Source organism: Tetranychus urticae, chromosome 1 (assembly GCF_039701765.1).
Source record: "Tetranychus urticae isolate SD_2017Ah chromosome 1, NJAU_TeUrti_SD_1.0, whole genome shotgun sequence".
Classification (NCBI taxonomy): Eukaryota; Metazoa; Arthropoda; class Arachnida; order Trombidiformes; family Tetranychidae; genus Tetranychus; species Tetranychus urticae.
In genome coordinates, this window is record NC_142958.1 from 31,065,046 (window position 1) to 31,123,885 (window position 58,840).

Below are 58,840 nucleotides of genomic sequence, written 5' to 3' on the forward strand. Positions count from 1 at the left end.
TAAAGCATTTAATGTGAATGCGATGATGAATTCCCATTCATTATCAACTCGCTTCGAAAGTAAATGTGAATTCATAATCAATTTGCAAATTGATGGAGGCAAAAGGACGAGTCACAAGTAACATTATCGGCAATGAATAGCTTATAAGTTATAATTGAGTTTTGAAGAGTAAAAGTTTTTCTTGAAAAGTAAAAAAAGGTCGACTTTCTTGACATGAAATTGAAATGTTAAACTGTTTTTAACCCATCGATAACCAAGAATAAATTGTTGATAATAATAATGATAATCTTCATCATTATCATGATACTCTTCACATGATGGTGAAAAAAGTTGTTTTTTCCCTTCTTTCTTTTTAACCAACATTTCTTGGTGCACTTTTTGTTGTTTCCTTTCCCTTTTCCTCCATCAAAATGAAATTGAAGATAAGATGTAAGAAAAGCAAAGAAGAAAAGAAAGAAGAGGAAAAAAATAGAAAGCTCAGAATAATGAAGAAAATGATATGATAGAAGAAGAAGATTTGATGGAAAAGAATCTTCAGAGTTGTTATATTAAAGAAAATCCCAATTCGAAAAGTACTAACCATCATCATCATCATCATTCTCATCCCTCTCTTTCTCTCTATTTCTGTGTCTCTCTCCATTAGAAGATAATGCATTATATTGGTTGATACATGCTTTTAAACGGAACCCAACCGAGAAGAAGATGATGATGAGAAGATGGTAAAGATGATAGGAAAGAGAGAGAGAGAATGCAATTTCCAAGGCAAATCTAATTTAGACTCAATTCTTTTCTTCTTTTTACACTTTTGCTCTTTTCCCTTTTTCATGTATTATCATCATCATCATCATAACAAAATACTGATCTAGTTAATACCGATTGTGTGTGTGTTTGATTATAAATGAGTTCGGGACATGAGTTGATATAGCCAATTGGGACTGTAAACAGAGAGAGAGAGGAAGATAAGGAAGAAGGAAAAAAAGGAGGAAAAGTAAAGTGGGAATTATGGTTTCATTTGGTGTTTAGAGGGCGAACAAGATCAGCTTTAGTAGAGTAACAATTTTAGGCCAATCCGAGGCGATAAGGGAATTGAAGGGAAAGATTGAATGTTGAGGCTAGATTAACCATTATCTAAGCTAAACAACAATTGAAAGGTATATCAAGCTTCATCATTTCCATCATCATCACCCTCATCACCATCATCATAAGCATCATCATCTCATCATTGTCATGGAGCAAACAAGATGATTATGATTTGTTCATTTGCTCTTTTAACATTATTATCATCAACCTTGATCATCATGACATATCAACTCTCCTCCTTAAGGGCATCAAATGAACCTTCAAGAGTTGCAACACCAAGTGACTTGAAGCTTCACTCGCGATTCCCTTTTTTACTCATTCCTAGTACAGTCAAACTTGTCCCAAGTCAAGCCCAGTCACCCTTCACCTCCTCCCTCACTGTGCTCATCAACCCAGTTTAGGTCAAACATTGAAATAATTTACTCTTCCCTTTTGAATGAACAAGCAAAACTAGGAAAAAATGTAAAAATAAAATTGATTGGGAAAAAGCATTAAAAAGAGGCATTTAATGATGTAATAATGGATGATGTACATTTTGAAATAAAATGAATTAAACAACAGTTTTCAATGAATGTCTAAAGAGTGAAAAGTCGAAAAAAAAGAAAATGTTTCAACTGGAAAACTTATTGTTGCCTTGTTTTTTTAATGCATATTGATTATTATTTTAAAAGCCATAAAAGTTGATTATACAAGAGACAACATTACTTGTCCAATATCACTGGACCCTGGTTTTATTATTATATTACAACTTTTCAACTTGAAACATTTTCCTTTTTTTGTGTGTTCTGTTTACGATTAACATTATCATTAGCATTTACTTTGATGGATTGGCTTTTGTTGCAAAAACTCATGGGTTGAACATTGGCCAATGGCTGTTACAATTACGAGGGTAAACAGTCTAGCCTGTAACACTAGACTACAGTTTAACATTCACTGTTTGTCTGGACCTTTTGTTTTCATCCATTTTTAGGACTTTTTGTTCATTCCACTTCAAGGTAGTTATTATCATCGTAAAGATCAAACTCACACAGACAACTGGGCAAGGTTAAGGGCGAGCAACTTGGACAGCTCATTGGGTGAGTCCAATGAGTCACCTATCATATTAAAATGTCATCTCATTAGCAAATGATTAATATTATTACGATGAAATGTTTTGATAAGAAAAGGTTGCTTTTTCCATCATCCAAGAAAAGGCAAATGAAAAAAAGTTGTAAAAGTTTACCATTTATCTGGTTATAAATTGCTCTCAATAAAGTCATCAAACATTCAACTTTTTTCACCTTTAAATTGATTGCTTTTAATGTCTAAATTATATCATTATTTGTTTAGTTTCATTTCAACTGAAAAATGTCACTTTTTTTCTGTTCCCAGTTTATCATTACAATCATGACTTGAGGTTGTTTCACCGATTTTTTTTCTTCCCTGAATAAGTTGATCTTTTTTGTTACCTCAAGTGATACTTGGATTGTTACTTTTTTTGTTTTTACACTTTTCTCATAAAACTTTTTCATTAACTTTGTTACTCTTTTCAAGCTACTCTTATTTTTCAAGGAAAGAGTTTAACACTTTTTTCCCATTTACACTTGATATCAATAATGATTTTATGATAATTTCGAGTATTTACTCTTTATTCAAGATGAATTTGCTTCAAGTTTTCAAACATTTTTCAATTATTCATCAACTTTATTCTTATTCAAAAATGTTTAAATTGAGTTTCCATGAAGAAGAAAAAACTTTCCAAAGCAACAGTTGAAAATTTTCTTGCACTAACCAGTTAAGGACCAGAAACTTTGACCTTAACCAATTGATGGTAGAAAACAAAGGTTAATAGAAAAAGAAAGGAAATAAAATACAATCGGAAGCAAATAATTTCCAGTTTTCCGGAAATGTATCTTTTCCATATCAGAGTTGGATCCAAAAGCAAATGTAAAAGGTTAGTCTCTAGTCGAGTTAAATTTTCACTTCAAAGGTCAACAGACACAAAGCAACCCTTCAATATTGAAAAACGAATGTTCACTAAAGTTTCTTCTCAAATATTCACCGATTTTCTAATATCGAGTTCTTCGAATGTCATTCCAGACCCTCGAGTTCTACGAGAAATGCATTTATTAAGATTTCGATAGTTGGCTTTTTACTGAACAGTTTAAGAACATTCAGTTTGGTCAATGGAATCAATACGAAACTAAAAGTCTTTGAATTTCAATTTTCATCTTTAATTGCTTGAAAAACTTGAATTGAAAGTCAAAAAAGTCGATGACTTTAAAGGTGATATTAATTTTTTCTTTGGAACATCGAAATTTCATTTTCTTTGATCAAGAATCTATGAATTATTCATGAGAATAAGAAACTTTTGAAGAAACGCAATTATACGAAATAATATGACACTTGAAAAGCAATAAGATAATGAAAGATAATTTGTATCCCAGCAAATGTAAATATTTTCACAAAATGTTCTGTTCTGTTATTGACACAATCAATCAACAATGCTTCTAATGTTATGATAATTTTTCAATTTAATTCCTTAATTTACTCACTTAATCATCCAGCCAAAACATGGAAAACTCTTAATGAATTACAATTGAATCATCTGTTAATTAAATATAATCATCTTTCATTACTTCCAGTTATGACCCAAACAGAAACCCTGAGAACAAGGAAAGAAGAAGAAGAAACAGCAAAACTTGCAAAAACCAGATGAGAAGCAGAATTGTGTTCAACTTTATTAAATAATAACATTATTTGCCTTTCCTTTACTCATTGTCTCAATTGATAATTTATCATTTTCATCCGTCTCTTTATCATCATCAACACGTCCATTAAGTTAATCAACCCACTGGACAATCCTTCCTTCAATTGTTACCAAAAATGGAAAAAGTAAAAGTTTTTTCTTCTTTTTCCACATTTCGATTTCGAGTTAAAACTAATCACAAGTTGGAGTTGTTCACATTTGCTCATTAACAATCAATTAATCCGATTTCATCCTCTGCATAATCATCATGTCTCTTCATGTTAAATCATTTGTCAATCTTTTCTCCATTTTCATGCTTCTCTTAATCCATTCATTACTGGTTCAAGGTTTTATCTGACTTTTTCTTTTCCCTTTCATCCGACATTCATTTACTCAAGATGGTTACACTCGCCTCTCTTCCTTTATCTTCATAATCATCTGTGGTCATTTTATTCCATCATTATCATCTCATTTTCCTTGGAATCTCTTTTTTCTCGGCCAAATGTGCAAACGGTAAATCTTTCTATTCAACATTTTTGATTCGCTTTCATTCAGATACTTATTTGGTTTTGTTTCATCGCCAGGATAATGTCGCCAGTTTATCATTTTAATTGGTTCGACGCAAAGAATCTCATAAAAAGCCAAGAATAATTGTCTCGTTTCAATAAACTTTATGTTACTGATAAGTAAACAAATAATGGATGAAAGTTATTATGTTGACACTTTCATTGATCAATCCGTTGATTAGTAAACATTCAAAGATATAAAATATCAAAGAGTCTTTGGTTAACTCGACAAAACTGGTAAATGTTGACTTTTACCAAACCATTTGAATAACAATTTGTATCTGGCACATGAAACATTGTTGTGCTTAGAGATGTTAAATACTCCGGAACAATTCTCGATTTTCTTGAAGAACAAGAAAAATGAAGGATTGGATTTAGCAAGATAAAGTATTTTGAAAGGTAAAAAGTCGTCAATGGAATACATTATTACCTCTTATTAGATGTCTGAACATTCAAACATTTTTTTTACATGTTTAGTGATTCCACCCACAGGTTAGTCAATCTCAGCAACAGAGGAATATAAGGTTACATCAATAGTGCAAAATGGTGTGTCTATTAGCTATTTGAAGTGGGCTCAAGGTTTTTGTATCAATTACTAAACAGAACTTTAGTGAAATCAGTTTCATAAATAATCAATCCATTTCAATCTTCTGAATGTTGAAGTTCAAATTTTGAAAATTAATGCATTAGCAAATGTTGATTCTTCGCCTTCGTTGATTCATAAATCTTTGCTTCACAACTGAGTTTAAAAAATCAAGAATAATTAACAAACCATTGAGTTGCAATGGACCACTTTTAACGGTTCAAAGTTTTCACTGCTAACAAATCTCGAAAGTTGCGATAAAAAAATCATTAGAACTGAAAAAAGATGATTCATAGATAACGAAGAAAAAAGCATTTGGATCCTCAAACTTGAAAAGTGTTTATTACCTCTATCTTAAGTACTTGAGAGTTCCATATTCATATTCTCAAGACAGCTCCAGCTTCGCCCATTTTGTCGAGTTTTGTCGCAAACGATTTTCTATTTGGACGGGTCAGACTTTTCATCTGAAACTACGAGTTACAATCCAATATTTAAACTCCAGGCCGTTCTCGTACACCAATATCTGGTTTTTGTTATACAAGATTTACTTCGTTATTTGCATCTCGAATGTAATCAACTCATTCATCCAAGTACGATAATTCCTCTTGAACCAAGACTTTTCCTTTTCTCGCTCATGCTTTTGAACTGCACAGCAGTTTGCTCATTTCGAAGATTATAACTAATCTTTTCATTATTTTTCAATAAGAGTTGAATTTTGATTGACACAGGAAACTATTGATAAAGTGAAATTGATTGAACTAAATTTGAAACAATGAACAAGCATGACATTGGTTGAACTGAAAATTTGTTTCACCACAAAAGATGAAAGGAAAGTTTAACAAGGCAAGAAAAGATTTAAAGACAAAACTTTTCACCATCTATTAAGTAGACAATTATTTTGAAGGTGAAATTAAATTTTTCGTTGAAACAACCATTAATCATGGCGAAAAATGCTTTTCACTTAACATCCATTAATTAATAATTGTTTCTTTCAAATCATTTCAATTGTTATCTCATTTTTAATAATTACAGCCAACAAAAACAACAGACAAAAAGTAAACATTTTCAAATGGTTCATCAAAATTTGCAAATTAATGGAACCCAATTTTTACCCAAAAATAAACAAAGTTGAATAATGAATTCCCAAATGACCAATAAACTTGAACTAATTTTCCAATTAAATTGCACAAAATATCTTAATTATATAATCATCATGATGAACACCAAATGCTAATTGAAAACACAAGACCCATGAAAGAGCATCAAAAAAGAAGAGTAAAAATGAAACTTCAAAATTCGTAAAAAACAAGTTCTAACCTTTTCGTGATTCAACTCGCAACAAATTGAATGAAACAATTTAAAGTGGTTAATACTGTTGGCTGAAAATGAAAAATTTTGAATTCGCCTGAGTCGAACTTGAATTTTCTCAAATTACCAATAAAAGTTTTTTTTCGTTATCCATTACATTTTGACGATGGTTCGAGTTTTGGCAAAACTTATTTCAACTCATTTCATCTCGCAATCATCAATAACTTTACAAAGCGATAACATTTGTTCCATACTTTTCATTCAACAATTGGAGTAAAGACAAGCCAAGAAATGGTTCAACTTTAAAATGAATAAAACTCTACATAAAGAGGTTCCACATTTTTCATGGTGAAAAGTAAATGATGATGATAATGACGCTGATAATGATGGTGAAGAAGGCAAAAAGTAAAATAGAAATGGAAAAATATTAATAATCATTATGATGATTTCCATTGAAATTTCGTGTTCTGCCCTTGACTTGTGCTCTAGTAAAGTTAATCATGAGTTGCGGCCATTTTTGTGTACATTAAAACATATCCAGGATCATGTAAAGTCTAGCAATGTTGAACATCATCAGTTTACTTTGAATCAACATTGAAGATGGTTAAATGAGGAAAAAGATGGAAAACAGAAAAAAGCAAAGAATTTTTCCTTTTCCGTCTTTACCATACATTCAGTGAAACTTCTTACATACGCTTTACAAATATAAGTAATTCAATGCTTTAAATGTAACCTTAATTTGATTATTCTTTTGGGAGGAAAAAAACTAAGGGAAAATGGGAAAACTCATGAAGATAAAGATGGAAGAAGAGAAGATAATATAATCTTATAATATATCATGGAGTCACAGAAGGAAAGAGCAACAGAAATTTGGATTGTTACAGTTAACATAAGAGAATGGGTGAGCAATAATCTCAATGAGATGATTTGAATGCAAAATGGTAACGAGTTGAACAAGATAAAGTTATCATGGAATAAGCTTGGGAGTTTTCACTCCCAGGTCAGGGAGTAAAAGTAACGCAACGAATGTTCACTTTTGAGCTTGATAAAGGGTCGCTTCATGATGATGATTAAAGTGAGTCTGGATGTGTGTTTTTTTATAATCAGATTGGTTGACATTGAAAAATTGTTGTCATTAATATAAACAATTATCATGCACATGAGATGCTTTAAATTGGTTTCAACAGAAAAGGGAAAGAAAATGTTCTTCTCTTTCACTCTTCTCTTCTGTTGAGGGAAATAAGTAAAACAATTTCAATAATACTTCTTCAACACTAGCTTTCTGTCTACATGGTAATCATGATGTATAATCAGGGTAATTCAATTCTCGCTAAATTTGTCTTTAACTTTAGGTTGCAATGGTGATAAAAGTTGAATAAAAATTGCATAATAATTTGTTAATTTGAGTCAAGAAAAATGTTCTGCAAATTATCTGAATTATCTTGTTACATGTTTGATGAATTTCTCTCTTGGAACAAATATTTTGCTCAATTTTAATTCCATTCATTTCTTGATGGCTCAACCTTTTTTTATTAGTTTGATATTTTTGAAAGAAACTTGAGAATGCTTAAAATTTTTTATTCTAGGATTTTCAATGTTTCAAGATATTTTAAAACGCAAAAAAATCGAACCTTTTCTATGAATTTTTTGAATGCTGGAATCGAAAATGGTTTGGAATCAATTTTCGAATAAAATTGGAATGAAATTTCCGGAATAATATGGGTTTCAATCCTAACATGAATGAGAAGTGTAAAGATTGAAGGTCGAAAGAATTGACAGTTTTGAGAAACTCTTTTTAGTGTAACAAGCGATAATCATGGAATTTGTTAGAATCGGATTTTCTTCAATTTCCACTCAGTTCTTTGTTCATCTCGTACAGCTCATTTCCTGTTCAGATTAACCTGAATCAATGTGAGAATCGGAAATTGAAATTTAATTGAAAAAATAAGATGTTAATAGTAAACAGAATTTCAGCTTAACTCAGCTTCAGCTCATTTATCATCATTAACTGTGAATGTTAATAATTGAAAACAGCAAGAAAAGTCAATTAATTGGGAAAAATTAACATTAACATCACAATTAGAAGCGAATTATTTTTACTCGAGATTTAATCAAATTTTCCATTCTTTCATTTTCTCAATCAATCAATATTAATTAAAAATTGATTGACTTTCCAATATTGATTAGCATTTAATAAAGTTCATTATGCAGCCATTGAAATGGAAAACACAAAAAGTTGATTCATTTTGAATATTGAAAAAGAGATTTAATTTTCTTGGTTCAAGACAATATTCAGAATTGGTTAATCCGAGAAATTCATTTGTTGACATTTTCCCATTAATTTCCTGCAGTCTGTTGACCCACTGTAAAGTGCTTAGTAAATGAAAAAGTGAAAAACACAAAAAGTCAACATTTTTTTTCTTCGTTTCATGAACATTTCTGTTTTGACAAAGAGAAAAATGTGAAAACTCTTTTCACTCCCAATGCTATCAACTAATATTTTGGCATCGTGTTTATCATTGTCTAACTCATCATCGTCAACATTTAACACTTTTTAAATTCCTATTATTCTCATCTTCAACACTTATTCAACTCAATTTGAGCCAATTTTCATGTTCATTTCTCATCTTCAAATGCAATTTCAACTCCAAGGAAGTGAATGCTGTAAACGAAGGAAAAACTTGACGAATAAAGTTTCAACCAAAATTGTCTTTAAACAATTACTTTTGGCGATTCAAGTCAATGATAAATCATTTGAATCTGAATGTGAAACGAGCAATCATAAATCATGAATCGAATGATGGAGAAAAGGGAAAAACTTTGACTTTAATCAAAATATTGGCAAAGAAATGCTTCGATTAATAGCTAATGACACTTGAATGTGATTGAAAAATTTGACAAAATTTTCTATTTCAATTATTCTACAATTCATTTGGAATGTTGCAATTAACTCGCCTGGAAAACAATTCAATTGAATAGTTTTCCATGGAATCTTTGGTCCACAAAATGTTACCTTATAAAGCAATCTGATTACATGATAATTCACCGTTCAAAGTCGACTTTTTGTCATCTTTTTGCTCTTCACTTAAGGTCGCCATAAATTTCAATTCATCAACAGACAACAGCAACAATAAATCTGCTTAGCAAAGGCAATTGGACTGTTTGAAAGTCATTTTTGCCATTCATTTTGCCATTAACATTATTTTACCATTTCATCTTTAACCATCATTTTGCTTCTCAATCTCATCTGTTCACTCTTCATGATCATTCATTTGTAAATTCATTGGAAGGTTGAGAGAAGGAAAATATTTCAAATGTTGTCAAATTCCTTTTTCGCCTCACATTGTATTGTTGTCCGATAACAGGCTTGATGAGTCTCATGGTGACCTCAATGCTTATTGGGCCAATATTATTAACTTAGTGAATAAAGCAATAAAATTGAATGATTCTTTTTGTCGAGTGAATTAGTCGACTTTTCAAGTTTAAAAGTCACATGAAACTGAATCAGTGTAACGTTTGCTAAGAAAATGGGGAAAAAACAAATAATTCACTTCATGAAGATAAACTGATGAACATGAGTGTGAGGGAACAAAAGAAAAGACACAAAATTTGGAAAACTATTTTTTAGATGAAACTGTGCAAAACCTTGAGAGGTCCTTTGAGGCTGCCAAAGTTTCTTTTTTTTCTGTTGTTCTTTTTTCATAAATTCATTGGACACTGTCCAGAATCAACGAAAGAATCTATTCTAGTTCTTTTTCTGCTTCTTTAATCTATTTCTTCTTCTTTTTTTCTTCTTTTTTCCGTCTTTTCTTTTCCTTTCAAAATATAATAATTTACCGTTTATTCTTTATCATTGAGGGAAAGTCAAAGGCAACAGACAAAAATTGGAACACGAATCGATAATTGAATGAGCATCATGATCATCTTTTTAACGTTTCTTGGTTTTTGCCTTTTTTCTCTTTTCTTTTCTTTCTGGTCAACCGCCAGATAGAGATGAAATCAAGAATAACTTCTGAAAATGAGTGAAAATTGATAACAAATTGTCTCAAGCTGCAAAGTAAAAGGCAAAAATAAATAATCCTAAATCTTTATCAAGTTAAATCCAATTGAATCTTATTTAATGATCCAAACATTTGTGACATTTACTAAACACAATTGCAATGTTTTTCGCTCGTCTGTAAACCTTTCCATAAAATTCATGACTTTTCAAAACAAAAATCTCTATAAGTAATGAATCATTACAGCATTCAATAGTCATTGGATCAGAACATTAACACATTAGCACAAAGCTGTAATTTCTATCAACTTTGATGAACTATTCAGAGCGAAATAAAACAATCCGAACAAGTTAATTGATTGCTCAAAATCAAACAAGAGTTTGTTTAGCCCTTCTGACCATTGTTAAGAATAAGAAATGCATTTGTCAAACTCGATATTGGACGGCAAAATAATTGCATAGAAGTAATTGATTTCAAGTTTTTCGTTGAAAAGATTTTTTGTCCGAACATGTAGAACATGTTCGATTGTCAAATCATGTTTTCGAATGAACTCGAATGAAAATGAATTTTGTGCTAAACTAATAAGGAAATTGAAGGGTAAATGATTTATTTTGATTGAGATAAATATTAAATATCAAAATACTCTTGGATTGATAAACTTGGTAAACATAAAGGTAACAAACAACTCAATCTAATCGTGATTACCTTAATAGGGTTCACCCAAAGTTTACTTTTTCTTAGTAGCATTTCTATTGATTAGTTGATTAGTTAATACAAACAATCATCATAACAACTTTCATTTTATTCACTCAAAATGGAACGTTTTGTTTCTCTTTTACTTTTCCCTTCGTTTGGGTCAACAATTTCTCCTTCTCGTAGTTGTCTTATCACTTTTTGTTGGCCAAGTTTACTTTTTGCTCGCAATGTTGGCCTCCTAAATGTATTACATACAACAAGTTTTAGGAAAGAAAAGAAAAGGAAATTAGATGAAAAAAGAAGAAGAAGAAAAAAGTTCTCATTAAAGATGAAAAACAAGATGTTGGTTGGTGATTCCAATGATTTCCATCATCACCATCAACATGATGATGATAATGATTTAAAGGTAGGAAAATGGAAGCAAAAATAAGATATAAATGGTTGAGTTAAAGTGAGAGATGAAAATGTAATAATGAAAGGATTGAGTGAGTAAAAGTGTTTAGACAATCATCATTAATTGTCAGCTTGGATTTAATCTTGCCATTAGATGGTTAATTGTCTTTACATCGATCTTGTTTTTTCAATCAACCCTTACTTGGTCCACATTAAACCGCTTATAATGTATACATTCAGTCTACTGTTGAATCAGTAAAGTTGTAACAGTAAATGTAAAGTCATCCAAGTGTACAAGTGGAATCAACTCTTACCTTGACGTCCATTCCCAGTATTATTACATTGTAATTTGTACCACTTTTGTTTCATCTGACCATCATTAACTTTTAATCACAAGTCAATTTTTCACTTGAAACTTTTCCACCTTCAGCTCGCTTCCAAATAATTTTTCATTAAATTTTCTTTTCCAATTAATTTACTTTTCTGTTTTTCAATATCAATCACATTCAGTTTCAAAGTTTTGCATTTCAACTTCACTAAAATCTTGGGATTCGCTGCAACAAAAGATGGTCAACAAGTGAAGATCTTTTTCCTCGAACACGAACTGAAGCGATAAATAGTCTTTCTAAGTTTATATTAATGATAAATGTTTTCGTAAAACATTGAGATTGTTATCGATGCGAAGAAAACTCAATTAGATATTTCTATTGTTTCAGTCAGTTTGTCGCTAATCACATTTGTCAGTTTTGAAAACTTTAGATAATCTCGACTCAAGTACAGTCAACCTTTCACAATGAGTCTTGGTGGATAGCTTTAAGAGCTACAAAGCATCATCTCTGAAAATAGATTTGGACTTTGAATGGTGATAGAATGGTTTGATTTAAAGAGTTTATTGTACTATTAATGAATTCATATTAATCACAGTTTGTGGAGATCTTTTGTCTTCATAATCTGTCACTGAATATGTAATTATTTCATTCATTTCTAGTTTATCCATGTAATCAATTAGCGTTGATGCGTCTATTTTTCTTGGTAACGTCTCAATTTAGGCTCTAGATTTGAAAGGTTTGACTGAATCTGCAACGAATGTTAAAATGAAGATCACTAGCCTTTGACAAGAGTGTTTCTGTGATGGAAAGATTGACTTGAAAATGTCCTTAAAGTAAAATATTTATAACATTTACTTTCAGTGCTTTTCAAAATATTGGAATGTTAAGGTTCTGAAAGTTGACAATTTATTTGAAGTTAATTTTTCGATGATTAACGATCGAGTTGGATCAATTTGTTGACAACTTAATGACTTGATTTGTCCAAATTTGCTCAAATGAATTGGCTATGATGAGAATTTCATGAGAATTTTGAAAATTCTTCTTCTATTCAAACTCAAACAACTCGACCAACCATGGATTATGATTAATTATCAAATTGTTACCTTTTTTCATCTATTGAGTCCAAGTTAACAAAATAAACTCTTATTTATGATAAAAAGTTTCATTTTTTAACAAATGCAAATGAAAAGTTGAGGTAAAAAGAAAACCCAAAATGGTTAACATTTCGAGAAAGTTAATCAATCTTTCAAATGTTGAAAAGGGTTAACAAGACAAAAGACAACTTTAACCAATATCTTTGCCAATCTCGAAATTGATCTTTGAACATGAAAAAAGCACACAAAACAAAATGAAACAAACCAAACTAATTTCGAGGTTGAAACGTACATTCAAAGTGACAAAAAATTGAGTTGAAAAAATGAGGCAAAAAACAAATCGATTGCAAGGAAACAAAAAAACATGTAAAATTCATTTTCTGGAAATGCTTTAAATCCTTTTGCTCATGAATGAAAATGTTGCTCGAAACCAATCATTACCATGATTAAAGCTGGACGTGATGAAAGCATTGAGAAACTGAAAAAAAACTCTTTTCTACTTTCATGGAATCATCAAGAATAGGAAACATCTTCAAGATATGATATTAGTTGGCCATTTCCGATCATCTTTTCTCATCCCTTTTCCCTCTTCATCTCGATCGCCTTTCAATATAATCATCAGTTTAAGAAGGCTGAAAACAATGAAGATTCCGGTTAAAATGAACTGAGGTTTACAATTTTACTTTACACAAAACCCAAAAGACGAAAACATTTGCACATTATTTTGATATAAAAGTTGCAACAACAGCAATTGTTGTTGACGATAAAGATATGGGAATGAATGTCACCCAATGAAGGTTCAATGAAAAGCAAACAAAAGTGTATCAAACATGCAATAAATAAATAACATTTTCACTTATTATATTCACAGGATTCTATCTACATATTCATGAGAAAATATCAAGAGGTGAAACATTTTTTTATCTTTTCTCTTCTTTTGTATTTTCCTTTCAACCATCTTTTTCATCTTCATTTTTTGCTCACTCATTCCAATTCTGCTTCAATTGATATCCGAATAAAATGTCATAAAACTGAATAAAAGTGTTTTGCTGTTGGATGTCGCATTCAATGGCCATTTTAATCGTGCACAAATTGTCCAGATTTAAGTTTGCAAATTTGCGCTTCTGTCATTTCCAACTGAATGGTGAAAAGGATTATTTGATTCACATTCAAGTATAACATGTTATTATTACATTTATCTGGACAATGATAATGGTCACAATAGAAGTATCATTTTTATTCATGTGAATCTGGTCATGATAGATTTTTCATTTTGTAAACTTTTCTTTGTTCTCACTCTTTCATTAACTCTGACAATTGATAAACTTTTACAAATTTTAAATGAAATCTTTCAAGTTGAACGTCATTTACCTTTAATGATTAAACTTTTTTTCTTGTCGACCATCATGTTGGCTTTCACAACATTTTGATATCGACCATTATTGACCATATCTTTGATAATGGTTATGTAAATAAATTGATTTTTACTCTCATTTACATTCATTTGCAACTTCATGAGAAATAGTTTTCGATCAACATTTTCATTCTTTTTCATGAAAAAATGGAACCGAATTTTGATTATTCAGGTTGAAAATGAGAGAAAATTAAATGATTTTCCGATATTGTTTTTAGAGATGTTCAACTTCTTATCCACTAACGCTAATACAAGTACGTAGTGGAGCAGAACAATTCAAATTAATGTCAACTCAAAAGTTGAAACACCTAAAATCCATCTTTCATGAACTTGCCAGTTTTCAGAATACATCATTTATTCAGCTGAAAATGATTCGAAGGGGAGAATCGATGAAACTGTGAGATAAATAGTTGCATCGATAGCGTGAGATCTTTTTCAACTTGTATAAATATTGTATAGATATTTCTGTCTGTTGACGAGACTAACGATTTCAATGTTAATACTAAAATATACGCAAAAGAAGCATTCACCTTAATTGTATCAAGAGCAAGATTTGAATTTCAGTTTAGCGATACAGATTTGAGGTGTGTGCTGGCGTTTGAGATTTTTGTGCTTACCATTTCCATAGTCTCGACTTCAATTGCTTGAATTAGTAATGACAGCATTTGAGAAAAACTTTGAACAATAATTAACTTAGCCAATATCCCAAACTGATAAAAAGAATGAGATTCAAGCTAAAAATTTGAATAAAAATACTTTAATTGTTATTTAAAGTTATCCAATTTGAAAAAATTTCGAATGAAAAACCTAATTTTTATTTTTTGAACCCCTGGGTCCTCCTAATCGAGGGTTAGTAATCCTTCCATCTTTCCGTGGAGTGTACTTCACTGCACCAGGACAATTGTCCTCACAATTGGCATCACAATTATGGCATGGACCTCCAGGGAATCGGCAATGTTTCTCATGACGAGTGAGTGAAGAGCGATTAGAAAGTTCTTCAGGACAGAACCTACATCTAAAATCAGTCTCGACAAATGGTTCCATCCAAGATGGTCTCAACGCAAAGTCTTTGCGTTTCAGACCCCATGGCACAAATTCACTAGTTACAAAATCGGAAGCCAGAACCAGCGAATCCTCCCACCTTGCTACATAAACATGCACTTTTACTCCATCCACTTCAATTAATCCTTGTCGTAGAAATCGTTTAACTGGATAATATCCTTTGACTACAGTTGCACTTGAGGGTGAATCCATCATGAATATGACTTGATTACTGTAACAAAACAAAATAAATGTAACTATGTGTTTGTTTGTGAATAAGTGAATGACAAAAGTATCGAAATTTTTCTCCTTATATCTACTCTAGATTGTGATAACATCGGCAGTTGAACTCGTTAGGAACTGTTGTACCAAAAATCAAATATAACTCCACATCATTAGTACTCAACGGTCAATTTTTATCAGCATTTCCACAGTTGATCTCTGTGCAGTCACAGGATGTTAACCATTGGAATTGTACCGGATGCACGATATCAGTTGAACCAAACATTTCTTTACACCGAAATCACTATTTCTCACTTTTCCGTTCTGACAACTTTTTACTTTCTAAAAATGAAGTTTAAATATTCTTTGTTTTTTGTTGATAAAGTTTACACTTTAATTCCTCATCAACTTTCGACCTCTAAATTATTCTGTTTCATGTCCATTACGAATGCCAGCATGAACGGTTTGTAGCTGAAGGCAATTCATTTCAACTAATGCACAAAATTCAACATTAGTCAAAAATTGTTTTCATTTGCATTCAGTTGAATAAAAGATAATGAATATTTCATTAAACCTGGAATACTCAAGGTAGACTAAGTGAACCTGAAATTGACCTAAATTGTCTCTTAAATAGTAATGATGAAAAGTCTCGAGGAACAAAAAACTCATTTTTGATTCTCATTCGTTTCATCTGAATATTTATCTCGACAATTAATGCATATTGAACAGTAAAATAAAAAAAGAATTTCTGTTTTCGTTTCGAAAAGAATATTATCAAAGACGAATTCTTTTCTCTCTCACTTCGACTTACAGTTATTAGCAACTGGAATGTGAACGAAACAGTTAGAATGGTAAAAAATGAGAAAACAGGGAAAATGAAGAAAGAATTATTAGAATTATCATTTGAAGCTAACTTGTTGTTTCAGTTCTTATTACTTTATTATTGCTTTATCAGGAATGAATGTTGATACTCATGTTTGTGCCAAATGATTCTGATGAACAGATTGTGTTGATGTATAATAATATAAAAGAGAAAAGGTTTAATGTTGATAATGATAAGTATCATGATGAAAAGATATAAACATGAAAAAAGACGAAGAAAATTCTTGTTCAATCAGATTCTTTTTAAAACTTTACCAATACTGATCAACTTGGATCAATATATTGATGTAATCAACTACATAAACTGGAATAAACAGTAACAAGAGAAACAAAAAAAGCAACGAAATGTTCAACAATAACTGCAACTCCAAGTGTATTCTGATCTTGAGGTAAAAGAAGAAGGGAAAGAGCAGCGAAAAAAAAGAAACTCAAAGTTGCAATTCAGATATTGAAATTGTTATTTTGCTTCGAATTGGTTCGTCTAATTGTTTCCTTTCCTTTGTTTCCAACCTTCGAACTCATGATGAGATGAGAACATAAATTATCTTAAACTTGATCAATTACCTATTAATGAAAGCCCAAAGGAACAGAGTAAATAACAGTTTCTAAAAGAGTTTACACAATCTTTTCAAGAACTTTTCCTTTTCTATCCTCGAGCAAGTTGAACGATATTGACCATTGATGGTTGAAAATATTGACCCGGTCAAGCATTGTTCAACTGTCAAAAGATTTTTGATGGAAAAACGAAAACTTTTCATTTTCGAATGTTGAGAGTTTCGAGTTTTTTTTGTTCACTTTCAATCTGCTTGTTGAACAAATTGCTCATGAATCATGATATTTAAATGTTTAAATGTATTCTCAGATTAGCATGTTCTGAAACAGGAAGTTGAATCTTCATTGAGAGGAAGTTTTATTTTCCTGTTGCCTGAGGAGAGAAGAAACAAGTAAAGAACAAGTTTTACTGACGAAATGAAATGCTGGTGAAATGGTAAAGATTATGGCGGATGAAGGACGAGTTGGAATGTCAAGTAACAAATGTTAATCATGGCATGATGTGAGTAACAATATTAAGGTGAACAGTACAATGATTCGTAATACAATTAGCAAGTATGAAGCCATTAACGAAAGGAAAGGAGAAAAGAGTTTGTAACGATGGTTTACAGTTCGTCAGTAGCAATCATGGTAATAATAAATGGTTTATTATCATTATCATTACATTTCTTTTTCCTCTCTGATCAACTTCACCAAATGATGAATCAAGTAAAAGTGATTAAACTTATTCTTTACGTACTTTTTTCTTCTAGAGGTTCAACTTTTGGTACCTTCACTTCGTATTCATTAACATTATCCTTTTCTTGTTGTTATTTTTGGTCCAATGATCAAGTTGATCTTGGCTTTTGCTCTCCTCATCATTATCATCATCTTTACTTGAATTTCGCTAAAAGATCAAATCTGATTTTACTTTTTTCTTGAAACTTTTTTCTTTCGTTTACTCTTTATCATCAAATCCTTTGACCAACTTTTCGACTTAATCGTTGTCATTGTGCTTAAATCTCGACTTTTTTTGTCTTCATACACTTGATGGTAACCTGGGCTGAATCAAATGAGCAAAGCGTATTATCATTATTAAACAATAAAATGTTTGCTGATCCCAATTAGAGTTTAAATTTTTTTCATTTCTTTTCGTTTTCTCCACCTTTTTCCCTAGTTTCATTTTAAAAGTTCATCTTTTAAACATTGATGATGAAGATGATGGAGAAATGAAACAAGATAATCGCTGTAATGATGACCAGGATAAAGGAAGAGTAAAATGGAGCAGAAGAAGGAAAACACACAACAACATTGACCTCATCATTAAATTTATTTGTAGCTCAATTGAAACTTTACAATAAGCTTTTAACCAAGAAAGAAAAGAAGCAGCAGCAAAAAAAATTTATCGTTTCCTATTGAAAGTGATTATTTTACTGTTTCATTATTTTCAACTTTATAACAGAATCTGATAGGATTACAATTTGGACAATAATAGCGATGCTAAAGCCTAATTAAATAACAATAAACTGTATCGTCCACACATGAACACATAAAGCGAGTCAATATATTGAAAGGTAAACAAAGTAAATCAACTTTCTTCACCTCACAGAGATTAGGCTTTGTGCTCTTAATAGGTTGACCGAGAATGGTTCAACCTTAGGTTAAACTTTACTCAATGGCTGCGTCTCTCACGACCATCGAATGTCAAAAAATGGAAAAATGTTTCAAGTCAATATTTTCCATTCTCTGGTCACATGAACCTTTCTGATTCATGACAAAGTTCATGCTGATAATCCTGATTATCTTGCAATGCTAATCTCTCTTGACATGTTGAGGGAATGTTGAAAATTCAACAGTTGAATCGGCATGAAATTTATGATCATGTAATTTGGATATTGACAGATTGATAAACTTTTAATGAATCTGGATGAAAGCAAATATAAAGCGAGGCAACATTTTTACATTCCCATGTTACCTTGGAGTGAAATATCACTATCTTTTGTTGACGTTGAAGCAAAAAATTTATCATTCTTATGTTAAACCAGTTGATCCATAAAAAGATATAAATATTGAGCATTTTCACAGTATAAAGTTGAATATGAAAGGAGAATGGAACAAAAAAAAGTGGAATAAAATTTTTCTTTCCTTTTAACTTGAAAATTTTCATTATTTTCTGTGTTTTTGCTGTTTTCCATTATTGCGCCCGAGGAGATAAAATTGAATAAAGTTTACATTCATTTTTTACCATTGAATGACGCTTCTGCATTTTATCCAATAATTTAACAAAAATGAATGAAAAAGAAGGGCAGAAAGGAAAAAGCAATAATTTGTTGGTTGGAAAGCAAATTTGTAAATGTTGATCAATTTTGCCACATTTTAACATTCAGTTTCCATGAAAATTTACTTGAACCTTTAGTTTTATTTTCTCGAGTTTTCCCTTTTTTCTCTCGTCAATATTTACACTTATTATCATCATTATCATTTTGATTATTGTTCCCTTTGCCTTTTGATAACATTTTTCTTGGCCTCTAAAAGGTTCATCTTTGCATCGTCAACACTCGCCATGTTCATGATACTAAAATATTCTGATCACAGAGAGCAACTTTAACTTGAACAATGTTTACCATCTTGATGTAAGACGAAGAGGAAAAGTTCATCTTCAAGAATCACAATCATATAAAGATGAAAAGGGATAAAAAGCAAAAATACTGTTCACACATTTATCGAAACCCATCATCATTATGAGGAAAAGAAAAGTTTGAAAGTTTCCATTTAAAACTCATTTGACACTTTGCATCAACATCAAGTTTTACCTGATGAAAATGATGAAAGTGTGAATGAGAAAAAAAGGAAAAAGAAAAGACCAGATAAACAAATACATATTCCGGAAGATTGAGTTACTATTGGGATTGGTTATAAAATATTATAATATTTGCTTCTCTTGGTTTTTCCATTTTTTTGCTCTTCTTCAACTTTTTACTTTGTATTATGCTCTTGATAAATGCATGAGGAAACGGAATGCTTGCTTGGTTGGGATTTGAATAAGAGTTGCCAAACTATTAATATGAATACATTCAGATATATTTATATTTAAATATGTGAATATTTCACTTTCAACTCTTTCTTCCTTCTTCTTCTTTTCCTGTGTTTTTCTGCTTCTTTTTTTCATGGCATTCTTTGAAGGCAACAATAAAAGTTGAACAAAATTGATAAAAACTCCTTTTTCTTCTTCCGATAAACAAATGAGTTTTCATGTTGAATCATGGTAAAGTTGATTCATCGAGTCAAAGAGTTTTTCTTTCTTTTACTATTATTTTCATATTGAAAGGTTGAGATGAATAGATGCAACTGGACTTGAAAAGTGAATGGAAATGCTCCATTTTTTTCATGATAAATCATTGATCAATTTTATTTCAATCCAATTGTTTACTTTTTGCCACTTTTTATCACTTTTTTTCTGGCATCAAATTGAATATTTTTGTGGTTAAATTTTGAAACCTCTAGAAATTGGGAAAAGGAATCAACATTTTCTGGTGAGTTGTTGGTTGGCTGCCAGTTGATGAATATCAATTGTGTTTATTGATGAAATATAAACTTTTGATTTGAACCTGTTTATTCAACTTTGATTCACTTGTTTACTATCAATATTTTCTGGCAGATTTCCGAGTCAATTTCAATTGGATTGATTTAGAGTTGCGGGTTGAAATATCGACATCATTTGATAGGATCATGCTTAATGTAAATGTTCAATGTTTAACGATGTTATTGCATTTTATATCTTATATCGAACATTTCAAAAGTGCCGATTTCTTGGATTTTTATCGCTAGAAATATGCAAGAAAACATTGAGCTCAATCTATTCAACACCAGACTTTATGGTCCAACGCGCGAGAAAATTTATCTTTCTGAGGTGAGAACAAGGAGTTTCTAGAATTTTGTGTTTTTAGCAGTTAGAGACACGATCATCATAACGCTTATTGTCACTAATAGATGGAAGATTAAAGGATGTTAACTCAAAAAATGTATCGATTCTTTAAAAACATTGAACAATCATCGTGAATTCATCTGAATATGAAGATCCGTTTGCGGTCATAAATTACAAAAAATGACAGATTCTGGTATCATGAATCGAAGTATCAAAAGTTTCAGGGTCACTTTGGTTTTCTGGTTGACTGGTTTTCTAAAACTGTTATCTTTTTTGAATATCCTGACCTGTAAACTTCCTGGTTCTTCTAACCCAGGGTTTGATTTGTTGCAACTACCGTATGCTGGTATTGACTGCTAACGAACGAAACGATAGTACATCTTGCTCATTTTGATTATATTTTTTATTTTTATTGATTAATAAAGGGGTGAGGGAGCGCGGGAAAAAAAGTATGGGAAAACTTTGCATAAACAAATTGAGCCTTTATTTTTAATTAAGAAATGATTTTTAAGAGTGTTTTTTTTCAATTTTTACACTGTTTAAACAATTTATTGAAATAAAACCCTCTTGTACGTTCTTCTAACATGTCCGATGGAACTTTTGTAATTCTTTTGTATGAAAATTTTAAAGAGGTATCATCAGTATTATGATGCATATAAGGTTTCTGATTCCTATCAACAACTTTGTGTGTAGCTCCATATATTTCAACTATATTTTGATTACAAATGTAAAGTTTATCCAGGTAATCTTGGATTAACAAGCGATTATCGTCTTATCTCCGTCTTCGATTAACTCGTAGAACAATTTGATGATTAGTCCTAGGTAATCCTCATTGAGTGCACGTCTTGGAACGAAATCTTATCCATGGAATTTGTTAACCAGATGGTTGATTTGATATTCATCTTTCTATGTTGGGCTGCAATCACGATTGTCAACAATAAGATTTATTGATATAGAATCACTTAATAGAGAAACTTCTCTAGTATTCCGTGCACGCGGAAACCTTGGGTATCGAAATATGCACAATAAGTATCCATTTTGACTCTTCAAAATATAATTTGTTAGTGATTGAGATTGTTCATTTGTGGATCTATTTATACATAATTTAATCAAGGATTTGAATCAGTAAATGTTGATCCAGAACGGACAAGTTTATCCAGAGCGGACGAGTTATTTTCCGCACGCTCTCTTGTTCCTTAATTAATCAATGAAAAGTTGTCCAGGTTTGGATAAAAATTTATCCAGAACGGACAAGTCTACCCAGATCCGGACAAGTAATCCAGACCCGAACTTTTTATTACAGCTAACATATTTCCCATTTTTGGATTATCAAACCAAGCAATAAATCAAGCCTCCGGTTTCAGAAAAACGCAAGTCTTCACTTCACATTCAGTATTCACATTGATATTTACTGTTGCTTCATTTGAAATACGATTTGATGTTAGTCTTGCTTTGGCTTTCGGTTCTGATATTGATTCTGGCTTTAGCTTCTATATTTTATTCTTAGAATGGTTTGCACTTCTGATAATGATGTTAGTCCTGCTTAGTTTTTTCGTAATTTCCTGGGCTAATCTTGTATGGGTAAGTTATCAAAACTTAATGAAATTGTTAAAGGCTGAAATTGAAACTGAAAATGTACAGCAAATTCCAAACATCCCTAAATCACTTTCTTTTTTTGCATTTTATTAATGTATCTCTTTTCTTTCTTTTACAGATGGCAAAGTATAACATGAAGAAAAGATTGATGAAAATCAATCAAAAAAAGGCAAAGCAAAGCCGAATCCCTCTGGTGGCAACTAGAAAGCCATTCGTTTTCGAATTGACGACGAAAATGCTGCTTGAATTATGGATTAAAAGTATAAACTGGGGTGAAACAAAGAAAGACTTGCAGCAGCCACAGATCGAGGTTAACATGGAAGAACTGGAGGCATGGTGTAATGAAGGGAAACCCGAGGCTATAAAATTTGAGGATCCTGGTTCGCAAAAAATGGACCTCTGTAATAAACCTATACAGCTGATAGAGGGAGATTCATGGGATGATGTTTTTAAAGCATGGGATGAAATGGAAATTGATGATCTTTCAGATATTATATCTAAAGTTTTGTAATCTCATTCTTTGATTTATTCATTTATATTCAATTAATTTCAATCCTTATTTTAATATATTTTGTTTATTATATTTTCATTGTGTTTTTGTTCACATTTCAAAAAAGGTAAGTAAGAACCAGTAAAACAACTTTTCAAGAAAGAGATACAAAAATAACCACATTTGATCGACAAGTCTCCTTGAAATACATCTACATTATAGATATAATCATAACGTTTACAGTTTCTTTCCAAATAGGTTTTTATCATTTCAGGAGGTTGCTGCCCATAAGAATCGAAATAGATTCCACTGCCGTATATTGGTATAAATACTGCTGTCCAATGTGAGCCTGATTTCCAGCTTGGATCAAGATTGATTACGATTCCGAAAGGTTTTGGAAATAAAGTAAGTGGAAGTTTATCAATTGCATATACTCCTTTGAAACTTTTGTATTTTACGAGTCGGTTTTGTATATCTAATGTTGTTAAAGCCATCAGTAGTCCGTAACAATATTACGTGCTGCATCAATTTGTAGAACGCTATCATATATAGCAAACACCAGCATATGCATCCCTTCATTAAGAGCAGAAGAAAATTGAATATCCATGCGCACATTACCTCTCTTGATCATTGATAATACACCGGAATCACTTGCGAGAGTACCATCATCGGTCAAATCAAAAACTAGAAGTGGATATTTATCACGAAACTCTGTAGATTTATAGATTTTATCTTCAAATCAAGTGTTATTCTAGCTAAGCATTTACACCTACGGCTTATTATCAGCTTTTACAAAAAGTTGCTGCGTTTGTTCATATCCTCCATAAAATTGGATGAAACTAAGTTTTATATAAAAGGTTTGAGTTGCAGAATATTATTTTTAGTTTATTCCCTAGTTGCAATATATGCAACTAAGGAATGATGGAAGTTCGTAATTCTTTCTTGTTTGCTTATTTATACGTAGATGTACACAATTCATTGAGAGGAAGGATAGTCAACCAAACACAACGACAACCCGAAGATCAGGCAAAATCCGATTTTTGCATGTAAATTTTATTTTGTTTAGTTACCTGTGAAGCCTGTGAGGCTAGTAACTGTTTTAAGTGCTAAGAATAGACGAAATTCAATTGTTATGCTCTATTTATCAAACTCAAAATAGATTTAATAAAATTCAAAAAAAACTATTCTATGTAAAAGGAGTTGAGGTTTATTTTAGATAAAATTATCTGAAGATGAAATGAAAATTGTAATAACATGACAATGTAGATGCATCGGTCAATTTTATTAGCTTAACCAATTGGTAAGTTGTTTTATTAGTAATTAAAATCTATTTGACTACTTCATCTTTTCTTCTTCTTCCTTTTCTCTGCAGCTTTCAGCTTTTGCTGAAAAAAGAAATTCGAAGAGAGCATCTCTCTTCTATATTACTGGTAGAGTAGAAGGATGTCATGTAAAATTTTTTATTGCAAGATGTTTCATCTTGAGTATAATTAGCATGATTGTTCAAATTTATGGATCGATCATAATTTCGTACATTTGATTTCGTACATTTTATAGCAGATGTGCACGTTCTGTTGAAAGGAGGAATGGTCAACCAAACAAAACTACCACTCGAAGATCAATAGGATCTTTGCTTTGATTATTTACTATTAACCTATTAATCCAACTAGCAAATATATCTGTTTTGATCTCTTGAACCTAGAAGCTACGAAATATTATTCTGAACATTTTGAAATCAATATCAGGGCAATTTTGTAACTATTCGTGCATTCAAACATTTGCCAACTTGAACATTTCAAGTATAAATCTGTTTCTATGGAGAAAGCTTAGGACAGCAAAAATGTTCGTTGATACTCCAAGAAAAGTTCAAGCCCTGATTCACACTAATGAAGTATTTCAATATCGTAATTATATTCATTATATTTTTTATCAAAATGATTTTCGTGAAAATTTTATCGTTTATCTTAAAAATCGTTTTATTTTTACAAAGTTATTGGACACGAGAGAAGAACAAAGAATAATCAATGGCAACAAACATCCAATATTTTTATGTAAGTTTTGTATTAAGTTTTAGATCTCTATTCCACCATCACTCTTTTTACCATTACATATCTACAGTTATTACAACAGATTTTATCTTTGTATGCAAGTGTTTTTATCAAATATGATTCAAGCGATTTAAAGTTGATTGGTTATTCATTGCCAAATGAATTCTGTAGCCAAAAGGAATTTGAACCTTGTGCCATTGTATATGTCCGTTGTGTCTTGTCTTAAATCGTATAACAACATTTGCTGCATATGAAAAATTTTCCTGTTCTTAATATTTTTCTTCAATTGAAACCTGAAACTACTGTTTTTCTCAAATATCCAGAGCAATGATTATTTAGTTTTAAACATTGTGAATAGGGATTACCATTTAAATTTTTATACCAAAGGTCTCATATCATTTCTAACTGCAGTTTATCGAAAGATACTACGAAACAAATTAATAGCTTCAGCGTAATTCAATATTCATACATAAGTTTTTAATTAGTTTCCAACGACACAATTTTATAGATAGATATAAAGGAAAAAAGTTCACTAAACTGTTGAAGTTTATATTGGAGAAAATTTCAAAATAATTTTAATTGTACTTGTTGATTGAAATATGAACTTTATTAGATTTCTTAATGAACTTAACTCTAAATATATCTTAACTTAAATTCATATAAACATTCAAATGACTTATTAGTCATGATTTACCTTCAATCTAAAATCATTTCAAATTTTGATTTGCTATCTTCCAATAATAGCTCTGACTAATATTCGACACTTCGTCCAGTCATAGTTAATTATCATCAACTTGATGATTAAATATTAGTTTTTACCCCGATTGTTATATGTGAGTCTTATCTTTCTTACTTACTTTTGACGCTAGGTATCACCGAGTGCGATATTGCTTTGATTTTTCAGAGCAAAGTATCAGCAACATGACAGCACTCCATGGAACATTTTGGATACAAGTAAAGGAGTGTTTAAGATGTTTTTCAAAATTTTCTTCATTTGCTCGAGAGACTCGCCATGAATATATCTTTCCTCTCGTATCAAGGTGAGTAAATGTAGAATCTTTTTATGTGAAGCTTGCATTTCATAAGAAGATGTTTTCAAAAATTTCTGCGGGCAGACAATCGTGTCATCTTCGTATGAAATTGAAAATGAATAAAAAACGGGTAAAATATTTGAAAATGATATCCTGAAAGCGTACTTGGTGAAATGCAAAAAATTCTTGTTATAATTCTTGTTCGGCATATCGGACAGTTTTTGATCTTTTTCAATAGAAGTTGTTTGTTACAAAAGCTACGAACAGCAAGATGATTACAAGGAATGTACAGAACATTATTATTTCTGTCTAAACAAATAGCACGAAAACTTTTGATATCATATTTTTTAAGAATGCACATATTGGTGATAAAATTTGATGGTTTTAGTTTGGTGTCAAAGTCATTATTACTTTTATTCCAAGTCGATAGAAAGCACATTGCAGCACTTTTTCATAGACAGTCCAAGATAAGCTACTTCAAACAAGTAAATTTTTACTTCGTGCCGCCACAGCAGTATTTTTAAATGAATTGGACCGATTGGTGCGAATTTTATACAATTGAAAAATCTTTTCAGAATTTACCCAGATTTATAGGACAATCTTTTTCGCATATTGTATTAGTCTTTTTAATCTTAATAGCTGACAAAGTGGATGGTACTGAAAGATTCGTTTCCAGGTTCGATTAAGGAAGAGCGTAGTAGGGAGCGTTGCGCTCGGTATCTAAACAAAAATTGAAACCACGTTCACGATCAAGAATAAATTAACAATTAAATCGTTCGTGTAATTCTAGCACATTCATGTCAATTGAAGAGAGCGGAATTTCTAGCCCACATTCATAACATTTAACTAACGTTGCTTCTTCACCATAAAAAACCCACTCGATGACATTCTTTAAACTGATAATTTTGTTGAGTGTATTGTATGAGGATACGCGATTTTCCAAGAATTTCATTTATAGATGTAAATTGAGTGATGCGATTCCATCAGGACGCGTTCAATTCTCAATAATAAGAGAAAGCATTTCCTATCAGAAGATCAAAAACATTTATTAGTGTAAAATTGCAAATAATACATTACTCCGCATTTTATTTTCATTTTTCATCTTTCTCAAGATGTCACAGTGTATTTTACATTTAGATATGTGATGTCGTTCAATAACCAAGTTATTGCTTGATCAACTCTAGGACACATATTTGAGCTAGCAAATATACAAAGTTTTTAATTTGCAAATTTTTTTATGATTGCAAGTTATTAATGATGATTATTCTATCGTTATTCTTGATAGGTTTCTCATCCTTGTATCCTTTACAATGCAAGGTTTTATATGTTAATTTTTTGTGATTTTTAAAGAATTTTACATATTTGGACGCCAAAAAAGAATGAATAGTATTTTCGCTAGGACATGATGAATCTTTAGGAATAACAGGATAGTATGCATTTTGAATAAGTGTTTCTTTTTCAAAATATTGTGGTTTGCTTGGCGCTCGAAAACCAACATCCTTAGTAGATTTTGTTATATTTTCAGAGAGAATTTTCATTTTGCGAACTGAAATGAACGATACAAAAAGAAATGTGTCTATTCAGTACAATTTTAAATTTTGTTACGCGTAATTTCATTTTGACATGACACAGCTTCTGAAAGTTTTCTTTTTGAAATATACAAGATTGTTGACCATCACTTGAAACAATTGTATCTAAAATGAAATGGACGAAGTTTTGTGGTGTGATTTTCAATATCTCGATGAATTCAGTAATTGAAATCGAAAAATCAGCAAAATTAAATATGATTTCATTAGGGGAATTAAACGATTCAACCTCAACTTGTGTACCGATATCTTTAGTTTAAATGAATTTAAGTGAAGTTTCATTTTTTCCTCGATGAACGCGATACATAATTTATTGGAAACGATAAAAAACATAATCAAAATCATCTTTATATGAAAAGCAAAATCATCGTTAAAATTAAATGTGAAAACCTTGAGTGATCTTGAAAAGCCAAAATTGAAGTATTTCCATTCTTAAATCATTTAACTCTAAAACCTTGGTCCTTGATTCACGATCAAACAATCGGAAAATGAAAAAATGTCCTTCATAATTTGAGAGCAGATTTATACGGTTCTGCTGAATGAACGCCCAGAAAAACTTCGCAAGAGATCTTCAATTCGAAAAGAGTTCGGGCATGAAAACACTAAAAACAAATTGCAGTAACTGGAAAAGAATCTCATTTTTTGGTTTGTTTTGAAATTTTGGCCAAAATTGAATCAATAATGAATAATGATAAGTTATATCTAATAGTGAAAAGGAGCAAAAAACGTTTATCTTGATCCATTTTACTCTGTCGGCCTACTTTTTGTGTGTAAAAAGACGGAAATTATTGTCATGAACTATTTGGTTGACAAATACCTTTGATAAATGATTCATGATGAAGTAAAAAAATTGACATCATTCATTGGACAATAAAGTTGGACAAACAGTTGAAACAAACGAGAATAGTTTGTTTATGTTTAATCAACGAAAAATGATTAATTAACGAACGAGAAAAAAAGTAAATTATTGGAGAGTTAAGGTTGAAACGAGAAGCAAAACCAAGTACAAAATTGAATAAACTGAAAGTTCAACTAAAACTGTTCATCCTTTTACTCGTCGAATTGTAAAGCAGAATCAATTTCATTTCAACAATTCATCTGTTTGAGTTGGTTAATTCCAATTTACTCTTCTCAATCATTTGACCCTGTTTATCCTCTTAAACAAATTATCTCCCAATGACAATCTGCATCAACTTGATCTGCCAATTATCATGAAACTTGTCAACAATTGAATCAAACTCAACATCACTTCAATTGTTTCCTCAAACAATCGAAACGCGAAAAAATCAAAAAAAATGTTGACACAAAATCATTTCATTTCAGTTGAAATAATTGATCAATTTCAACGTTGCACCAATCATTCACATCATTATGTTCAACTTGAAGCTCTTTCATTCATCATTAATTCAGAACTAAAGTGATGTCCATCCAAGTTGAGCTATTTTAAATTGTGACACTTTGATTAATGACTGTTAACTATTCAAATGTTGACCCATTCATTCCTATCTCATCATGGCTCAGAATACAAAGCATGTTTAATTGAATCAACTTTACTCCAAAAATGGTTACATGCTCTTCAATAGCTGAACAATGTTGTTTTAATATTTCGTCGAGTCATCAATAGAAAATACAATTTCGTTGCAATTTCGTTCGCTAACGAATTCCGAAGACTTTCCAGACTTGGAATTTTCTCAATCTTCTTCAGAATTTCATGGAAATTATTTTTTCGATTTTCAAAGAAAGTCAAAAAGAATAAAAATTTTCCAAAAACAAAGTGAAAAGTGTTTAAAAGTTACAAATTCTCGACAATCTGGTTCAGAAAAAATTCGAAAACTTCGTTCTCTATTTATCAATCGATTGTTTTCTGATTCCTTTCAATGGAAATTTTCTATTCCTTAATTTCATGAAAAGTTCTAACATGGAAGGTTCAACTCTTTTCTTTTCGTTCAATCCAAAGTTTTGCATCTCACAAATTTGATGAATAATTTCATGAATTCTGGGTTCACTTTATTAATGATAAACTTCATTTCTTTCTGCTTTTTTCATGCCTTGAGGGATTCCAGTTGAAAGTCGAAAAAAAAGTTATTCCATAATTTTCGACTCTTATTGTACTAATGATGATAATGATGACGATAATGATAATAACAATGGTAATGATAATTTTATCGTAAAAAGAGTTGAAAGAAGATGAAATTTTTTTCTTCTCTGTATTCATCTTCGTCAAATATTTGACGATTGATGATTACAAATGGAAAGCGTAAAAGCAATGAAAAAAACTTTTGACCTTCCAATAGACTGAACCTTGTTCGTCAGCTTTAATAGTAAATAGTAAAGTGAAGAAAAAGCAAATATAATCTTTTTTCTTGAACTTTTTTTCCTCAGCTTTTCTTGCTTTATCTCATTCAGTTTCATGGTGCAAAACAAAAGCAAGAAATGAACGTTACGTTGTTTAAATCATCATCTGATACACTTTTGGCTTCAAGGCATGTTTCAATTGTGGAGTCGAGTTAAAATAAAGTTCCTTTGATTCTAAATGTTTTTTCAGGGAAACATTAGTTTCAACTGAATTCCCTGGTTTTAGCTTTTCCCTGATAATTCTACTTTTGTTTTTACTTTCTTTCCTTTAAAGCTGTTTATAAAAGTGTAAACTTTGTCAATCTCAATCTTAATATGAAACTAAAACTCTTTTCGTTTCCACTCTTCATCAGTTTCCTCAACACTTTCATATCATTAATGTAACATTTTAAATAAACATCAACATTTTTCCTGGTAACAAGTAATTGCATATTTTTAATTAACTAAAATTAAACATTTTCAGCAAATTTTATCAAAGTTAATCTTTTCACTTTACCCTGTTCATGGTTGCAGCTCATTTATTATGCGCTCGATTTATCGCACCTTTAGCACTGGCAAGTTTCGTTCAAATTTCAGGCAACTTCATTATACATTTATGCATTGTAATTATAAGGGTTTATGAAGAAAGCAAAAAACAAATCTTTTTTTGTTTGAATAAATAAATAATCAGCTTGAAACTTTGTTTTCATTTTGATTCAGTTCCAATCCTTGATTAGTCTCCGAAAACTTTTGGTTGATGAATTTTTAATTGAAACCAATGATTATTTTGATTAAATCATCAATAGAGTTTCATCTCGTATAATCGGTTGTTGCAAGAATATATTACAATCGAGTTTTCGTTCATTTTTCAGGAAGTTTGATTTAAACGTGGAATCAAATAAACCAATCAACATATGGCTTTGAATCAAGAAGAAAACGAGGAAAATTCAAATCCATCGCAAAAATCATGGACATTGACAGGGTGAGGAGACAGTTTCTAGGCATTTCAGCTCCGCCTTCTAATGCATGTTGGTGCTTATTATTGCGTCAACTGCGTAGAAAGTTTCTCCCCACCGTATATATATTATTATTCATATATTATAGATTGCGATTTTCGTATTATTAAAAAATCTCAATGTTAGTTCTTTAACTTTTGAGCGAGATTGAAAATGGCTTTTCCGAGCCTTTCTTCCAGCTCACCACCCAGGTTTACCACTTCCTTTTAGTTTCATTCAGTAATTGTTTGATACCTTCAAAATTTGAGCCTTATTCTTTTCGTATAATGCGATGTATTGCCGCGTGTTGTTAACAATTCGCTAACGCAAGTTGCCCCTTCGCCAGTCTTTCGCTCAAACCACGCTAATAATCGTCTCAAACCTTGAATCATAGGACAATAGAAACTGAAAATGGCTGGCCTAGAGTGGACAAGTTGGCCAAGCGTAGGCATCATCTCCTATTAAGTTTCATTTTTTCTTGACAGGTGGATATGCAACTTTTTTGGTTTCTTTAATAGTATCGTTCACATAATGATGTGCACATATTAGGGATTAACAGCAATCGGTCCACACATCAACATGTATCTTTGGTGGAATAAATACCTTACGGCATTCCAGATGATTCAATTTGTGATGATCGGAGTCCATTCATTCCAATTGCTTTATCTTACCATTAGTTTGTCACAGCTTACAATTCAATAATTAAATTTCGATAGTTTAATTCAGAGAGTGCACTTAAGTGCTCCTGTCCCAGCATCCAAAAATGCTTCAGAAAGCACAGTTCCCAACTAATTCTGTAAAATATTCTGTCTATATTCTGTAGGGTGATTTTATTTTTTAGGAATACCTAAAATAAGAGTAATTGGGCATGCCACATAAATACGACTTACCTTTTGTTTTTGGTCAAACCAGTTTATCCTAACCTAACCAAACCTAACCTAACTCCAAGGCTATAATTATTTGTCATGCTTTAATCGCTTTCTTGTCACAACAATGATGCAAAATAACACGATGAGACTCTTTAAACTTTCACTCAAACTCTAATCAGTTACACTTTGAGTCAATCTTACTGTTGAGCTATTGAAACTTATTCAAGCCATTAACTTTTTACTCACCAATCTCTTGGTAAGCCATAAAGCATTGTAGTTTAGTAAAATGTTTATTAGGATCAAATCAACTCTAATCAAGCCTATCATTACTTGTCATGAATACAGTTCATCAATAAAATTGTATTCAAATTTTCATTCAATCATTGAAAGAATTTTGTTCATGAAGATGAAATGGAAAATATGAACTCAGATAGATTGCAACTCATTGAGAATTCTGTATCAACATTTCACTTTCATTCTCTGCATCATCCCCAGTTCATTCCTTGCTTTTTACCAATTCATTTGTTTTTACTCTTCTTCTGTCTCTTCCCTCTACTAGTCACAACATGTTGTTAATATTGATAGGCTTGTTTGTTGGATTATGTTGAGCATGAAAAAAGAGTAACATGGCTGACAATGGATTGTTGCAAAGGGATAAACAGATAAACACATAAGATAGACAATTGGTAAACATTGATGAAAATGAGTGAGAAAACAAGGAGAAAAAAAAAGTTGAACAAGTTTGAAGGAAACAAACAAAAAGATTCAAAAGATTCTTTTCCTTCTTTCCTCATCTTCTTCTCCTGATTCTCATCATCACAATCATCTCTCTTTATCCTCATTCACTTGCACCCTTGTAACTATGTATTTATGTACGCTTAAACCTAGTCTAGTTTAACCCATTTAGAAAGGCAAAGAGACAGACAAAGACGATGAAAGTTCTTTACAGTAAAAGATTGATTGTTTCAATGACAATGTTGATTCACTAATGAAAATTTATCGGCCTCTGAGAATGTTCATGTTGATAGTGAAAAAGTGTGGTTCAAAGAGTGTAACTCAACTTTCTGTTTCTCCTTCAACTCCTCACTTTGGGTTGCTCATTGATGAACAACTTTTCCCTCTTCAATCCTAAAGATACACTTGATGCAGCTTTTACTTTTGCCTAATTTGAGAGCAAAGAAGGAAGAAGAAGAAGAAAAGAAAAAAAGATTCACCAAGAAAATGAATTGAATGATGGAAGCAAGATGAAGATGAACACAAAATACAGAAGAAGGAAAAATGACTGGAAAAGTGAACTTTTTGAGTTACATGTTTTTGCACTGGTTAAGTAAACTAAAGAGTAAGCCTAAATTGAATCATCGACGGCAAAGTAACTCTTGATTTAATTCAATATCAGATCTTGCTTTTCAATTTGTGTTTTACCAGATGAAATTATGTTTATTGAAAGCAGAGACAAGAGCGCAGTTAATAACGATAATCAAAACATCAACATGGGAACCATCCAATTGAGTTGCAAAGTCCAATTTTCATTTTCAATGAGAATGGAAAAGAAAGAGAAAAAAGTAGAGAAAAAAAGTTTTGCAAAAAAAATGTTTAACCTGATTCCATTTGAATTACAATGAAATGTTGAATCAGATTAATCGGTAATGTTAATGTTGAAATGAAAACTTGTTCAATCTTGGCAAAGGAAAAAAGTAAATTGTTTTAAAGAAAAGCGGAAAACTAATAAATCTCATTTTGTTATGCAAAGTTTCATTTTGAATTTCATTAATCTTACCTTGAATTTGTGGACAAAAATGTAAACTCAATTAATTGTCCATTAAATCTGAATGCTCAATTTGTCTGAATCTTGATAAATCTTTAAAATTCAACTCACCAAGGAAATGGATTCAAGAAGAAAACTGATTCTCATCTTCTCCATAAAATTGCATTCTTTTCATTTAACAGAGTTTACTCAGTTCATTGTCTCATTGGAAATGCAAAAGACTCAATATTCATGGAAATCTGAGAAAGTTCAGTGTTGAGATTAAAAAGTCTCAACTGTTACTCAATAAGTCTGAGTTTTTCAGTCGATTTTTGTCTTTTGTTTCATTTTGCATTTTTAAAGTTACTTGCAATTTCATGGCTTGCTTCACGATTTCAACAGAATCTCTGATTTTCTCAAATTTATTCCATCCATTGACATTGATAAATTTTGCTTTTAAAATTCGAGTTTTCCTTTTCATTGCAAAGTGTAAATTAGATTAAAAATTGTGACCATTTTTCGTCCATTTGATTTATGCTCTTTGGTCGTTTTGCTTTTTTATGCTTTCAATTTGACCAAAGAAATTGAATCCATTGAATTAATATCATGTTCAGAAGTAAACGAAATGTTCAACCTTGTTGACCTAACGAAGTAATAAAGCGTTTTGATTCTTGTTTTGTTTCTTGTTATTCATTGTTATTTATATCATTGTCAAGTTATTACATTTATCCAAAAAAAGAAACGAAATAAAAGGCAAAAAAGATGTTGCTATTATACACAATCATGAGGCTCATTTTTTTCATCTCGCATGAACCTTAATGGAAGTTTATCATCAAGGTGGCGAGAAGAGAGAGAGAGAAAGTTAAGAAGAAAAATAAAGATGAAAAAAAGACAAAAAATGATATCGACTATTAATCAGATGGAAACTGATTCATTTTGATTATAAATGTAATACACATGTTTGTATAAAAAAAGAATGTCTCACTCCCAGTTTTCACTCCCTGTCTTGATGAACGCCCAATTTGCATCCTTTATCTTGTAACATCACCATCATTATAATGTTAACATATTTTTGCATTAATTTCATCTTTAGCTTTCTCGATGCTCTTCTCACCTCAACTTTTGTTTCTTTGTCATTAACTTAACATCTTTTGTCTTTTTCATTGCAATCTTCTTGCTTCAATTTTTATCTTCATTTTTCTTCCAATTTTTTTCTCTTTCTCTTTATCTCTTGAATTTTTTTTTCCTCTGCCTTCACTTGAACTTCCCTTTATCATGTAACACAACTGTATATCAATTGGTTATTTAATACAGCTGCTAGTAGTAAGATAAAAAACTTAATAATCGTTGTAAGAAGTGAGGTTAAAGATGAGCAAGATGAGAATGGTGATGATTTGAATGGGAAAAGTTGCTCCAAAAATTTGTAATTAGATTCACCATGATTGGAACTTGTATACTCGGTTGAGCTTCCTTCATCATTTTGAGGCCAATTATGGGAAAGCTGTTTTGCACCTAATAAAATTGAGAACAAGAAATGTTGCGAAAAAAGGGTTAAATCGAATAAACTTTGTCGAGCAAAAATTCAAGTTTCATTATTATTGAACCAACAGAGTGCGATGAAAGATCGAGAAAAGTGTTTCCACTAATAACAATAAACAACAAACAGCTCAAGTTATCAATTTAAATGCATAAACAAGGTTCTCGCATAAATAACTTCAAAATCGCATTTCAAATACCGAATGTATTCCAAAATAATCTTCACTTCAGATAAATTCAATAAAAAATGCAATGATCTCAAGTCTTTACCTTGAACCTTATAACTCAAAAAATTACTGTTTGACGATCCTGAAGTCGTATTGCAGATAACTATGGATATCAACTTGATGAATCTTCATTGCATTTGTGCATATAAATGGTTGGATCAATCCATTCAAGCTCTGAATTTAGTTTTCGGAATTTTACTGTAGGTCGTTGGAACATGAAACTAGAGTAAAGATCTTTATGAGCAAAATCGATGTCTTACCTTGGAGAACGTGAAGATATATGGAAGAAGGTTCAATATTGAACGGTGCACAGGTATAGTTGCCTGAACTATTGTAACGAGCATTTCGCAGGGTTAAACGTGATATCAATGTATCACTTTGAACTGGATCTTTTGTTAATGATACCTGACCCAGTCCTTCATTTTTAAGGTCATAGTTTATCATTCGATCGTTGTGGTACCAGAAAACATAGGAAGGTGGATTGGGTGATTGAGATATAATACAGGTTAAGTTAATGGTTGATCCAGCGCTAACAATAATATCATTGCCTGATCCAGAGATTCGGGTATAAGGAACTGGAAAGAGAAAAGAGTAAAGAGCAAAATGATAATAATGAAAATAATGATAATGTTAATTATGATAATGGTGATGATGAATAAAAATGAAATACATTTTGATGGTGAATAAATAGAGATACAATTATTAACAATCGTGATCAGAAAAGGCAATGAACATTGAACCGTTTAATTAATACATTAAAGGATTCCATTCTTTCTTTTTGTTTTTCATTCCAAGTTTGGGTTAACAATAATAACTTTTTTTGTTACAATCATTATTATCATGAAAAATAACTGCAAATCATTATAAACCATTATAACTTTTAATTTAACCAAAAAACTATTATTGTTTTTACTTTGATTGGAAAAAGTGACTTTTGTCATTTTCATTTTAACTGGGATGTACATTTGTCACCCTTTGAATTAGTTTAATTAACCTGATTTCAATTGATTGGATCAAGAAACAATGGATAAAGCAAGCTGGTAATTTGTTCAAGCTAAGTATCCAGACTTTATTGGAATCAAATCAACATAATCGTCACTCCTATTAGATACTCTTTATTTGGGTTTAATGAATTTGCTGTTCAACTTTGAATCACTAGAGTTGTAACAGTTCAGAGTTGAATCTTTGACTCTGACAAAACGGATATTAACTTTGAGTCACATTTTTGTTTTTGGTCAAACCAGTTTATCCTAACCTAACCAAACCTAACCTAACTTCAAGGCTATAATTATTTGTCATGCTTTAATCGCTTTCTTGTCACAACAATGATGCAAAATAACACGATGAGACTCTTTAAACTTTCACTCAAACCCTAATCAGTTACACTTTGAGTCAACCTTGCTGTTGAGCTATTGAAACTTATTCAAGTCATTAACTTTTTACTCACCAATCTCTTGGTAAGCCATAAAGCCTTGTAGTTTAGTAAAATGTTTATTAGGATCAAATCAACTCTAATCAAGCCTATCATTACTTGTCATGAATACAGTTGTCTTAACAATAGTAATACAAAATAAACTAATGAGATTTGAACCAGCTAAGTCAACCTCTGCAAGTCTATTCTGTCCAGGCTCATTAAGTAATTAGATTCAAATATTAACATCCACTAAGCTATACCTTTTTAGACAATTTTACTGATTTTTAAAAATGAATAAGAATGCCTAAATTTTAAACCCAAATATCTCAGGAAACTCAACTCGTCAAAGAAACGTAAAAGACTATTCATCTAAACCCTTAGCTTTATCGATTGAGACATTGAGCATAAAATCGGTGAGTGATAATTCCCTTGTAAGTCAACATTTTAGCGAAAATAAACAAATTTTTAGACCACTTTTTTGCGATTATGTTGACCTTTCAGGCAATTCAATGTGAAGTTTTTTCACCGACAATTTAAATTCATCATTTACATTCTCAAGTATCAGTGATTTCTGCTCTTTTATTATCCTTTCATCATTCGCTTTTTTCAACTTGAACTTATAGATAAATTGGATTGATGCAAAATGACCAAAAATTATATAAAAAAGTTGCTTTATTTAGAGTTTGGTTGATCATGTGAAAGGAGTTTTTTTATTCCTTGTCAAAGATTCATATTATGATAAGTTATCATTGATAGCTGTCAAGTAAGTTTTCACAATAATAACAATAAAGCTGTATGATGATGAGCATTATTCATCATTATGTGATAACAAAAAAAAGGTTTTGAATTACAGATTCATTATACATTTTTGCTTCTCCAGTTTTTCACTTTGATTTATACAGAAATATATATTGGGACATTGAGCTGACAGGAAGGAATTTAAAAATTATTTCCATTCTCATCTGTTTACTGAATAATTGATGAAATTGGTCCTTTTTTCAAACTAATTATTCGAACAATAAATTTCTAGTTTCATGTTATTGGCTGAAAATTGTTTTCACTTTCGACTTGTTTCCATGTAATTTGATTTGCTTGGAATGGACAGAAGAAGATGAATTGTAAACTTGAAAATGATAAACTAATAGCAAAGGAAAAAGGAGAAATAAATGAAAGGAAATTTGATATTTTTTCCTGATATTTTGGTTTACCATTTGTTTTGATATTACAAGCTGAATTGATTGAACTAATCATTAAAAGAAGAGTAAAAAAGAGTTGAACAGAGAGAAGCAAAAAAATGAAATTAAATGGCGAAACAATCAAGATAATGGAGCAATTGGAATGATATAAATCTAATTGTTGGGAATAATGAGATTTTTATAATGAAAATGGTAACTAATATTAAGTGAAGATAAATAGGAAAAGTAAAACAATTGGACATTGGAAGAGATTGCAAGTCTAAATGGTGAGAGAATGATAATGATGATCATGAAGATGGGGAAGAAGATGAGGAAGAAGGAAATGGTGAGGATGAAAGGATGAAATAATTTTGTTTTCAGCAATAAAAGAAGATGAAAGTCATTCTCGGTTTAATATAAGAAGTCGGTTATTTTTATCATCATCTTTAGTTGTTGAGCAAAGGGAAAAAAGCTGCAGATGAAAAAAAGGATGAAGAGATGAAGAGATGGAAATCTTTCCTTTTTGGATTCCCTTTTGTTTTCATTAACTCATATGATGAGAATGGTGATGGTTCAATTGCGCTCAACAGAATTAGCTTGTGAAGAGGAAAAGACGATGATGATCAAGATAAAGATGCAAGTGAATTGGGTTGTCATGGAATTGGCTCGAGATAACAGAAATGGGGAAACTCTGAAAACCATAAATTGTCAGCGAGCAAATTTTTCAATAACAAGACTTGTGTTAGCTTGAAGACAGGGACTGTAAAGATAAACATTGAAGCCAGTGAGACTCAATCAATGTTTCCTTGTGTGTGTGAGGACATTATTTTTGGACCAAATGAGTCTTGGGTAAAGGGTCAACAATGTGCAGTGAAAATTGGGTTTTGCCACATTCTTTGCCCTGGATTTACATTCATCAATCTGTAGTTATAAATAGCTGTGGATAAAAGTGTGAATATGGGATGAAACTGTTCAGTAGGGATTAATGTTGTTATCCTCATTGTTAATCCTCTCTTTCTTTTTTTCTCTTCTTCTTGGCTTTTCTTTCGACACTTTCTTTGCTTTCTGTTTGCGCTGCTTCCAATGAAATTGTTTGTTTCATTTCAAGTCAACTTTATCCATCTTCTTGCTCTTCGAAAGCTCACCATTTTCATCATCTTCTCAATGGATATCAATTGTGATATTTAAGTTTTTCTTTCTTTCTTCTTCTTCTTCCATTTTCTTGGTTCACATTTTTCTTGTTGATAAATGACAAGATTCAGCTTTACCAGATTGAATGAACACTGGGAAACCCTTTTCCTGGTTAAAGGTTGATCAAATATTTGACTTAAATTGATAATGGTGTTCCTCTGGTTTGACACATTGTCAATTGTCTTACAATCAATTTGGTTGACAGAGAAAACATGGAACATGAAAGTAAAATCATGATGATGAACACAAGATGAACGGAAGTAATGGCTGGTCTCAAGCTAAGTGTAAGTTTAGGTTGATTGAAAGGGTTGCCTTTGAAAGGATGGCGACAATCATCAATTGAATGATGAAAGAAGATGAAAAAAGACCAAGAAAATGACAATGATGATGGAAGAAGGGAAAAGGAGGGAAAAACTTGAATAAAACTCTGAAGATGACTTAATCATGGAAACTCATCTGAAAAGATGAATGGCAACAATCTAATAATGTTAATAAAAATCAGAGAAAATGCAAAGTTAAACAAATCTTTTCCTTCTAAACAAATTTTCAATCAATAATTGAAAGATATTCACTTTAGAGAAATGATTTTGCAAATAAAAATCCATGAATTCAACCTCCATTTTACATGAAATCTTAGGAATAGACCAAAAGACATTATTGTTCGATATGATTATGTAAAGCATTTATGATTTAGTGCAAATTTATATTCAATTGTCAAATGTCTTCTCTGATTATCTTTACGTTTGTGGATATTAATGAGGTTAATGTTCATTTAAACTTCTGTCAATGACAGGCTCTGAATTGGAAATGAAAATTATCTGGAAAACTGTTCAATTGAAAAGTCAAAGTTTGAGCAAAAATCATTTTACAGTTGAAATTAATTGCTGAGCGAAACAAACGAAAACCAAAAAATCAAATTAGTTTAATTTAAAATTAAAATTAATGCAATACGAAATTTGATTAATTTGATGAATGGTTAAGTAAAGGGAATGAGAGAGAAAAATAAAAGGCCCACAATTAACTCTAATTGTGATCAAGTTTTTTATACCTTCACTTATGCGCCTTTTCATTGAACCTGTGAAAATGGTTTCATTAACAATTAACACAAAAGCTTTGCTAATTAATTAGAGTTGATTAAAATGAATGGTTTCATCGATTGATTACACTTTGATAATAATTTTCAAGCCTTTTTCACTTCTCAATCCATCATTCATTGAGGCTTGAAATAAAAACCTAAATTGAGTAAATAAAAGTTGAGATTTGAAAAGGTAACAAAAATTTCATTTTTTCAATTAAAATATTGTTTCATCAAAAGTGAAAAGTGAAAAAAGTTGCTCAAAATTATCTAAATTTTTCATGACAATTGAATAATTAAAGTGAACTTTTTCGACTTTTTGCTTTTTATTGCAATGAAAGTCACTGGGAATGAACTTTTTGGATGAGAAAAACGAAAATTATTGAATCACTTTTTTCCTTCATTCATCCAACCACAATATTAATCCGAGTTGATCAATAATAAGCTTTTGATTGAATCACTTTTGTTATAGTTTTGGGCCAAAGAGGATTATCGAGTTTAATGGCTTAATCATGAAATATAATTAAGCAAAGTTGCAATTTTTGATTCTCAACTTTTAATGTGAATCTCATTTTTTTGATTGATTTTTGTCTTCAGGTAAATTCATGATTTTTGGGTCATTTTATGGTGAAACTTTGATCGATTAAAAGTTTGTAATGTTTACCTTGAGTTTTTTGATAAACTTGATAAATCATGGAAAAGTTGAATAATGAATTTGCAGTTGATTATAAAGTTAAATAATGGATTGTAATAAGTTGGATAAACAGTGAATTTTGAAAGCTTGACTTGAATTGTTAAACACGAAAAGATTGAATGAAAACAAACAGAAGGAGGAAAGAGTTTTAAATTGTGCTCTAAATTAAGCTGATAATTAAACATGTAAATGGGCAGTTGGAGTAAACAGAATGGTTGGATAAATGCTGATGGACATTGACGGATAACTGAACAATCTCGATTGTAAATATTGTGATCTTATTCAATTAGTTCGTGCTCATCTTAATGTATAACTATGCAAAGTGGACAGTGATTAATGAGGAGAATCAAGGTTTAACATTATTCATGTAAATAATTAAAGGGAAGAGATTAATTGATGGAGAATCAACGGATAAGTGGACTTGGTCAATGGACTCACCAAGAACCTTGAGATAAAAATATTGACTTCTGGGTGGATCGGTGTTTACTTGGCACTCGTAAAGCCCTTCATCTTTGGGTGTAACGTGTTTGATCTGTAAAGCCCAATCATTGGGTTGAAGGGTTCCATGGCGTATAACAAACCGTGAATCTGATGAGTAAGTGAATAATCCTACGGTTAATAAATGAAAATCACGTAGACGAATCCATGATACCTGTTATGTGAGGATAATAATAGAATAGCAATTGACATTATTAGTTCAAGTGTATTCTTGCATTTCCGAGTGACCAAAGGTTCGAAAGAAACAACATGTAATGTGTACGAAAGTAAACAAAGGATATTAAAAAATGGAAATGAATTTCATGTTGATTAGTAAAAGTTTTACTGGCGATTCAAGAATCACGTTTAGAAGAATAGCATTTGTTGCAACCTTCAAAGTTGAGTTCAACTTTAATTTTCACCATTTGTGAGACGAAAGGCGAGCTTCACAGGGAAGTTTCACTGGGAGTTTAAGCGAAATTTTGAGAATTTTTTTATCAATTTCTGTCAGAATTTGGATAAAATTAAGTTTATGCCGAAAAAAAGAAACTGAGTTTTATTGAGAGTTAGTAGCAAAGGCACTTTACGTTTGCAAATAGCTCTGAAATTATAAGATTTTCAACTAAATTTTGATTCGATTGGTTTTAATTCACGTTGCAATTTTCGATGTTGATTGAATGTAACAAAATTTTTCTGTGAATTTACTGAGCATTGTGGTTGGAGTTTCGATCAGAGTTATCTGTAAGTTTCCCGATAATTTTTAAGGAAAACTTTTCTTAAAATTTCGTTCGATTTTAGTCCAAAATTTTAGGAAACTAACATTAGATTTTTAGTATTCTGATGAATGCAGCTAAAAATTCCCTGGGAGTTTTTTCTCGGAGTTTTCCAAAGAGTATCGAAAAAAAATTCTGCTATTTCGCTTCCAGTCGAGAAAAAAAATGATAAATGCGCGTGGAAATTTTTTGGCTTTTTATAGTTAATTTGATGTTGAGATCGACTTTCACTGAAATTATTTTAGTTCTTTTGTCGAGTACTTTTCTGCTAATTGTGACAAAAATTCAGCAGTTTTGTTTCAGACTCATTGGTGTAGAGTATAAATATGATACTAATAATGATTAGAGCTGATGAAAGATGAAGAGGAAAGAAGAAATGATCGGAAGTTTTGGCTTCCTTCTGTTATCTAATATGTAACATGCATGGAAAGGATGACTTTGTTGTATGCTTCATCATGTTTAACATTTTTGTTTCACTTTTTCTTCTCTTATTATTGTTAAGATAATAATTCAGATTATCATGGGTCTATTATTTTTGTTATTATTGTGATTACAAGGATGTGGGTTTTTGTTACCTCATCCTTGATAATTCATCGAGTTCAATGAGAAATGGTTAAACAAGAGTGAAAAGGCAAACCTTTTCCCTCAACTCTATCATTATTATTATTATACTGTAAATAATATTATCATGTTTATCATTCCCTGTTGGTTTGATACTGTGTATAAGAGTGTTTTATGTGAGAGCTGTTGGTTAGCGCTTTAACCAGAAACAATTTGCAATAAAAGTTGATGTTCAACTAAATAATAAAGCAACAGCAAGGTTAAATAACTTTCAAATCAAATTAGACTTTTGTGTTTCTGCTTCTCACAAGCAATAAATACAGTTTACTTTCACAATACAATTAGACAAATTAATTGTTTTACTTTGCTCTTTTGATTAACAAGAATAATTAAACTCTTCTTATTCATCAAAAAGACAATGTGATTAGTTTCACTGAATAATCAACTCATCTTTTATTCCTTCATTCAATTATCAACTTCATATTGTCGATCAATAGTGCAAATAGATTTTTGACTTTTCGTTAATTGCAATCAGAAACAGTTTTGAGTTCAATTTTCAATGTTTTCTGAGATTGAATTCATTGGTAAGTCTGTTGCTGATGATCAATGTTGATTGAAGGTTTGTCAGTTGATTGCCTAATGTTGAAATGAACTTCTCAATGGGATTAGTTGGGTGAAATTTTTTGAAACCTCGTTAATCTTTTACTTGTTGGATAGTTTCAACATTTTGATTGGTGAAACCTAATTAACAGGAAAGATGTAAAGCTAAATGGTTTCCCATGGAAAAGTGTTTACCGTGAAAATTGAATGATCCCAGATAAAAGACATTAAAAGATGCAATTCAACTGTAATTCAGTTAAAGTGTTCAATGCACATGAAATTGAAACAAAAGTAAAAGTCAATTAAAGGTGAAAAGAAAGAGCAAGATTTATCCTCAAAATGCAAATAATTACATTAACCACAAAAATTATGAAAATATCAAAAGACTTTTTGCTTTTAAAATATTAAAAACTCTAGTTTTTTGTTGCAAACTTGCTAAATTGAAAACTAAAAGAAAACTAAATTTTAATCAATTTTCAAAGTTTCTTCAAGATCTTTTAAACTGTGAGCTCTATTATAAATGTTAATCTTTAATTGCTTTTGAATCTGTTAGCTTTAATAGATATACTGAAATAGATGAAAAGTACGAACTATTAATGAACTGTTAACACTTGTCAATCCAATAATGTTTATGGTTTTCTTATAACAGATTAATATCGTGTCCATAAAAAGGATCTCATTTTTCCAATGTTAATCCAATCAAGCAACTTCTTTGCAATAATCTACTTTCACTATTTTAGCTCATCGAATGGACATAAACCAATCGATTGGAGGTTTTCGAGTCAACTTTTACAATCAATTTACTCAGTTATTCCGAACTCAGCATTTACAAAACAAAACAAAATACAGTTATGAAGAGGATTGATTGAGGTTTCTGATACTCAAAGTTATAATTTTTTAAAGGATTGATTAATAGAGTCTATTGAAGGTTCACTTGAATGACAAAAAAGTGTTTCAATTAGATATTCTGATTCAAGATGAGTTTTCGGTTTGAAAATATTTTGAAATTGAATATGAGTCGAGGAACATTTTTGAATTAGAAATTGAAAGATTCTTGAACTTGAATACCTTGTAACAGAATTCGTTGTGTAAAATGTAACGAAGCCTTAGTTTAAAGTTACATAAATCGACAAGTAAACTCCAAGAGAAATAATTTCAATGTTAATCGAAAAACTATTTTTGGAAAGATTCCAATAGCCAAGGCATCAACACTCATTAGAACAAAATTTTTCATTACTGTAAATGAAAAGCAATCCATGACCGTTTCAATTTCTTTTTTAGTCAACAAATGATCATTGCTTGTGAACAAACAACAATCCTTATAAACTGAAAATGATACAACAGTTGAACAACTTGAACGGTGGATTAGTTGAAACTTGAATCTGAAAATTGGCCATTTCTGTGTTTCAACCTTTAAAACAATTATCTAACGATAGACTCGTTACTTCAATTGGAAACATTTTTCATTTTTAAAAAAAGTTAATCTTCTTTATTGTCCATTTAGCAAATACACTAAAATTCATATAATTCAATTGTTCAATTCAACTTTAATAATTAATCACTAATTTATTAGCGAACGTTTTAAATCCATTTAATCTGCCAAACTGATTATTTATTTAACATTCAACTTGAAAACACTTGAAATTTGAAAAGTTCATATTCGGAAAATTGAAACTCATAATTATTGAAAATATCATTTATTAACATTAAGTTTTTTGATGTTGAATCAAAATTGTAAAAGTAAGTTTTCGATTGAAGCCTTGACAGATTTCAGTTGATTATTAATTGAACAATTGTTCGAGTTGAATAATTTTTCTTTGCATTCACCAGATTCTCAGCTTTTCCTAAAACCTTTACCTTATTAGCTGTGAACTGTTTCGTGTGTTTCAATGTGCTGAAGTTTGACAAGTAAAATGTCATTCTTTGAAAGGAAATCCGTTGATGGGCTGAGTAACAGTGAGAAATGCAATCAAGTTAGATGTTGCCATTAGGATGAGGATGAATTACCATTCAAGTTGCAGAAGTTGATATCATGAAAGATCAAAAATGAACAACATGAGTTGATGGATTCTGTCAATATTTTGCCTCATCATCATCGTCATCCTTTTCCCTTTCCTTTTCTCTTCAATGCAAAAGAGGTTGAATAATTCAAATTTTTCACCCATTTTCAGGCTCAATTTTCATCTTTTCACCGAAAAGTGAAAATGCAAAGCAACTGAAAAACACAATTTTCTTCATTTTTTTCCTTCTTCGTCTTTCCTGCTTTATCCTGGATTTGATTTAGCTAAACAAAGTTTGCCATTGATAAACGATTTGCCTGTTTGTTAGGCAAAAATTATTATTTCACTTCAACATAAAGAGTTGGTTAGGAGCAATACAATGGGAAAAAATGTTACAAGGAAATTGAGATAAACTTGAACTTTGTTCATCAAAGTCAATATAATGTTCAATAATACAGATAAGCTGAATTTAGCATGAAACAACATTTCATGGAATCTTTAGCTCTTTAAAAAGTTGCTAACAATCAAAAAGAAAATAAGAAAATTCTTATAATTTGAAATTCAAATGAAAGTTCGATGAAAGATAATTGCTGAATAATGAACATTGAGAAATGGAAAAAACTGAAAATTTTCACTTTCTGTTGGAGCAAAGTTCCAAGACTGGAATCGAAGGAAATTGTTTAATTATATTCAGTTGAAGTGATAAATCGACATTTATTGTGATAATTGTTTCCAATTGCAATGAGTTTCTCATGAAATTATCTTGTGAAATGGGGAAAAGGAGAAATGATTGAACTTAAAGTTTGCTGTAAGTAAAGATGAAGTTTTAGCTTTTCTCTTTGTTTGCCTTCATGGTGAAATTGATATGTTGACAGTGAAGGCAAAGAATGGAAATTATAAAGATAAAAAAGACTGTGATTAACTGACAATGAATGGATATTATGATGGAACCAAAATAGACGTTGAATGATGATCATGATTAGAGTGGGAAGATGAGTGGGAAAGAAGGCAAAAAATGGATAATATTAGAATGGAAATGTTGGAAAAGAGGAGAAAAAAGACATTCTTTTCTATTCACATTTCATTTGATATAATATTGTAATATATACACAATTGTCATGGAATGTTGATTAGCAGGAATTTTAAAAGGCAAGCAAATTCATCAAATTGAGTTGATGATCGATCAGCAAATTGAACATTTCATTATGATAATTCGAGTAAATTATCAGTTGAATTGAGTGATAATCTGAGATAAATATTCACCAAACAGTTAGCCAAGTGTTACATTAAACTCAATTTTGACTGCACTGCTGATGGATCATTTGGAGATGAAAAGCGATATTAAAAAAAGTTTGACCAACAATCAATAAACATGTTTCATTTGTTGACCATTTTTATCATGAGAATAATAGAGATGAGAAAAGGATGGAAAAAAGAAAATGAATTTTTCTCCTTTTCTCCTCTTCACATAAGTCAACTGTTTAAATGAGAACAAAAAATTGACTCAATTGATGAAAATAATGAACCATTATATTGTACTTTGCTTTGCTTTTTTTGTTCATTCTTCCTGATATTGAATAGGAAAATGATGATAAACACAACAATAATTGAATTGTATTATCTTCATCATAATCATGGTTCATTGACAATAATAAGAAATAAAACAGTAAGTTTCAAGTTGTAAAGGTATTTTTATCCCATTCCATGTTATGTATATCTGAAGCATGGGAAAGGAATGAAAATACAATGGAATCAACAGAAAAAGAAAAGTGTTCAAAAGATGAAAATTTTTCCAGAGAAAAGTTATTCTACCATAACAAGGTTGAACATGAAATGAAAAAGGTAAGAGTTGAAGGTAAAAGGAAAAGAAGATAAAAATGATTGAAAATTTCATCTCTTTTTGGGTCCATCGTGAGGCTGACCAACAGTTCAATGGTCTGTCTTTTCTGGCTTACTTACTGTTTCCTCTTCGTCTAGATCAAATAAAAAAGTATGACTTTTTTTTGTTTCCTTTTGTTGCTCCTGTCACATCAAACTGTATACATAGACTCAGCTTTGGGTCCATCATCATCATCATCATCATCGATCCAAATTTGTTGTTTGTAACTGTTTAGCCGAGTATTGATTCAATGTGTATCCAAGGTTAAAACAAATAGCAAAGCAGATATTATTGTGAGACACTTCAATTTAAACTCAGAATAACATTATATTCTGAGGTTGGGATGGAAGAGAGAGAAAACTCAGAGACGAAAAATCACCGTAAATCAACTAACAAGACAATGTTGAGGTTTACTTTTTGCTCATCAAAGAGTTGCTCAAAAGATTGACCCACTTTGACAGGAATAGTTTGGAGGAAAAAAACTCCCAGATTAGCATCTATTATTTGCGTAAACTTTCAGTCCATTTTGATTAGATTTGTCTTCATGTAGCTATTGGAGGTTACAGATTAATAGATAAATGGAAAATTAATTGGAAACTTTTTCAGAACAAAATTCTGTACCAAAAAAGAAAAATGCAATAAATTGATTTTTTCCCTTCTTAGGGTTTAAACTTGGGAGTTAGGTTCAAACGTTCATCTAATTCAATGGAATTTGAAATAATCTGAAAAATGAATTATTAAAAGTTGGTAAAAGGATGAATTGAGTTTCAGCATTTTAAGCTTTTCAAACTAATTTTATCAATTCAATCAAAACTCCAAATAATTTAGCCGACTTTTGATATTTACAATTTTTCACTTTTGATATGCAAAACTTTCAATGAAAAACAAGTTTTCAATTTTTCATGAAATGTTTATCAGAATCGAGTTATCACAATTTCCAAACAGTTTTTGAAATTTAAGGTCATAACAACTCGAGACTCAAAGTCTTCAACATTTAATGATTTAAATGTCGATACTTCAAATATCATGCTTGGGAAGGATATTGAAGGAAACTTTGAAAAGTTGAAAGTTTCTGAAACTTCAAGTGCAAGCTTATGATAGAAAATTTTTCTTCGAGAAAATGAAATGTTTAAAATTGCAGTTCCTCAAATAATAATCGAATGAGCGACGAAATTTTCAAACAAGACTTTGAAAGAAAATAATGAAACGAATTTTCGCAAATCAGAAAAATGAAACTTTTCGTCATAATCTACTTGACTTTTCTTGCAATTTTTATCGGCTTCGTTATCGAAGGGCAAATGTTCAGAACTTGAGTCAAACTGAATGGATTGATTGGCAGTTTTCACTCGATCTTAAACTTTGAATGTGAAAAGTTATTCATTAATGTTATCCAACATTAATATAAAGAAATGCGATATTCTTGTAATATTATTTTGATTATTGTTCATGAAGGAAAAAATGATTAAACTGGAAAAGAAATTTATTTTTATTTCTTTTCTCTTCATTACCAACATTATTAGGTGAAGGGAAGCAAAATGGCATCTAATGATTGATACATATTGTTTGACTAGAGGGAGGTAAAAATTATCAACTTGAATGTAATAACAATTTACTGTGATATAAGTTGATAATAGATTGAGATGAAATTTCCATCATCGTTAATATTGACGTACAAAATAATATGAATTAACTTGATTTGGCTGTTATTGAAAGATGAAACAGAGAAGAAGAAAAAAATGGAACAAAAAAAAAGTTAATAATATCAATTGCAATTGATTGTCTGGAAATAGATTGTTGCTAATTAACAGTGATTCCTATTTATTAGCAAATGCACTTCTTTGATAATTAACTTGTCAACTTGAATGATCAATCTAATTATCGAGAATTGATTAGAAAACTGGAATTCTTGAAACAAATGAAAAGCTACAAAAAAATCAACTTCAATTGAAACTTAAATCATTAATGTCGACACTTTTAAATCGACTTTGATTGCAAACTCAAATTACAATCAAATTAACCAACAATTTGGTAAAAGGATGATAAATATTATCGTTATAATAATAAGTTTCATTAATGGATAACAAATGTTATAACAATGATTAAAGTTACATTTAAGAATTGAATTTAATATTCAACTTTTTGTTTTACAATAATGTTTCCAAGTTGTAATAAAATGACTTTTACAATAAACTTTAAAAGCTAATCAAATGAATTGTTGACAGAAAATGATTTTCAATTGAATTCAGTGAAACGATTGATAATTAAATTTGTGTCATCTTTAAATCTCGATTGGCACACCTTGCTCATGATATGTTTCATGATATTCAATGGTTGTGGTTGGACGAATAAAAGGTAAATGAAAAATGTGTCTTGATGCATTATGTTAATTGAGGGAAAGTTCATGTCAAAACTGATCATCATCTCGATGAAGAATTGAAATGAAATTCTGTATTTGATAAGATATAATAGACATTAAAATAGTCTATTCAAATTGGGTGTAAACCTGGGTTAAACTAGACAATAAACTGACCATTATGATTTATAAATTGTGTTGGGCGAATGGTTTGCCAATTATTCAGGTCAAAGGATTCATGATCATTGGAATTGTTGAAACACTATTTTTTGTGGAAAGGTAAAGGTGTCCAGTTTTCATGGGTAAAAGGCCAACAATTTACTCGATTGTCAATTAAAAGTTGAAGCAACTTGTGATCAACATTATCATGGTTAGTGTTTATAGTAATCATGATAATAGGGAAATGTTGAGGTTGAATAGATTTGCTGGTTAAAAGTAAAACTTGCAATTGAAAGTGTTTTTGCCAAAATGTTTCTAAATATAATGTTTGGTTGAGCAAAAAAAAAGGTTTCAGTTGTTGATGCCAAGAATTTTTGTAACTTACAAAAAAGGATGAATTGGGAATGTTCAAGATGATGATGATGGAGAAACTGGGAAATTTTTATTCTTTTTTCATGCTTTTGTCTTGTATCTGAGCAACTTTTTGCTATTTTTTAATTTTTTTTGTTCGCTTCGCTTTTTTTTCTTCCCAGGAAACATTAAGATTTTCATTTCCATTTTTTTTTCTATTCTTTATTCATATTCTGAAATCTTTTGTCTTACCATTTTGTCACCAATTGGTTCCACTATACAGTGAAGATAGACGGGAAGGCCAACTTGGGCTGTGATATTTTTTGGAATTGCTTTTTCTTCAAACATTCGCAATTGATTTAAGCTTGTTAGGCTTTCTTGGTGGTAAGATGATGAAGGACGAGTTAATAAGTTATTGGTAATACTTTTATGGTTTGATGAGGATGAGGGCGATGCTGAAATGGATAGGGATGATGAGGAGAGGGAAGATGAAATTGGTGGTTTATTATGAAACACCATTAATTGGGAAGAGGAAGGAGAAGAGTGAAAAGTTGTTCTTGTTGGTTTTGTTTTTGCTGGTGTCGAGCTTGTTGAGGTTGAAGTTTCAAGTTTTCCTGGTAATGAAGATGATAAAGATGGCACTGAGGTTGAAAATGATGGTAAAAATGGCTGTGAAGTTGGTGATGATGGGGATGATAATTGAGAATAATAGATTTGTTGATGACGATGAGTATCATAGGAAATATAAGTGAGATCCTTTTTCAATCTTACACTTAACTGGGATGTTGTTGTAGTTGTGGCTGTTGTTAAGGGTAAATCAAAATTCCAGGTAAAAGAGGTTAAATTAATATCACTTGTCGATCCTAATTCACTAATTAACGGTCTATGGATCCTATTATTCCCTGGATAATGGGCACTATTTGGAGAACCAGTTGAAGGGTTGCTCGATGTTTCACTGTTGGTACAAGGTTCACTAGCAGAAACACCAGAACCACTTGAAGGCCTTGTCTCATTATTACCATGAGAATGGTGACGATGCTGGTTAGTACCATTAAACCCATTGGTGTTGTACTTAGAGTCACTTGTCCCGCCACTTCCCGGTGATCCTGAACACATTCCTGAAAGATAGAGTAAAAGTAATGTCAGGGTTGCCGGCGATGAACTAAGGTGAAACATTAAAACACAAAATATTTTTTCCAATGGTATTTGACAATGCATTTCAACACTGGTTGGTTCATAGTAAAAGCATTTGTTTAATTCGAGGTTTACCCTCAATCACGGACTCAAACAATTCCAATGGTGGCAAGGGTAACAATAATTCAACTTCAATTCAGTCCTAAAACTAAATGTTCATCGAAAGACTGCACAAACTCTCTGTCTATTTATCATCCAAACTCACTTTTCCTCATTCCTTCAAAGCTCCATCTTGTGCCTTCACTTTTAACTCCTAATGTTGAGCAAAAATAATGAAAAGTAACAATTAATTGAATCTTTTTTTCAGCATTTCTTGTTAAATTGTCGCAATTGAGTGAAATTTTTTACACTTAAATGCATTACTTTTAATTGAACTCTCAATGTTGGTTTTAGGTGAATTTTTTCGCCGAATTTCGATTTTTTTTGCTTTTCCAATTAATTATTTTTGTACAATTTTTCTGTAATATTATGCAATTGAAATTGAATTTTCCTGGAAACTTCAGTGGCTTTGGTGTAGCTGATGGCTGCTACTAGGAAATGATTAAATTAGATGTTTTGTTTAAATTGAAAGTCAAATTATTGGATTGGAAGGAAAAAGTTGAATTTAAATATTCATTATTCATGTAAAAGTGATGGAATGATGAGCTTCAAGGAATTACGAATAAGTATTTTGCTCTTAAAAATCGGCAATATTGTAATTAGTAGAACTATTAATTGTATTGTAAAAAAACGAAGCTGATTAAAGTTTCATCTTATTAACAAGGATTTTCATTTAATGATTACTTTGAAAAGACTTTCAAGGAAAACAAGAAAGCAATTCATATCTTAATCAAACTAAACAAGCATTTAGGAAATTCATAATTCAATTTAAAAATAATTCAACATTTCCCAGAATTCGATTCGAATCTTCTCATATCTTGAATATTCCTAGAACCAGATAAACATTGTTCAATCCAACTAACATTAGCTGATCTTTGAAGCCTTAATTCATTGTTTCAATCGGAAGTTGTAAAAATTTGAATGTTGAATCGATTCATTAAAGAAATAGCGTCTAATTTACCTTGAGCAAAACCTAAAAGATTTTTAACAAATACGAATTCAATACGAATATAATTTTTATGAGTTCTATCATAACGTTGCTTGTTTTTCAGATGATAATTTGTTGAATTTTGGAGAGCTGCAATCCTTGCTTGTTCAATTGGTTTAACGTTTGATTAAACGATGGGCCATGAGGAGATTGTTAAGGAAGGTTTGAATAATGATTCCTAATTTTTTAATAACCATTTCTTAGTCTTGGCTCGATATCCGCATCGATCACGTAACCTTCGTTTTCTCTCCAAACAAAATATGAAGCCCTTGTATTATTGTTCATGTAGTCACGTAATGCATCTATATCAATATCAGCTTGCGGCCTTGAGATATAAAGTCTTGTGGCTCCACGAGGGACACGAAACCAACCGTACAGCCATTCGATGAACTCGTCTTTTGTTATGTCTTCAAAATCTTCACAAGCAGCAGAGCCATGTGGAGCAGAAAAAGTCACATTCATCTGTGGAAAGAAAAATATAATACCGGGCGTTTTTTGTATTTTTGCCCTGTTTGCAGGTATAACTCAGGAACGGGTGATGCTACACATCTCAGACTTGAACCATGAGCTCACGAAGATTGAAGAACCATAAGTACGGACGCTCAAGGTTATTCAAGGTCAAACCGTTATTTGACCTCTAATTGACATTGAAGGTCATTTTCTGATAGAACAGATTTTTGCAGATGGTTTGATGTTTGTCACAAGTGGAAATCTCACCCCGTTGAAAAGATGCACAAACTTTTCTCAAAACCAATTGTCAAACTCTGCGGTATGAAAACACTCATAACTCCTGAACAACAAAAGTTCTAATCATGCATCTAACATCAAAACATCTGAAAAAAATTTTCTATCAGAAAATAACCTTCAAATGTCAATTAGAGGTCAAATAACGGTTTGACCTTGAATAACCTTGAGCGTCCGTACTTATGGTTCAAGTCTGAGGTGTGTAGCATCACCTGTTCCTGAGTTATACCTGCAAACAGGCGTAAAATGAAAAAAAACGCCCGGTAGATCAATATTTTTCGGCGCTCCGGTGCAGTGGTGTATAGTTGGATAAAGTGAAGTGATCTTTCTTGGCGCGGTCAACAGGATGAGCTCTCATGATTCTCCTACCGTTGCACCAACACTCATTTTCCTTTAAACATAACATCAATGCTCAAGTTTGAAATGAATATCAAACCAACAAAAGGGAAATATTTCATTCGAAATCAGTTCTTGGGAATAAAGTGATGATTGCAATTTGCATTTGCTTTAATTGATCAGTTTGATTGGAAACTCATCACTTAATTGTCTTCTCTTGACTTAAAAGCCATTTTGATTGTTTGATGAGATAAAAGGTTTGATTTTGTACTTCATTGAAACACTTCTGTTGCCTTCATCTTTTTCCAGTTTTTTGGGTTAGGCAAATTGTCAGTGATATTTTTGATTGTCAGAAGTTGATTGATGAGATTTTAATCAGATTGAACTGAACATTTTTTATAACTTCATCTTTCAACTTTCACTGGTCCTACTGTTTGGCAAACAGGGAAAGTTTGAGGTCAACTCTATTCAATTGCCAGTCTATCAATTCATTTCACATTTTTTAGTCAACTCATGAACTTTCAGCAAACATTGTGTCTCATTTGAACATGATTTGGATGAAAGAGGAAAATTGATGAATTAATCATTTTCTTGGTTGCTATTTCAAATAAAAGCAGAAAAATGTAGAAAAAAATTGTTGCTTTAAAATGAAAAACATTTTAAACAAAAACATTTGGCTTTCATGGTAAGCAAAAGATGAAATGTAAAAATGATTTTCTCAACCGTTTAATGATTTCTTAAGAAGTAACCTGACCTTAGCTACTGACCCTGCTTCATCTTTTGTTGTCATCATTAGTCTTTGTATGTCAAAGGTCAGTTGTGTAAACATTGAAACAAACAAAAAGGGGAAAACATTTCAACAATTTACATTCAGTTAATGAACATTTTACTTCATGCTCATCATAATCATTTGTTTATTACATAAATGAAATAACATTTTTAACCAAAAAATGAAATCTTTTTCTTCTAATCAAACATTTAAATGTAAAATGATTAAATGGTTTGGAATCGAGTAAAGCATGAAAAGATTCAACAATTGTTTCCATGATTGATTTAGCTTCTTGAAATGGGTTTCGTCTTTGATAAATATTCATTGATTCAACGGTTAAACGACTGTAAATGGAATCAAATTTTCACTTTAAATCTCACAATTATTCAGCTAATTAGTTACACTTACAATGGGTATTGATGATGGGAATGAGGATTGTTTATGTGAATGGTGAGTGAGGATTGAAGGATGATGAAAATGATCAACATTAAGATGAAAAGATTTGAAAGATTAAAGGTAAATTCAGTGTAAATTTTAAGCCTGAAAAGAAAGCTAATAAAGTCCTTTGTTGAGGAAAATTGTTTCTCCTTTCATCTACTTTTCATCATCGTCTTTATCATCTTCATTATCATCAAACTTCATCTTTATCCTCATCAACATTATTGGCCGTTGAAAATTAACTTGAGAAACTAAAGCTTCTTTGTTTTACCAAACCAACTCTGATATCGCCTAAAAATATGTCGGCTTCAGAAGCTTCATCATCACTTGCTTGGTCTTCATCATCTTCATCATCATCTTCATCTTGATCATCAGGATTGTGACCTTGGTGTGTTAAGTTGAAAACAAAAACGAATATAAAGTGAAATTTGTTTTTCCTCTTCTTTTTTTTTCGAGTAAAATATTGCTTCTTCTCTGGCCCCTGACGGTTTTTTGGGAGGGCAAGATGGCAAGTAAAGATGATGAAAGTGAAGAGGATAAGGAGGATGATGAGGAGGAGGATGCCACTGGGATAAGTTATGGATGGATCAGAATTGAAGGAGGAGGAGAAAAGGAGGAAACAAGAAGCAAATTGTACATTAAAATTGTGCTCTATTGAAACAAATGTGAAAAACTAAATAAAACATGTTTTCTCTTGCCAATCTTATTGTTTTTATTTAGTCTCCTCTTTTTGTTTTCCTCTTAATTGAATCCAAATTGAATTGAAATTGTGTCTTTAAATTGTTCCAAATGAATTAGACTTATTACTGGTCATTGGCACGATTTGGTGTGTAACTTAACCTCTGTAAATGTTCAATCTTGATGTGTGTCTTTTACAGCATAATCGAGTCGCTTTAAATAGCTCATTTATCAATGTTGAATCAATGGCAATTTTACTTTAAAGTAAATGGTGTTTGCGATTTTTAATGTTTGAAGGATTCCTAGGGTTTGGCTTTTAAATGTTCAACTGTGACCTTAATTTTGAAGGTTTGTTTTTGCATCGTAAACGATTAATCTTTGGGTAAAGTCATCAACTTGAGTTACCATTCAAGCAATTGAGTTTGATTAAATGAAAGTCTGCAATAATGTTGAAAATTGATTTTCATCTTTTCCTTCTTTTTCCTCCAATATTTCTTGACCTTTCTCGACTCGTTTACATGTTTAAATGTGTCTTTTAATGGTGATCGTTGGCCATTCCTTGCATGATTAATTGTAGTTAAAGGCTGCCAACGGTGATGACATTTGCTCGACCATTTGTTTAATACAATTTAATTTTGTTTGATGATATTACAGCTTCGTCCAGTAGATTAATAATCATTTCAAGAGTAGTCATTGTTAACTGTTTTATGTTGAAATGTGGCCAATATCAATCATTTCTTGTTTACAGTTGATTTTTGTTTGCAAATTTTCAGTTAATCTTGATGATGGATAATTTGTTGATCAAGTGAAGCTTGTTTTGCATGGTCAGGGCGATGATGGTGATAAATATGGTCAAATTGGGCTCATTTCTGCATTGACTTTTCTCATTCACTGAGAATAATTTTTCTTTTAGACTGACAGGTTGTCCAGTTTTTGGATTGTTTTCATGGTCTTCTTTGTGCCTTGGCTTGAAAAAATAAACTCATCAGGAAGATGATATGATGTATTAAGTAAAATCATCTTTCATTATTGGACTTTTCCTGGTTTATCTACGGACTCTTCAGGGTTCTTCATGGATTCTCCACCTTGTAGCTATATTTCATCATTTGTAACAGGAAACTTGGATGAACAAGAAGACGTAAAGATGAAACGGCAAACTAAAAGTCAATTAAGATGAGAATGAAAAAGAATCAGTGACATTTAATATGAAAGCAAAGAGTTGTGAACATTTAATGAAATCCTCCAAGGGCTTGTAGGCCTTGTAGCTTGCTATCTTATTCCTGGTACACATTCAAGGGATGGTCAGGAGGAGGAAAAGGAGGCAAGATTATGTTTGTTGTTGCTTTTCATGATGATGATGAAAGTAAACTAGGAGAATAGTTAATCAACTGGACATCAGTGGACTGTTTACATGGAGTCAACTTGCCTTGTTCAATGCAGTTCAGCCATCTCAATCATGTTATTTATCTTTCTCTTTTTGTTACTGTTGTTGCTTCTGCTTCTCCTGTTGTTGTAATATTAATAATAAGTCTTGTTATTCCTGCCTTTACTCCTTGTGATACACTCTATGCCACATTATGTAACCTATGTTGTTTTATTTGCTCGTCCAGTTAATGTTTCCCTGTTAGTCAGAAGGAAGAGACAAGAAGATGAATGGACCAAATTATTGCCATTGTTCTTCCAGCATCAGATAGTCATTCAAATTCAATATCAAGTATACAAGAGTACTTACCTGCTTTAGCTTCAACATGAAACAGATAGTCGACTCTTTCCTCTGATCTTTGTGAATCCAGTCTGGATTGGGTTACCATTGAAATCGTTTTAAAAAATACCATTTTTGAGATGAAAGGCGTCAAGGCGTGGACTCTAAAACTAGAAATAGGTTGTCTCTAAAGGCCATTAAAGGTTGAATAAAAAACAGAAATCAATTTGAAAGATTTAGTATTTCAATGGTGAATAATCATGGATCAATTTAGTATTAGGAAAAAATATTTCAGAAAAATTGATTGAACTTTGCTAAAAAGCTATTAATATTTGATTCTTCATTGTTTTTAGACGTTTCAATATTGATGATAATTCAACGTGAAACGTTTTTATTTCAGTCTTGTTTCATATTAAATTTAAAAAGATCCTCTGATTGGATATTGATTTTAAAGTCTGGTTAGTTACACCCAATGTCTGTGTAACTAGTTGTTACCGAAAAATACAATAGTTTCGTAGTTTCACAGCAGAAAAGACTAGCAAAAATGTAAGAAAATCCGTGATTAAGCACTCGTGTCTATGGGCTTCGAATACAGATCGAATAGATTGAATGAGTTCACTTCTTTTCTTTCGATTTTGGCGAGATAATTACGAGTCCTTGTTTGCTTACCTTATTATTTGAGCTTCATATCTATGATCAGAAGTAGGTTCAGAAGGTTTGATGACCACTTGAGGCACGTAAATGCAGAAATGCGAAGATTGATGAGTTGAATTGCTCAATTAGTTTTTCATCCCAAATGGTCATGATCGGCTTTCATCGATCGGGTAATCATGAGTTGTTTTAACTAAAAATAAAATGAAATCTGTTGATGTAATTTAAAATTGATTAAATTATTACCTCTGGAAAAATTGCTGAAATAATCCAATGTTACGCCATCTGTTGTTTATTTATGTTACAGGTTATAATTTTTTACAATTCGTTTCTTCCTTGTAACAAATTTTAATTCATTAATTTTTGAACCACCTTCAAGTTTGATGGACAATTTTTAATCATTTTCGTAGTTTACACAATCCGAGTATTTACTGGTTTCAGATTCTTCAATCTCAATCAATTGTTAACAGACCAATTTACATGAAACTGTGGACTTTATTCGGGATCCAAGTGAAGTTGGAAACAATCAAAATCTTATCTTTACTTTTGTTTACGTGAATATGACAATGTAAGTATAAACTAAAATGATTAAATATCCCTCCTGTCTGATGTAAACTATCTAATGATTGTGTTTATTTATATTTTGTTTAGATTTATTACATTTTTTGTTCAGAGAATTGATTGATAGTCTAATGATGCCTCATCGGAACAGAAGAGAGGGAAATGAACCACCATAAATCAACTGTTTTGTAGGAATCACATTGGTAGCTTCGTTGACCATTGGATTACAAGAAATGTTTGTATCAAATTAACAAATCTTCATCTATTTTGATTTTTTGGCTGAATTATCTATTCATTAGCTTTGATGGACCACTTGTGGTAACCAATGTACACCTATCACGATAATTATTTGTTTTGGACCGAAATCAGGATAAGATATGGAAAAAATAAAACACAATGCAACAATTTTGTTTCTTTTCGAGTGTTTTCCTCTCATCTTCACCTTCCAAATTGACTTTAGAGTTGTTTTGTATCCAGTGTAACTATTTCAATTGATAATGTCATTTGTTCCCAAACCATATGTTTCTACCAATGCTATGCATTGGCCATGTACTCCTACTGCTTGGTCCATTTGTCCAAAAACTGGTAAAGAGTTCGTCAAGCTTGTTTGGGACCCATTAATAGCTCCATTGGATCGGATGTGTGGAATTGATAGGTCAATATTAACAGCGGATAAAGAGCAACCCTGGGATCTGTTTATCGATGGAGTGCAAACCATTAAAGATATTGAAA

The 58,840-nt window shown here is 31.1% G+C and overlaps 1 protein-coding gene and 1 long non-coding RNA gene across 2 annotated transcripts; both read right to left on the bottom strand.

Annotated features, from left to right (window-relative positions):
- Positions 1-34,157: 34,157 nt before the first annotated feature.
- On the bottom strand, positions 34,158-51,307 carry LOC107362086 (uncharacterized). Its single transcript, XM_015929089.3, has 4 exons — positions 50,201-51,307; positions 41,234-41,447; positions 35,507-35,821; positions 34,158-34,995 (listed from the first exon to the last, which is right to left on the bottom strand). The coding sequence occupies exons 1-4, from the start codon at positions 51,164-51,166 to the stop codon at positions 34,757-34,759; spliced, it is 1,734 nt and encodes a 577-aa protein (XP_015784575.2). The 5' UTR covers positions 51,167-51,307; the 3' UTR covers positions 34,158-34,756.
- A 3,115-nt stretch (positions 51,308-54,422) lies between these two features.
- Positions 54,423-57,779, bottom strand: LOC107361558 (uncharacterized). The gene is made up of 4 exons (XR_016197731.1): positions 57,566-57,779; positions 56,927-57,083; positions 56,621-56,815; positions 54,423-56,351 (listed from the first exon to the last, which is right to left on the bottom strand). It is a non-coding gene; the product is annotated as an uncharacterized LOC107361558 (long non-coding RNA).
- Between the last annotated feature and the right edge of the window lie 1,061 nt (positions 57,780-58,840).

What these genes read in the sequence shown, in the direction of transcription:
- LOC107362086 (XM_015929089.3), bottom strand. Translation starts at nt 51,166, where the DNA reads ATGCATTGTCAAATACCATTGGAAAAAATATTTTGTGTTTTAATGTTT. An exon ending in TTTTTATCTCAAGGTTCTTG is followed by an intron (nt 35,822 to 41,233) that starts GTGAGTCCATTG and finishes TTCTCTTTCCAG; the next exon opens with TTCCTTATACCCGAATCTCT. An exon ending in ATATCTTCACGTTCTCCAAG is followed by an intron (nt 34,996 to 35,506) that starts GTAAGACATCGA and finishes CAATTTTATTAG; the next exon opens with GTGCAAAACAGCTTTCCCAT.